The sequence below is a fragment of the Staurois parvus genome, unplaced genomic scaffold (genome assembly GCF_062004578.1).
Source record: "Staurois parvus isolate SC_StPar_1 unplaced genomic scaffold, SC_StPar_1.0 ptg000668l, whole genome shotgun sequence".
NCBI classification, from domain to species: Eukaryota; Metazoa; Chordata; class Amphibia; order Anura; family Ranidae; genus Staurois; species Staurois parvus.
Window position 1 is genome coordinate 4,340,463 of NW_028318464.1, and position 72,089 is coordinate 4,412,551.

Here is a 72,089-nt window from a genome sequence, read left to right on the forward strand (position 1 = left end):
GCCGGGCTGAGCAAGCAACCCCCTATGGTCAGTGTGCAATGTGGCATCCAATCACAAAGAACCAGAGCAGGATCCAGAAGACTGCAGCTATCACTGTAGTAGGCCAACTGGAACTGTGGCTGTCAGCTTCCCCACCAGTCCATCAGTTAGGAGTAATGCATATTTACATAGTGCCAAGCTGCACCAATGTGAGCAGGCAATACAATTGGTTCCTGAAGTTCAGATTTAAATTAATTTCCAGAAACTGATGCACTGACTGAGGCTATGCAGCTAAAGCTACTTAGCACAACATGGTATTGGCGGAGAGCCTGAAGCATATCAGTACATGTGACTATGATATTTAACATGCAGATTATACAATGTTATATCATAGATAAGTACATATTGCTTAACCTGCTCATCATTTCCATACGTAGGTGTATGTTTGCTGCTGTAAGTAGGGGCGTAGTGTACCACCAAATTTGTAAGGGTAAAGTCCAAGCCAGGCCTATGTTGACTTTAGAGTGAGTTGTACTGTAGCCCATATCTATTATACCATAATCTATTGACAAACAGGCGTGGAATGAGTTCCTCTTACCTGGAAAAAAGCAAAGTAGGTCTACTAGGGAAGACGTCTGTCTGGTGAGTATAAAATTGTTAACTGGCAACCTAATAAAAATGTGTATTAAATGGGATTGTGTAACTAATGAAGAAATAAACAATTCAGTTTTGAAGAATTCTGGAAACTGGAGGGGTGAAGCTGTTTTATGCAAATGCTGTACTCATTAACATGTGGAAGTGTTTATATTGCTGGTTTCTTTTTTAAATATAGGGCATGGTGTTTCTATTTTATGTAAGCACTTTCATGATTTCTATCGTAATTAATATACCTGTTATCAGTTTACAGAATCAAAATGAATCTCTTAAGTTCTTCATTATCATATATGTCTGGCAATAGTGGATTAGCTGCGATGTATGATTTGGATAGTTTGGGGGTATAAATGGTCACACATGAGAAGTTCAGGATACCAGAGTGAAGAAAAAAGGTGATTGGTCAGGAAGGAAATTAGTCCTTTTACCCCATTGTATCCAGAAGTTTCCCTTAATGATTGATGTGTTCTGAATACTGCTCTCTTGATGTTCCCTATTCATTGTGTATGTGTTAAAAATAGGAAGACTCTATGAAAGTAGATCTAAGTCCTCACTGTATAACATATAATTTGCTTACTTTCTGTGTATTCATCAATATTTTTTTCATAAATGCCATTTTTGAATTTTTATTCTTAATTACATGGTACAGTCTCCACCAGATGCATGTGACAGGGTGACAACATAAGAGCACAATTGGGAGAGAGTTGTCACCATATACAGGATTTGCCTTAACCAAGATTAGGGTTAACTCTAACCCTAACCTTTTTACCAAGGAATTGATATACTGAAAAAAGCAATTTCAGGAAGAAAAAAAAAACTATTAAAATTACTTGCACACATTAACACTTCTAATCAATTCTGTTTAGATATACTTTGAAGACTGAATTGTTTCTAATAAAACATTCTAATAATAAAATGTAATGATATCTTTACAGTGATATTGGTGTATGCAATATCAAAATAGTGATAATTATTTGTTTTAAAGCTGTTTGTCCAAATCTGCCAAAAATCCCCTCTGATATCTCATGGCTGGAATAGGAAATATATAATGCCTTCAAACAAAGATTCTCTTGAAAGGTGTATGTGGTTGTCATATAATGCAAAATTAATGACACCACCCCACACCACAGTGTGTACATTGCCAAGTGTTTTGTTACCATATCTCAAAGTTATGATGCCAACTTAAACCTTTTAGGGTTCATTCACATTTTATGCTGAAGTCGGTAACAACTAGGCGAATGAGCTGCAGTTTTACGCCCCCCAGCTGTCCATCTGAACACAGACATTCAAATTAAACAGCATTGACCAGTGCAGGTCTATGGGGTTGTGCTGCAACCACCCTACAACTGTATGGAATGCATGCCATCGCAGCCCTGTGCTGGGGCATTAAATAGGGAGGTGAGGAGGCGACATATCTCCTCCTCACCACCTGTCAATCGCCTGTAAAAAGCAATCCACTGTGGACCGCTTTTCAGAGGGGTGGTAAGAGCTTTCGCACATGGTAATGAACGCTTACTAAAGAGAGATTTAAAGTGGAACTAAGCCCTTCAAGACTCACCTCCCCTCTACTAATGGGACATCCACAAGGCCCCTCACTGTCACCGCCATCTTCTTCAGATAATATAACCATACGATGTATAATATGAAAAGTATTTTGTATTGAAATGTACATTGTTATGTAGGTGCATTTTAAATATTGCGTTGTGATTTCAAGATTTGCTGCATCACTAAATGTCCACTACTGACAGAAACACCTACAGTATTTGTCATATAATCTTTCTGTTAATATCTGTAAAATTGTTTTGTAATAAAGTACATTTTGGATTTGTTTTTAAAAGAAGGACAGTCCCTTCAAATGAAGGACATTTGGAAGCTATGCGTAGATAGATATCTTGAAATGCAGAGCCATTTGTTAACAGAAACATATAAATTCCTGAATTATCTTCAAAACCAAATTTGCAATGAGTAGAAGACACATGAGTCCAAATAGTCAGTCCTATAAAGTCTATATGGAGCCATTCTATTTGGGAGGGCAGAGAGCAGAGGAGAGCAAGTCTTGGGTCAGGTAATGTAACCATATGAAGTGCAATATGAAAAGTGCTTAGTAATCACTTGTTGTGTATGTGCATTATAAACATTGCATTGTGATTTTGAGATTTGCCGCATTGCCGAATATACACTAATGACCAGTGGCGGACTGACAATTCATGGGGCCCCCGGGCAATAGGGGATCATGGGGCCCCTGTGTCCTTGCCCAAACTCAAAAAAGCCTATGAAAAAGGTACCAGGTGCATCTCATGGGGCCCCCTACTGACCCCGGGCCCTCGGGCAGTGTCCGAGTTTCCAAATGGTCAGTCCACCCCTGCTAATGACAGAATCACCTATTTGTCGTGTAAACTTTCTGTGAATATCTGTAAAATGTATATGACAAATAATTCTATTCATGTAATCTAGGGTCCTTTTGTGCAATCATTATTTCCATGATAACAACTAAAAAGAAACAACTTAAAACTCAATCCTTTTGCATCAGTTTGTATATCTGTCTTCATTTCACTATAGTTCAGTTTGCATCCGTTTTTTACATGTTCCTTTTTTTTTAGTTCTTGAAGAAAATAGTACAGTAAAGGACCTTTTTATATGGGCATGCTGCCCTCCATTCAGCAGAGATCTCTTAACAGATCCCCTGATAATTCAGAGCAGAATGGGAAAGATATCCCTTGACCCATTTGTTTTGTTTTTTTGTCCGCAGTTGTGTGCATGTACATCAGGCTACCTCCTATCAGTCACATTTAGGTCTGGAAAAGGGAGCAAACACAGTCTATTTTTCATTTTATTTTCCGGACCTAGAAGGTAATCGGATGTAGACACACATCCATTTAGATCCTTCTGCTCATAGACTTTAATGGAGCTTCTGATCAGGTCCGCCTAAAAAATTGATAGTGCCATATCACATGAGCATTTAGTCTGGACTTGTCTGTTAGTTTTTCAGATGGATCCAGAGTGAACCACAGTGTATTTCTATAGGCAGGAGGACGTAAATGGATGTATGTTCGTTTACATCCACTGACATTCAGGACAGTTTATGTCCGCAGAAAATAATGTAAAAGGTCAGTGTCCTTTTCTCCTTTTGTGGATGCAAATAGATGTTGTCCTTTTATTTCTCTTTTTATGCAAGCTTTGTTTTTTATACTTTTGTCATGCATGTCATATTTTCTTCAAAAACTAAAATACTTGTGATATTTTCATCAGAAACTAAAACAAATCCAAAAAACGAATGTATAATGATGTCAACGGAATTGAAGCTGCAAGTATAAAATGATAAAATAGGAATCAGCTTAAAAGCTTTTTTCTCTTAGTTTTCATGATGGAACTGATGATGTTTGTTTGAAAGAACCCATAAATAAAAATAAGTGTAAATAAAAAAGTATGCTTCTTGACTAAAATTGGATTTAAACAGATGACATCTGTTTATTTACGCAAAAATGGAAAAGTACACAAACCTTTCTGTTTTTTTTCTGCAGACATAAACAGACTAAGGTGTAAACAGAAGTACATCCATTTATATCTTCCCTCCCATAGACATACAGTACATTGTGGTTCAGACTGGATGAGTCTGAAAAAGTGGCAGACAAATCCAGACTGACCACTTGTGAGGGTGTGCATGTGTGGCTTTTTGGGCATCTAAGTGGACTGTATTGACAATTCTACTTCAGTTGTGTCAGGATGGTTATAACTGATTAAAGTATAACTAAAGGCAATTTTTTTTATTTTTATTTTTGGATAGAGTAGCGAGAGATTAGAATTTTTATTGCTGTCTGTGCTAACTCTTTAGGGAGATTATATTTGTCCTATTTACCATGATCACCGAGAGTGAAAGTGAAAGAAAATCCCAAATTTTGGGTTGTCACCAGAACAGGAATAGCGGAAAAATCTTCCACTGGGGACACTAGTTCAGGTGAAAAAAGTGTCAACCTGGCATTCCCTCACCTTTCTTACTTCCTGTTTTGGCTATGGGACAGGAATTGAAGAGAAATCTCAAAGGGACACCTATGGTGAAAAAAAAACATAACATGGTTAATAATCCTGCTTTACTCTATCCAAAAATGAAAAAAAAGGGTTGCCTTTAGTTCTACTGTTACGTACCTGCATGTGGAGCCTGAGATGATAAGGATGGTCTCTTGCACAATTCCCGTCTGAGCACCTCTGGATGTTGAGACAGGGTCTGCAGGGGTGAAGGAAAGACACAAGTGCCAAGGTGTAGACACTTTGAGAAGGAACTTGGGAGACCTGGTATCTGATGAGCAGAAGTACAACTGGTGATGCACTATAGAGTCACCAAGCCCAGTGAAAGGTGCAGTCAGGTTCCATACCTGGTTGAGTTATAGCTGAGTGGAAGGACACCAGGACATAAGCAGAATCAGAGTCAAGAACAGGCAGAGGTCATCAACAATTGAGCAGTGAGGTACAGATTCACTAGGCAAAAGTGTGGTCAAAAGTCCAAGCCAAGGTCAGTACCAGAAGCAGGCAGCAAACATGAGCAGGCAAGGATAATCTGAGACCAAGGTCAGAGGGGAAGATGGCTCAGTAATAGGATCAAGATATGTTTCAGGAACCAGATAACAATAGCAAGCCTGAAGACCTTTCAGCAAGGAGCTAGTGCAGAGTTCTGGTTTAAATAGGCCACTTGGTGGCAGAGGACATGTGCACTCATATGTGTGAGCAATGATGGTCTGTCTCTTATGCCCACGGAAATGTGCATGTTTTAGCGGCATTAGCCTGATGGCTGGCAGTATCTTCCTGACATCTACTTTAATAGCCTATTACTGCTGTTTTGCACTGTGTTAGTCCTTTTTTACCATGTGTTTGCTTGTAGACTACTATGCTCTACTCCAAGACAGCCATGGTCTGTATACGCTGCACGGATGATGGCCCCAAAAAAGCTTAAGACAATTATATGCAGTTTGGAATAAATGGGTTCATAATATTACATTATATCTGTACTGTATGCCGTCAGTTCTGGATGTACACATGGGTGGGTAGAATGTATGATTTGTATGGCTCTGCCTTGTCCTAAAAAATGCAATAATTCTCTTATTTGTGGGATATGGTGGTGGAATGAGACTTGAATACCTTCAGTTCTAAGAAGGCTTTACTGTGCTATGCATTGATTCGGTTGGGCTTTTTGATTCCTTTTAGTTTAGTTTCTTCTCACTATAACCCTAATGGATATATTTGCTTTTTGCATTTAAACAGAGTTGGCCATATGCATCTAATGCTTCCACAGTATTGCCTGCAAAAAGCACATCCAACACCAGTGCTGTTTAGACGTTCTTTCATACTGTCAGCAATTGAATGCTAATGGCAGCTGTGACCTGAATACTGCATTGGGCTCCCTGACAAACTGCAAATCTACAAGACAGGGCTGTCTGACTGGAAACAATAGGTTCTCTAGTCTCTAATCAAATAAACATTGACTAGGCTGCCGCTAACCCGATACCTTGTGATCTCTACTTGGGCTTTAGGTCACATGAGAGATCTCAGAAAGTGTGTTCTTTCAGTTCATGAAAGGTGAAAGGAGTTTATTTGTACACAAAATATGTGACGTGTGATTCAGGTTAAAGTGTATCCAAACCCAAACACCTAAACCAAGTATGTTGCTTCACGTATTCCTGCAATAACGGAAAGTTAGAGCAGGACTGAAGTAAGTGGTACTGTGGGAGAAGAGCAGTGGTCTGTTTTGTGCTGCCCTAGGCAAGACTGAAATCGGGCACCTCTCATCTAAATTTGTCCAGGTGGGGGGCAGCGGGACAGTTTAGGGGCAGCGGGATAGCAGGAGGGCAACAAGACAGGCGGGGGGCAGTGGGACAGGTGGGGGGCAATGAGAAAGGAGGGCAGAGGGACAGGAGGGGGCAGAGGGAAAGCAAGGGGGCAGAGGTAAAGGAGAGGGGCAGCGTGACAGGACTGGGGAGTGTCACTCACTCTGTGCTCTCAGACACCTTGTGAAGCACCAGTCCTCCAAGCTCTCACCTGTCCAGCAGCAGCTCCTCCAGATGGTGTCAAGATCTGATACCAGGAGCGGTAGCTGAACCTGTTTCCCATCTCCACAAGGATTTCCAGCAGCAGCTGCAACAAAGAGTGGAGAGCGGGGGATTAAAGAATCCCTGTCTCTAGAAGAGCGCTACTACATGGTAAATCTCTGAATGTACATGTCTGTGGTGACAATGTGTGTTACAGATGCTTATTTTAAAATTATAATGTGCTATTGCTAATCTTGTGAAAGCTTACTACTTCTCTATAAAAGTAGTTGGTGGTAGCAGTTTAAAGAATTAATTACTTAGTTAACTAAACCCAATGATAATTCACTCTCAGTCTTTTGGCACCTAGATTGTGGTCCCGCAAGCTGGCAAATCTTAAATCTTTGTGCAGGGTGGGACAGAGTGTTATTGTTGCAAATCAGTGACAGCCTGGTGTGGGGTTGACCAGTCAGTTGTCACAAATCGGTGAACAGGGCAGTGGTCAGACCCACATTTGTCACACCCTAGACCAGCCTTTTTCAACCTTTTCAAAACAGAGGAACTCTTGAAATAACTTTCCAATCTCAGGGAACCCCTGCTAAAAATGACTATATCTACAACTCATGATACATTAGAGTGATGGTCAGTGGAAAGAATACTCTTTACACTTGTGCTTATTGGGAAGAATTACCCTCTTACAGATAGTTAAAAGGAACAATGGGATCAGTGGGAACTTATCTGAGAGGCAGAAATTTCTCATCACTCAAGGAACTCGAGCAACCTCTACAACATCATCACTCGAGCAACCTCTAGAGCAGGGGTGGCGAACACGCGGCTCTCGAGCCAAAATGAATGCGGCTCTTTGCCTCTTATCATATTTTGTATACTGTGGCTCTTTGCCAAGTTTCAGCGGCGCGCTGTCTTCCGGCTTCTGTAGTGTGGGCACTGGGCATGACAGCCGGGTGCCAAGTGCGCATGCGCAAGAAGCGGTGCTTTTTGTGAATGCTAAGGCGGTACCTGGGACACATGACAGATCCCAGAAGCTGCCGGACCAATCACAAAGCGCAAGTGCTTCTCGCTCATGCGCACTGTCATGCCGAGCGCCATTACAGAAGCCGGGAAGACAGCGCAGTGGCTTTTTGTGTCTAACTTGTTCGCCACCCCTGCTCTAGAGGAACCTTAGGATTTGAAGGAACCCTGGTTGAGTAACCCTGCCCTATATTAATTACTGAGCCAGAAGAGAGACTGAGACTGCATGCCTGGCTGCGAATACATTAGTTTGAGAAAGAACCTTGGGACCATTCAGTGGGCCCTTTTGGGGGTGAGCACTACTATACACTTAGTTCTAATTTACAGTAAAGCTAAAAGAAAACCTTTTTTTGTGTTGAACAGAGTGCATAGAAAACACTTGCCAGGTTTTCATTGCTGTCTGTGCACCCTCTCTATGTGTGATTTCTACCGTTATTATCTGAAGTGAAAGTAAAAGAAAATACCAAATTTTGTTGTTATTGCCAGAACAGCAATAGAGGGGAAACCTTCCAATGGGGACACTAGTTCTAGTGACCCTGGTGACAACCATGGATTTGCTCACTTTGGAGGGAACAACTCACCTCCAAACCACCATCCAAACCTCAGCTCTGTTCCCGTCAGGGAATTCCTTTTAGTTGTTGGCTCCAGGCTTGTTGTTCGGCTGGATCTTCTGGGTCTGCATCTCCAGTCCAAGGTTCTGCTATCAACATCTACCAGCACTTGTATTCCTCCTTTCCTTTGGCACTGTCTGTTCTACTTCCAGAAGTACTTGGGCAAGAGATACAAGAGAGGCAAACCTTGTTATTTCAGCATCCTATGTATGTGACAGCACCCTTGTCCAAAGCTCACCTCTACACCTACCATCAACAACTCACCTCTGCATCCCTGTCCACAACTCACCTCTGCACCTCTGTCCACAGCTCACCTCTGCCCCCCATCCACAACACACCTCTGCCCCCAGCTTGTCCGCAACTCACCTATACAAACCCTGATCTCTGCTGACCTCTGCACACTTCTGTCATTTTACAGCTGACCTCTGTACCCCCTTAATGTAGCTCATCTCTGCACATCTCCCCCCCCCCTCACAACTCACCTCTGCACCTCCCACAATAACTAACCCCTGCCCAGAGCTCACCTATGCGCTTTTTTCCACAGCTTTGTAGCACTACCCCCCTGAGTTATTTTCAGGCTTCCTGTTGTTCTGGACCCCTCTCTGAAAGCCCGAAAGCATAGTGCTGACACCACCAGATTCTGTTGACTAGAGTAAATTTACACCAGAAAGTAAAGTCACACACAGAGTAAACTGATTTGAGGTTTATATTTACTTAAATGTAAACTTGGTTGAACAATACAAACTGGTATTCATACTTGAAATGGCAATAATTACTCTTAGCAACTCTAAGCAAGGAAATAACACATATATCAGAAGTTCAAGCAATGTTAGCAGGCCTGCTTTCAGAAATAAACCCAATGCCTCCAACCTGAGGTGGTAGCAACCTCAGTGAACAATAAGAATGAGCAACAATGAGACTAGCTCACTTTGGGCCCTCAGAGTCTGACAGAAAGGTTTAAATCTGAGGTAGAAGAGCTCTTAGACCAGGGTAGTCAATGTCTCTTTAAGTGCAATAAGAACTCTTTGCGCTTGCTGGGGCCCAGTTGGTGCACAAATAGACAAGACTGTAGGTGATGTAGATGATATTCCCTGACAGGATTGATACAAAGGGGAGGTAGAAGAAAGTACAAAGACTTTCCCTTTAAATGACACTTGACTTGCGTGTTGTCTTCTTTAATGCGCTGGGAAAAGAGCAGCTTTTAAGCACTTTGAGTATTGAACTGGCAAATGGGCTTGTTGGCAAAAAGGCAGCTCCACTCTGGGATGCGGTAACTAAATGCAATGGTGGCAGTTCCTTTAGGAGGATAGGCCAGTGGCTCAGGAAGCACTGATGTGATCTAGCCTGTAGAAGGCATGCACTGCGGTCAGCTATGATGAATTAACTGTACTGCAAAAGTGTTCAACAGTAGCAGCTATGGGAACTAGGCCACAGCATGCTTTAAATGGATGCAATATCCACAACTGTGTGCAGGTAAAGTAGCAGGAATGGGGAGAATATCAGTGTTGTCTTGCTTAACTGGTATATGGGACTCTCTTGCCCAATTGGTGGCTTCCAGCAGGTCCTTGTGGTCTCTCTCGGCAGATGGGGGCCCTCTTGTGCAGTGTTCCCTCCGGTCACTGTGCTCTGGGTCACCTGCTGGCAGGCTGTCTCTCTGTACAAGTTGGCAAGGTCAGCGGTATGCACCTCCTCCTTGCTCCTCCTCTCTCTGACCCGATCCATTTCTCTGGCAGTCAGCACCACAGTCACTCTGCTGTTGAGGTTAAACAGCAACATAAGAGAGCTTGACAACAATCATGTGAATTCATTCCTATCTGTAAAAACACTTAAATGTTATTAAAGTATGGAAGTGTTCTAACATAATACAATTCTTTTGAGTTTTTTTATTTTATTATATTTTGTTTTTATTTGCATTTTTTTTACAATAGCCTAAATACCTTGTGTGCATCCTCAGTTCTTGAGAATTTCATATGTTTTCACTAAGCTTTTTTTCAAAGCACACAACCCTTAGTATGCATACATCTACCTATCTAAGCTATCAAGTGTGGAAAAAATAGTACTCTATTGCATTTATTAGTGGAGAATTGGATTGAAAGAATGTTAGAGGGAGGTGGAGATAGAAGTGTACTATGTGTCTTTCCTGGAACTTTGGTCTTGAAATGATTGTGAGGTCATGCTAACAGAAAGATTTGCTGGTTTCCATAGGTATAAGGTCCACTGGTGAAGCTGTACGTCACTAGGTGATAATATGGTGTGTCCTGGTAAGTAACTTCTAATGTTCTTAACATTAACTTTCAATCTATACTCCTTTCATCTTTTGTTTGCTTGCACACTTTTACCTTACTTATCCAACCTAGCCCAGGTGTGCATCTGTATGTCATGTAATAAAGACATGTTATCTGTGTTTTGCCCCGTATACACTATAAGAAAATTCATACGAACGTATTCGCCCGACAAGAAATTTTCTGATGGTGTGTACATCATTTTTGACAGCCGATTCCGATCTTACGAACGAAAATTAACGATAGTGCAAACATCAAAATTTTTGTTGTTTGGGAACAGAACGGACGATTTTCGTTCAATGTATACAGTTTTCATACGAGCAGAATTGGATATGAAAGACCGCGCACAATCGGAAGCTGCTTATGACCCTGAAGAAAATAAACACCACTGAATATGTGTAGCATTACAGCCATTAATGTCATTAAACAGTTCGGATACGGTATCCATGACTATTCCTAAAATTTGTCATGAAAGATCCATCGCTGAGGGAAAACAAATATGGCACCGAAAGGCGTGGCTACAGGGTCACACGTACATTACATAATTTCCACAGCTACGCTACGATGTTCGTACGCAATGCCTTTATATCGTACAATATTCTCATACATAAAAGCACATTGCTTTCGACCAGCAGCGTACAATTGATGATAACCGGACGATCGTTCGTCCGATTTTCTTATAGTGTGTACTAGGCATTACTCTACACTTTATCTCCCCTTTTTTCAGTCGTAAAATGCAAAGGATTACAGTAAACACATATTGCTCAGGCATTCAGTATTTCTTAAGCCTAGTACACACAATGAGAATATCGGACGAATGATTGTCCTTTTGTCCTTTTTTTTTTTGCATGCTAGTCTCATATCGAAATCGAATAGGTTACTAAGGTTACGAAAATTCTCGTTAGACAGAATACAACTTGAGAAGTGATGTAAAGTGTCGTATTGTATTGTAATGTATTCTTTTGTTTCCGAGCATGCGCGGTCTTAGTCACTCTAATTTTTCCATACAAATACTATACTAATTATGCAAAAATAGCTTGTTCTGTTATCTTACAAGAACATTTTTTGGGCTTGTCCCTTCAGATATTTTGGCTTGAACAGTTGTGATCATCTCTTGAAAGCTATGTACTAATGATCAGATTATCGGACAATCGTTTTTTTTTTTGTCTGATTTTCTCATTGTGTGTACTAGGCATTACAAAGCAATGAAAAGGCCCTTGATCCTAATATGCACATTAACAAGAAAATTCACATTGAATTCCAAGCTGGACACACTGTGTTATCAAATTAATCAAATTGTATATTGCAAATCTATTTTAGTCGTTGAATGAAAATTTGAATTGGAAAGTCATTCCTTTTTTTATTGTCTATATTTCAGTGCATGTTTCGAGAATACACAACTGTGCTATGAACCACAATTTTCATTAAATTTTATACTGGTAATGCAGCAATATAAAGGATGAACATTTGTACACATCTTACCTTGATCGGCATTATCATAAAGTGGATTGATTGTAAATTTGGCTAGTATTGGGTCCCATACCAACCCACTTTCTGAGATGAGAAATTAGGACAAATTTGGGGGGATTTACTAAAACTGGAGCACACAGAATGTAGTGCAGCTGTGCATAGTAACCAATCAGCTACTAGGTTTTATTGTCAAAGCCTAACTGAACAAGCTGAAGTTAAACGCTGATTGGTTACTATACACAGCTGCACCAGATTTTGTGTGCTCCAGTTTTAGGAAATCTCTCCCATTGTGGCATAAAAGCATCATAGGTGAAAGACACACACCTGCCACATCTAGATATATATATGCCAACCCAACATTTCATATTCCTGAAATGTGCATGCTGTACCATGTACTTGTATGAAAAAGTATTCTGTTCTCTTTGTATTGCTTCTTTTGTGTGAAATACCTGGTGTTCCTGCCAGTCCCCCTAATCTCCTATTAAACAATGACAACACTAGGCATGAGAGCACAGCATGGTCAGTTTTCTATCTGTGCTGAGAATTCAGTCTGCTCACCTTCAATGATCAGAGTTCTGCTGGAACGCCACTTTTCACAGCCTTTCACTGGGAAGACCAGTGTGCTGGTCTTTCTCTTCCATCAGCTCTCTGAGCTCCTTATGCAGCTAAGAACAGAGGGTATGTGATCTCTTATAAAAAGAAGAAAAAAAGGGTATTTATAATGAGTTTTATATGTATACACAAATGTTTTGCCTTTTATTCCTATTTTAAACTGAATGGCTTGTTTTACAAGGTGAGAATTCACATACACTTCAACCTGGGGTCCATGGATGGGTTTCAGGGTGTCCATGAGGGTCAGATAAAAAAAAATAAAGTTTGCATTCACTATACAACCCTCCTCTTTGTCCCGTTTAATGGATCCCCTTAAAAGAAATTAAGGAAAATGTACTCTGCCACTGCATAGAGTGCCAACTTCTAAGCGTTTAGGCTCATTATTGGCCCATGTTTACCATTTAAATTTGTATTATCAAGGGGATCCATAGGTTTTATCAGATTCTTAAAGGAGTCTGTGACTCAAAAAAGGTTAAGAACCACTGGTTTAGAATGAACTAATACACAAAAAGTATTGTTTAAACACTTATGTGCTTTATACCAGGGGTGGACTGACAACTCATGGGGCCCCCGGGCAATAGGGGATCATGGGGCCCCTGTATCCTTGCCCAAACTCAAAAAAGCCTATGAAAAAGGTACCAGGGGCATCTCATGGGGCCCTCTACTGACCCAGGGCCCTCGGGCAGTGCCCGAGTTTCCAAATGGTCAGTCCGCCCCTGCTTTATACTGAGTTTTCAAAAGAATAAATGCATTATTTAAAGGATGGATATATTTAGTGCGGTATAACAGTTTTCAAAGTTAAATAATATATTTTTATAGAGGTCTGTATATCAGACCAAAAAAGTTAGTCCCTTTAAATAAGAGACAGTTGAAAGCTATGGGGACTCATAGTTTAAACTCAATACAGTTAAAAAAAAAGGATCCACCTAGGTGACATTTTTCTTGAACACTTGCAAATCTGCACATTCTAGGGAATCGGTCACATAGTCTATGCTAAAGAAAGACGTTCCTGCTGTGATGGTTAGCCAGTAGCTCTTCTTATAGCTGTTCCTCATCTTTGACAAAGACCATATGATCAATGACCCATCGATCATGTGACTGATACCAAATGGTAAAGGCTTACAAGCATTCCATGGCGAATGGTAAGCATTTTGATGCTCTGTGTACCGTTTTATGTTATCACTCAACGGATTACTGAATTTACACAATAAATTACACAATAAATATAAAATGACAATTGTGAGTGCTAATCTGTCATAACTAATCAGTTTTTATCAGTTGATAGACAAAGGATCAGTGAAAGATGCATTTCTGCATGTACTGGTCTAGATATGCTGGCCATACACAGCTTTGTGTTAGATTTCATCTATAAACTCAACAAAAATGCATATAGGGCTACATAATATATAGTTGTTGGTATATTTTGTGATCTATCAGACTAAAGTACCTACTCTTTGAGGACAGTTGTATAGATACCAATAGACTTAAAAAATTGCTTTGTCCAGCTTTTGTTGGCTGGATTGGGTTATGATCTCATGTTTGTGGGGGGACGCATGAGTTTATTGGGCTTCTGCTGTGACAGAGAATTTGTTACTGGGTAGGTTAGGAAACTGATAATGTTCCTCACATGACTTCACATCAGTGTCAGCAGCCTCTCTTGCACTGCCAACTGGCATTTCCATCTCCCTCTCCATTGAAGAGCAGTTGTGCTGTCAATATATAGAGCGCTCTAGGAGCAGTTAGATTGTGCCTACACATAAGGGTGCCCTCTGATGTCTTCATTATTACTGGGCACTCTATGATCTGTGTGGACATCCCTATCCAGCAGACTGGGGTTTATTGACTAAAGCTGGAGAGTGTAAAATCAGACTCCTGCATAGAAACCAATCAGCTTCCAGGTTTTATTGCCAAAGCTTAATTGAGGTTTGAAGCTGATTTAGTAAATAAAGCCCACATTGTTATAAGGATCTATCACAATCCTGATTTTTCTGGTGAACATTCTTAATTTCTGGCAATGTTTGTATTGTTATCTGTGTCTTTGTGCCTCTCTGACAATTTCCCTTTCATTACTAATACTTATTCATTGTATTCTTAAAGGTTTCCAGACCAAGGATGATGTCTACTGCTTTTCTCTAGCCAAAGCACTATACTATGTTGTTTCTCCTGTAACAGTGGGATTTTATGGCCCATGGGGTAGACGCAAGGACGTTCTACTTAACAGTATTGAAAGTGAGTATCAGAAAAACCTAGGGATTTATTGTTATTAAAGTAGATCTATAGGCAAAAACTTTTTTTTTCATTTTGGATATAGTAAGGGAGGGTTATAACCCCTGTCTGATTTTTTTTTCACCATCTGTGTCAAATTGTGAAGATTTCCCTTCACTTCCTGTCCCATAGCCAAACAAGAAGTGAGAGGAAATCCTTGCAAATTACAGGAATTTCTTGGGGATCTCCAGGTCACCGGAACTAGTGTTTCCATTGGAAGAATTCCCCTCTATTACTTTTCTGGGGACAACCCAAAATTTGGGATTTTCCTTTACTTTTAATGATAATGGTAAACAAGACAAATAAAGAAAGTGAATCTCCAAAATGGGGGCACAGACAGCTCTAAAACTTGACAGATTCCTCTCCACTCTATCCAAAACTATAAAAAATAGTTTGCCTTTAGTCATACTTTTTCCTTTTTTTCCAGAAATCTCCAAAGTACACTTCACAGTTGGCCTGATATGAGAAATTACAAATGGCTTGTCACACTGGGCATGAATAAAACATAAATGTATCTGTGAATAAGAAGCATAACTGAAAGGGCAACAAGTGAAATACAATAAAATATCCCAGACATACTGTAAGTGGTCATATAGCTATAGCCATAGCAGCATACACAGCATGTTGCTGCCTTGCTTTCCCCTATTTATTAGTAAATGTATTGCTTTCAGAGCTGTTTTTTCATTCTGACCAGCTCTCTGATATTAACCCTGAATGTGTAACACAGTCTTTTTGTGGCTAAAAAATCCTAAAGTTTCTCCTTAGCTAAAAAATATAAGATATTTGAAGTGTGCAATTGCCAAAAAAACAAACAAATTTAAAGCATTTGTATTAGGATTATAGACAACTTGCGCATGCAAAAACAAAAAATTATGTAATAATTTGATATTAAAATAATATTTATTTATTTATGTTAACATCAACATTCAGCACTTTAAAGCTAAGAGCAATGGAAGGGCTTAGCATTTATGTTAAATCCCGAAGATTCAATGCTATGAAAATCAGCTAATGCTGAAAAAACCTGGCAAGCTACTGGGTAAATTTAAAGTTAATTCCCTGCAATGCTGCTCTTTTACAAATTCTTTTCATAGCATTGGTCCCTAATAGTGTACTTACTATGCTGGCAGCTATCTGGCTTCCTGACCTTGATGTAGTCATTTTTATGTTAAGAGGGGTCACAAAGAAAGAGAGGTCACTGGAGTTAAGATTTTACTATGGGACCCCATGAACTGTTGTTATGCCCCTGATTGTATGTTAAAATCAGCTACATTGTCAAAAAAACAGATTGTTCAGATTTGACAAACATAATTAAAAGTGTTACTAAACCCAGGTCCCTGCAATCATTATATCTGGTCTCCCACAGTACACACAACATGGAAATGCAATTACTTTAGTAAATATAAACTGCTAAATTCCCTCTCATCGGCAGTATAAAGCAGTCTTGTGACTTCTATCAGTGTCCAACTGAGCACTGGTTAATCTTGTAGGAGGAGTTTTAATTCCAATCTGACTGTCCTATGAGGCTGCATGGCCCCTGACCCTCTGTCTGAACAGTGCTGATTGGCCCTGTGCCAATCACATGCACCTTCCCCTTCCAAAAAAAGTTCTAGCAATACACACCAAACTGAGCACGTGCAGAGTGTCTCCTAGGGCTCTGTACTATCAGCAGATGGATTGGGGACTGTGGAAGAAGGGGAGGATCAGTTAAGACAGGATCAAACAGCCTTTTTACATAATGCAAAAGAGTAACCCCTTAGGTTCCACAGTTAGTATAACAAGCACGCTTTACTGCATATACAGACTGATTTTACTGTTGTGGGTTTAGTAACACTTTAAAGGAAAATGTGCTGAGAAAAATATGTAGACTGCCACTGCTGTCCATAAAAATGCTAGTTGCCTGGCTGTCATGACAGTTATGCCATAATGTATACTACTATGTCTATCATGCAGTTGTTTAATTGCAATAGCACTGCAGTTTTTTGTTTTTCTCAGTCCCCATAGCATTGTTTTTTTTAACCAGTTGGTTCTGCCAATAGAATAAAGTGATTCTAAAGCTTTCATTTTTTTTTTAAATTAAAAAAAAAAAACTCATGGGGCCCCCGGGCAATAGGGGATCATGGGCCCCTGTGTCCTTGCCCAAACTCAAAAAAAGCCTATAAAAAAAGGTACCAGGGGCATCTCATGGGGCCCCCTACTGACCCCAGGCCCTCGGGCAGTGCCCGAGTCTCCAAATGGTCAGTCCGCCCCTGGTAGGGGGACATTCCACCAAGGTGTGCTGATGGCCTGGGGAGGACTCAAGTCCTTTGATACGTCTATGAACAGGATGGATACCTCAGGTGATCTTCACACAGTAGTTACAGCTTCTTCTGTGCTATTACCGGATAAGTCATAAGTGAGTCTTTGAGGAAGTCGCACCAGTCGCTTAGAGCTTGATTCTAGAAGCCATGAGGATCCTTCATCTGCAGAATCATCTTCTAGTTGAAGTACAGGTTGAGGGGACTCGATTCTCTCTTCTTCTGGAGAAATAGGGGTTTCTTCTGAGCTGTTCCAGGGGTGTCATTTATTATTCTAAGTGGGGGTCTTACTGTTCTCTTAACTTTCTGTTCTTTGGGCTCAAGGTGCATCTCTTCACAGGGTTCTTCATCAGGTTCAAGGTGGCTTTCCTCAGAAAGTCCTCCTTCGGGTTGAGAGGCATTCTCATCCAGAAGCTCCACATCCGGTTCAGAGACTGATAGTCTTCCTCTACTACATCTGTGTTTTCCGTTTCCCGAGGTATGAATTCAGGTGCATTGGGTCGAAGCATGCCTGAGTGCTGGTTAGCAGTGGACGTGGATGGAGTGGCATCCATGGACTCAGATGGACACAACCATCCAACCTCCAAATCATCATCACTATCATCTCCTCCAATTGCAATCTCATCTGATAGTAGAGATTGAGACCTGGTGACTGGAACTCGCCTGGAAGAAGATGGTTTGGGTGATGAAGTTCTCACAGGTATTCTGACAGCATCACTCAGGGGCAGTAGGTTGTTTCTATGCCAGGTCTTTAAGGTCCCTGTCTTGCCATCAGGCCGGATTTGGTATACAGGCAGGTCAGAGAGCTGCCTGCAAATTATGTATTGTTGAGAACTCCAACAATCAGCTAACTTATGCTTTCCAGAGGGGCCCAGATTCCAGAGCAACACCTTGTCACCTGGCTGTAAACCATGGATCTGAACTTTTAGGTCATAATTCTTCCTGTTCCGCTGACCTCTGTTATCAGAAGCTTCCTGTGCATTCCTCCTCCTCCAAACATGACGAGTTGAGTTGATGCCAATGAGCTCGATTTTGGTCTCATCTGACCACAACACTTTCAACCAGTCCTCCTCTGCATCATTCAGATGTTCAGTTGGCAAATTTCAGACGGGCCTGGACATGTGCTTTCTTGAGCAGAGGGACCTTGCGAGCACTGCGGGATTTTAGTCCTTATCGGCGTAGTGTGTTCCCAGTTGTTAGTGACTGTGGTCCCAGCTACCTGGAGATCATTGACAAGATCCTCACGTGTAGTTCTGGGAAGATTCTTCACTGGTTTCATGATTATTGACACTCCACGAGGTGAGATCTTGCATGGTACACCAGACCTAGGGAGACTGACAGTTGTTTTGTGTTTCTTTCATTTGCGAATGATTGCACCAACTGTTGTCACCTTCTCACCAAGCTGCTTGCCGATAGTTTGGTAGCCCAGTCCAGCCTTGGGTAGGTCTACAATCTTATCCCTGACATCCTTGGACAGCTCTTTGGTCTTTGCTAGAGATGAGCGAATCGAAGTAGCCGAAGTGGAATTCGAGTCGAATATCGGAAAAATTTCGATTCGCGCCGAATCCGAAAAATAGCCTACTTCGGACGCGCGAATCGAAATTTTTCCAAAAATGGCGGCGGACATGTGCGGCGACGGAGCGGGGATGTCTGGGAAGGCGCGCAGACAAGGCGCGCTGACCCATAATGCATTCCTCAATGACATGTGATCGCATCAGCCAATCAGCAGCCAGCCAGCACTGTGTAATGGTCGAGCTATAAATAGCGGCCATTTTGGAATTCTTCATTTGCCTGCAGTCATTGAACAGAGGCAGACCGCTCTGTATTAGGGACAGAGTTAGGGCCACAGAAACGATACTTGGGGACAGAGAAACGTTACTTAGGGACAGAGAACCATTACTCAGGGACACAGAATTGTTAATGAGGGCCACAGAATCGTTACTTAGGGACAAAGAAACGCTAGTTAGGGCCACAGAATTCTTACTCAGGGACAGACAGAATTGTTACTGAGTGCCAGAGAATTGTTACTTAGGGCCACAGAAACGTTATTAGGGCCACAGAATTGTTACTCAGGGACAGACAGAATTGTTACTGAGTGCCAGAGAATTGTTACTTAGGGCCACAGAAACTTTAGTTAGGGCCACAGAATTGTTACTCAGGGACAGACACAGAATTGTTACTGAGGGCCACAGAACTGTTACTTAGGGCCACAGAAACGTTATTAGGGCCACAGAATTGTTACTCAGGGACAGACAGAATTGTTACTGAGTGCCAGAGAATTGTTACTTAGGGCCACAGAAACTTTAGTTAGGGCCACAGAATTGTTACTCAGGGACAGACACAGAATTGTTACTGAGGGCCACAGAACTGTTACTTAGGGCCACAGAAACTTTAGTTAGGGCCACAGAATTGTTACTCAGGGACAGACACAGAATTGTTACTGAGGGCCACAGAACTGTTACTTAGGGCCACAGAATTGTTACTCGCACAGACACAGAATTGTTACTCAGGGACACAGAATTGTTACTGAGGGCCACAGAACCGTTACTTAGGGCCACAGAATTGTTACTCGCACAGACACAGAATTGTTACACAGGGACACAGAATTGTTACTGAGGGCCACAGAACCGTTACTTAGGGCCACAGAATTGTTACTCAGGGACACAGAATTGTTACTGAGGGCCACAGAACTGTTACTTAGGGCCACAGAATTGTTACTCGCACAGACACAGAATTGTTACTCAGGGACACAGAACTGTTACTGAGGGCCACAGAACTGTTACTTAGGGCCACAGAATTGTTACTCGCACAGACACAGAATTGTTACACAGGGACACAGAATTGTTACTGAGGGCCACAGAACCGTTACTTAGGGCCACAGAATTGTTACTGAGGGCCACAGAACTGTTACTTAGGGCCACAGAATTGTTACTCGCACAGACACAGAATTGTTACTCAGGGACACAGAACTGTTACTGAGGGCCACAGAACTGTTACTTAGGGCCACAGAATTGTTACTCGCACAGACACAGAATTGTTACTCAGGGACACAGAACTGTTACTGAGGGCCACAGAACTGTTACTTAGGGCCACAGAATTGTTACTCGCACAGACACAGAATTGTTACACAGGGACACAGAATTGTTACTGAGGGCCACAGAACCGTTACTTAGGGCCACAGAATTGTTACTCAGGGACACAGAATTGTTACTGAGGGCCACAGAACTGTTACTTAAGGCCACAGAATTGTTACTCGCACAGACACAGAATTGTTACTCAGGGACACAGAACTGTTACTGGGGGCCACAGAACTGTTACTTAGGGCCACAGAATTGTTACTCGCACAGACACAGAATTGTTACTCAGGGACACAGAATTGTTACTGAGGGCCACAGAACCGTTACTTAGGGCCACAGAATTGTTACTCGCACAGACACAGAATTGTTACACAGGGACACAGAATTGTTACTGAGGGCCACAGAACCGTTACTTAGGGCCACAGAATTGTTACTCAGGGACACAGAATTGTTACTGAGGGCCACAGAACTGTTACTTAGGGCCACAGAATTGTTACTCGGACAGACACAGAATTGTTACTCAGGGACACAGAATTGTTACTGAGGGCCACAGAACCGTTACTTAGGGCCACAGAAACGTTAATCGGGGACACAGAATTGTTACTGAGGGCCACAGAACCGTTACTTAGGGCCACATAAACGTTAATCAGGGACACAGAATTGTTACTGAGGGCCACAGAACCGTTACTTAGGGCCACAGAATTGTTACTCACGGACAGACACAGAATTGTTTCTTGAGGGACACAGAATTTTTAATGAGTGCCACAGAACCGTGACTTAGGGCCACATAAACGTTAATCAGGGACACAGAATTGTTACTGAGGGCCACAGAACCATTACTTAGGGCCACATAAACGTTAATCAGGGACACAGAATTGTTACTGAGGGCCACAGAACCGTTACTTAGGGCCACAGAATTGTTACTCACGGACAGACACAGAATTGTTTCTTGAGGGACACAGAATTTTTACTGAGGGCCACAGAACCGTTACTTAGGGCCACAGAAACGTTAATCAGGGACACAGAATTGTTACTGAGGGCCACAGAACCGTTACTTAGGGCCACGTAAACGTTAATCAGGGACAGACACAGAATTGTTACTGAGGTACATAGAATTGTTACTGAGGGCCACAGAACCGTTACTTAGGGCCACGTAAACGTTAATCAGGGACAGACACAGAATTGTTACTGAGGTACACAGAATTGTTACTGAGGGCCACAGAACCGTTACTTAGGGCCACATAAACGTTAATCAGGGACACAGAATTGTTACTGAGGGCCACAGAACCGTTACTTAGGGCCACATAAACGTTAATCAGGGACACAGAATTGTTACTTAGGGCCACAGAACCGTTACTTAGGGCCACAGAATTGTTACTCACGGACAGACACAGAATTGTTTCTTGAGGGACACAGAATTTTTACTGAGGGCCACAGAACCGTTACTTAGGGCCACAGAAACGTTAATCAGGGACACAGAATTGTTACTGAGGGCCACAGAACCGTTACTTAGGGCCACGTAAACGTTAATCAGGGACAGACACAGAATTGTTACTGAGGTACACAGAATTGTTACTGAGGGCCACAGAACCGTTACTTAGGGCCACAGAAACGTTAATCAGGGACACAGAATTGTTACTGAGGGCCACAGAACCGTTACTGAGGGCCACAGAACCGTTACTTAGGGCCACATAAACGTTAATCAGGGGGACACAGAATTGTTACTGAGGGCCACAGAAACGTTACTTAGGGCCACATAATTGTTACTCAGGGACAGACACAGAATTGTTACTGAGGGACACAGAATTGTTACTGAGGGCCACAGAACCGTTACTTAGGGCCACAGAATTGTTACTCAGGGACAGACACAGAATTGTTACTCAGGGACACAGAATTGTTACTCAGGGACACAGAATCGTTGAATTAAAGAGTATGTCAGACAACATGCAGAGGAGTGGCAGAGGAGGCAATGTTTTAGGAGCGAGCAGACGTGGCAGCAGAGGAAGGGGTCGAGGCAGCACTATTCGCAGCCAGAGGCCAGTGCTCCCGGTGTCATCCAGCGGTCGTGTCTCCACCGACAACCCTGCCGTCATCGATTGGTTGGCTCGGTCGTCTTCCTCTTCCCAGGTCACCTCTGACACCTACAGCCAACGGTCGGTGGGTACGTCAGACACAACCGTTAGTTGGCATGGCCCGGGACCAAGCCCACTGAAATCACGTGTCCTCTACCTGCCCCTGTCCTTTGGTGTTCCCTCACCAAGCAAAGTATCGCATGCTGTGGGCTCAGCCCCACTGTACAGTGAGGAAGAGCTAACAGAGGGCGGTCAGGAACGGGGGGAGACATCCGCCTTTTCAGCAGCCAGGCGAAGAAGTAGTGGCGAGGAGAGTGGCCCGGTAGCCGGTCTAGAGACAGGTCTGTCTCCTGACCCAGACGCAGCCGAGGGGGCTAGTAGTGAGGCGGAGACCCTACTTGATGATGAGGAGGTTGATCGCACTTGGCAGCCTCGTCGTCATCAGGCAATTTCTTCCGCATCATCAGGAGAAGAGGGTGGCAGCTTGGCAGTGAGCGAAACAGTCGGTGGGTTGCCCAGGAGACAGCAGCAGGGTCGCAGCAGTGTCAGTGGAAGCAGTGTCAGTGGAGCCAAACGGCCACGGAGTAGAGCACCAGCTCCACTGCAGCCTACCACCACGGCCAGTAGTGGTGCCGGTGTGCACGGAGGAAGCAGCAGTCAGCCAGTGAGGAGTATCGGGGGCAAAGTTTCCTACTTGGTGGTGTGGCAATTTTTCGTCAAGCCGCCCGAGGAAGTAAACGTAGCCGTATGTCGACTATGTGGCCAGAAAGTCAAGCGTGGCCAGGGGGCCCATGTTGGGACTACAGCGTTGCGGCAGCATATGCAGCGTCGCCATTTGGTGGCCTGGGAAAACCGTGATAAAGATACGGCGGTTCTGCCCGCCCCAGCCCCCGCTCCATCACCTGCTCCGTTACTTGCTCCGTCACCCGACGTCAATCGCCCTCCATCAGCCAGTCAAGGCTCCAACACCTCTGCTGAGGGGAGTTGTCGCTCGTTGGCATCTTCCGCTCGTTCAGATGCTCCTTCTCCTGCTACTCCTCTTCACGGATTCCGTCAGCAGTCTTTCTTGGAATCCGTTTCCAAGAGACAACAGTTTGCGAGCACGCACCCGACGGTGCAAAAGCTGAACGTCCTCCTGTCCAAGTTGCTGGTGCTGCAGTCCCTCCCTTTCCAAGTGGTGGACTCAGCACCTTTCAGAGAAATGATGGCTTGTGCCGCGCCGCGGTGGAGAGTGCCAAGCCGTCATTTCTTCGCCAAAAAGGCAGTGCCAGCCCTGCATTCACATGTAGAAGACATGGTGGGCCAGTCTTTGAGCATGTCGGTCTCTGCCAAAGTGCACGGCAGCGCCGACGTGTGGAGCTGTAACTACGGTCAGGGACAGTACATGTCATTTACGGCCCACTGGGTGAACGTGGTGCCGTCACAGCCGCACCAGCAACTTGGACAGGTCACGCCGCTTTTGCCTCCACGTTTGCACGTCCTTGGTCCGGCAAAGATGCCCGCCTCTACCACCTCTTCTTCCGCCGTGTCCTCAGCCGCCACCCCCGTGCCAAGTCCCATTACCCGACCGGCATATCACATGTACAGGGCGCAACGGTGTCACGCTGTTCTGCACCTGGTATGCCTTGGCGAACGTAGTCACACAGGGGAGGAACTTCTGAGTGTAATGAACAGAGAAATCGACAGATGGCTGTCTCCGCGCAAACTGAAAATCGGAACCATGTTGACCGACAACGGAAAGAACATGGTGTCTGCTCTGCGTCAAGGAAGGTTGTGCCATGCGCCATGCATGGCTCACGTGTTCAATCTGGTTGTCAAGCGGTTCCTAAAATCCACCATCCCACTGCAAGACATCCTTAAAATGTCACGTAAACTTTGCATGCATTTCAGCCATTCCTACACCGCAAAGCACACCCTCCTTGAGCTGCAGCGGCAGAACGGAATTCCACATCATCGCCTGATCTGCGACGTTGCAACAAGGTGGAATTCAACCCTACACATGTTAGACCGCCTTTACGAGCAGCGAAAGGCCATCACCGATTTCCTGATGTTACAAGCGGATAAAGGTACTCCCCTGTGTAACTTCGATGTCAGCCATTGGCAGCTCATGCGTGACACCTGCCGCTTGCTCAGGCCCTTTGAGGAGGCCACGCTATTCGTGAGTCGGCAGGACTATGGGATGAACGACGTCATTCCTCTGTTGCACGTCCTTGAACAAATGCTGTTAACAATGGCTGGTCAGGGTGCGGTAGACGTGGCGCACAGATCTCAACGCCACATGACCCCTGTGGGGGCAGGACAGGAAGAAGAGGAGGAGGTAGAGGAGGACATTTGTGCTCAGGAATTATTGAGTGAAATGGGTGGTTTTTCCACTCAGCGGACAGGAGTGGAGGAGCAGGAGCATCTGGTAGAGGAGGAGGAGGAGGAGACAGAGGACCCAGACGCACCGTGGCAGTATGCTGTGGAGATGGAGGCAGGGAGTCCCTCGCATTCCTTGGCACAAATGGCCCATAGCATGCTCGGTTGCTTGCGTAGCGACAGCCGAATAATAACCATCAGACAGAGGGATGACTTTTGGCTGTCCACCTTGTTGGACCCTCGCTACCGTTCAAAAATGGTGGCCTTTTTCACACCTGCTGAGAGGGAGGCCAAAATAACGTACTATAAAAACCACCTATGTAGTCAGTTGGTCTCTGCCTTTGTGCGCCAACGTCCATCCTCAGACACTGTGGGCCCTGTGCGCTCGCGTTCCGCTGGCATGGCAGCAGGGGAGGGGTGGGGTGGTAGGAGCAGTGGCAGCTCCACCAGCAGCGGCTGCCTCAGTCTGCAGTCGATGATGAGTAGCTTTCTTCACCAGCGCAGTGAGGAAACTACTAACCAGCCGCAGCAGCAGCAGCAGCAGCAGCAGCATCAGGTGGACCTGGAGCAGGACCTCAAACAACAGGCTTGGGCCTACTTGGACAGCACCCTGCCAACCGAGGTAGACAATCCCCTTGACTACTGGGCAACGAAACTTGACCTTTGGCCCCAACTAGCTGAATTTGCCCTTGAAAGGCTGTCATGCCCGGCCAGTAGCGTGGCATCGGAGCGCGTGTTTAGTGCGGCAGGAGGTATTGTAACTCCGCGGAGGACACGACTGTCCACCCAAACTGTGGAGAGACTCACGTTTGTGAAAATGAATCAGGCGTGGATTAGTCTGGATTTCAAACCACCAGTTCCTGACACAACTGACTAAATCCGCCATGAATCATGCCTCAAACATGTGCCACTTTCAGGTCTCCTCACACACTGCTGGTGTGTTGAATTTTTTGACATAGGGTGCTGGCAGATTACGGGCCTCCCATAGCTGCTGCCAGGCCCCTAATCTGCCATGGGCCCCTATATACCGCCTCCTCATGCTGCTGCCAAGTCCAGAGTCTCTCATGGGTCCCTGTACGGCCTCCCATTGCTGCTGTCTCCATCGCCACACTCTGCCATGTGCCACTTTCAGGTCTCCTCACACACTGCTGGTGTGTAGAATTTTTTGACATAGGGTGCTCTCAGATTACGGGCCTCCCATAGCTGCTGCCAGGCCCCTAATCTGCCATGGGCCCCTATATACCGCCTCCTCATGCTGCTGCCAAGTCCAGAGTCTGTCATGGGTCCCTGTACGGCCTCCCATTGCTGCTGTCTCCATCGCCACACTCTGCCATGTGCCACTTTCAGGTCTCCTCACACTGCTGGTGTGTTGAATTTTTTGTCATAGGGTGCTGGCAGATTACGGGCCTCCCATAGCTGCTGCCAGGCCCCTAATCTGCCATGGGCCCCTATACCGCCTCCTCATGCTGCTGCCAGGTCCAGAGTCTCTCATGGGTCCCTGTACGGCCTCCCATTGCTGCTGTCTCCATCGCCACACTCTGCCATGTGCCACTTTCAGGTCTCCTCACACTGCTGGTGTGTTGAATTTTTTGACATAGGGTGCTGGCAGATTACGGGCCTCCTATAGCTGCTGCCAGGCCCCTAATCTGCCATGGGCCCCTATATACCGCCTCCTCATGCTGCTGCCAGGTCCAGAGTCTCTCATGGGTCCCTGTACGGCCTCCCATTGCTGCTGTCTCCATCGCCACACTCTGCCATGTGCCACTTTCAGGTCTCCTCACACTGCTGGTGTGTTGAATTTTTTGACATAGGGTGCTGGCAGATTACGGGCCTCCTATAGCTGCTGCCAGGCCCCTAATCTGCCATGGGCCCCTATATACCGCCTCCTCATGCTGCTGCCAAGTCCAGAGTCTCTCATGGGTCCCTGTACGGCCTCCCATTGCTGCTGCCAGGAGGCAGCAGGGTCGCAGCAGTGTCAGTGGAGGCAAACGGCCACGGAGTAGAGCACCAGCTCCACTGCAGCCTACCACCACGGCCAGTAGTGGTGCCGGTGTGCACGGAGGAAGTAGCAGTCAGCCAGTGAGGAGTAGCGGAGGCAAAGTTTCCTACTCTGCGGTGTGGCAATTTTTCGTCAAGCCGCCCGAGGAAGTAAACGTAGCCGTATGTCGACTATGTGGCCAGAAAGTCAAGCGTGGCCAGTAGGCCCATGTTGGGACTACAGCGTTGCGTCAGCATATGCAGCGTCGCCATTCGGTGGCCTGGGAAAACCGTGATAAAGATACGGCGGTTCTGCCTGCCCCAGCCCAGGGTTCCATTTTGTCATAGGGTGCTGGCAGATTACAGGCCTCCCATAGGTGCCGCCAGGCCCCAAATCGGCCATGGGCCCCCGTACCGCCTGGTCACGCTGCTGCTGAGCCCACAGTGTGACCTGGGTCCCTGTACGGCCTCCCATTGCTTCCACTCTGCCATGTGCCACTTTGAAATCTCCTCACACTCCTGCGGTTGTCCATTTTGTCATAGGTTGCTGGCAGATTACAGGCCTTCCATAGGTGCCACCAGGCCCCAAATCGGCCATGGGCCCCCGTACCGCCTGGTCACGCTGCTGCTGAGCCCACAGTGTGACCTGGGTCCCTGTACCGCCTCCCATTGCTCCCACTCTGCCATGTGCCACTTTGAGGTCTCCTCACACTGCTGGTGTGTTCAATTTTTTGACATAGGGTGCTGGCAGATTACGGGCCTCCCATTGCTGCTGCCAGGCACGTAATCTGCCATGGGCCCCCGTACCGACTCCTCATGCTGTGACGTTGCAACAAGGTGGAATTCAACACTACATATGTTAGACCGCCTTTACGAACAGCGAAAGGCCATCACAGATTTCCTGATGTTAAAAGCGGATAAAGGTACTCCCTGTGTAACTTAGATGTCAGCCATTGTCAGCTCATGCGTGACACCTGTGCTTGCTCAGGCCCTTTGAGGAGGCCACGCTATTCGTGAGTCGGCAGGACTATGGGATGAACGAGGTCAAATCGGCCATGGGCCCCCGTACCGCCTGTTCACGCTGATGCTGGTCCCACAGTGTGACCTGGGTCCCTGTACCGCCTCCCATTGCTCCCACTCTGCCATGTGCCACTTTCAGGTCTCCTCACACTCCTGCTGGTTTCCATTTTGTCATAGGTTGCTGTATGGCCTCCCATTGCTGCTGCCTCCACCGCCACACTGTGGCTCCAAACACTGGTTTTGGCCCCGTGACTGGCCAAATGAGTGAAGTGTGCGGTGATTCTAAGATCGACGGCACTCATCTGCATGTCATACTGAGTGACAGTATTATTTCTCTTCCCCAGCAGACTCCAAGGGCATTTAAATTAAAGGTACAGTGTTCTGCACTAATAATAAGTCTCTCTGAAGCCTAGAAACACCCTTTTTTAAGTTAAATTCACAGCGAATTTATTCGACTCGAATCGAATATTGTCCACGAATTCGCCGAATCAGTCGAATCGAATTTTTCATTTCTTCGCTCATCTCTAGTCTTTGCCATAGTGGAGAGTTAGGAATCTGATTGTTTGATTGCTCCTGTGGACAGGTGTCTTTTATACAGGTAACACAATGAGATTAGCAACACTCCCTTTAAGAGACTGCTTCTAATCTCAGCTTGTTACCTGTGTGAAAGACACATGGTAGCCATAAATCCTGCTGAATGATAGAGGATCAAATACTTATTTCCCTCATGAACATGCAAATCAGTGCATAATTTGTTAGGCATGCATTTCTTTTGAATTTTTTGTTGCTATTCTGTCTCTCAGTGTTACAATACACCTACCATTCGACTTTTAGACTGATCATTTCTTTGTGAGTGGGCAAACATTCAAAATCAGCAGGGGATCAATTACTTATTTCCTTCACTGTATATTTGTTTGTTTTTGGTTTTAGTGGAGCGCGGCACAATTTGTTATTTAAGTAAGTTATTTGCCTTGTTGCCAAAGACCCAACACGGGTGAGCAAGAAATAACCTGGAGGGGGGGCAATTGTCCCCATGCTGCCCAAGTTGTCCCCCTGTAGTGGCACCACTGGTCCCATCTGCTGGGAGGGGGAGAGTTGGGCAGCGGTGCCCCCCTGAAAAGTGCCACTTAAGGCAAACTTCTTGTTTGTCATGTGGTAGATACGCCCCTGTTTGCAATTACTTCATATTCATCTCTCATTACTTTATTCTTGTGATTTGATTTGCAGATTATCTATGTTGGGAATCATGGAAAAAAGAACAGGATGAAGTTGCCAGGACCAGACAGGAAACAAGAAAATGCACAGGAAAAGACCTCATCAAGCTTATCTTTCTTATGATATTTTACCATCCTGTCATCACAGAAAAGCACAAAGAACGAGAGAATATACGTTTTATCTTCATCCGTTTCAGTGCATGGGAATATGCAGGTAGCGACCAGCTCTGGGCTGGCCTTGTTACCACCCTGTGTGATGGCATTGAGAACTACTTTGGACTGGGTCCTATAAGCGTCTATAGAGCTGTAGGCAGGAAAACCAAAATTATTGATGCACCACTCAAACAAGAATGGGTTAGTAAAAAGTTTCTTTGCATCCCACTCTGGATTGCCACCATTTTAGTCATTTTGATTGGAATTGGTGTTGGTGCTTTGTTTATAATATATGGCTTTCCATTTGGTAGCCCAACTGGAGATATGTTGGCTGCTGCTGAAGGTGTTGGAGCAACTGTTGTTGGTATCTCTGCAGCAGGGATATTAAGATTAGTTATTATGACCATTAAAAATACAATTATCACCCAAAAGGGTGTAGTACAGCAAAAGATGAACCGGACAGACATGAGTTCTCAGCTGGGCTTCATGAGTGATGTAAAGCGGGAGGTTAAGGTCATCACCCGGTACCTCCAAGTCATGGAAGTCTTCCAGCGGCAGAAAATTAAAGTAGTTCTAGAGATTACAAACCTGGACAGATGCATGCCAGACAAAGTAGTAGGGGTTTTAAATGCCATGAATATTTTACTTTCCGATCCTTGTGCCCCATTTATTTCTATTCTAGCTGTGGACCCCAGCATCATTGTGGAATGCGTAGAAAACTCACTATTATTAAAAGGCATGGCAAACAATGGATATCAGTTCTTAAACCGTATTATAACTCTGCCTTTTTGTATTCCCAAAATGGACTGTATGACTAAGTGTTCCATGATGAAAAATATAATTGAAGGAAAAGGTGAGCTGATAAGAGAAACAGAAGAAGAAAATATAACAGTCATAGCAGAGGCACCAAACGAGAAAGAACAACTCCTTCGACAACGAGCACCCCATCAAAATGATTTTGGCATCCAGGACTTTCCCTTGAATGTCAGATGCTCTGGAGAGTTTGTGCAAACTAGCAATTTGCTTGCAGATAGAGGACCACAGACAAAAACCTTAATTGATGATGCCTTCAGACACCTCCTTAACGAAAGCATGAGAGACTATATTACTGACAATGTTGTCCACATCAGAAGGATAGTAAACACTATCACCATAACAATCAGACTTATGATAAGAGACGTGCCAAGGACTCAGATTAAGCCTCACAAAGTAACAGAATGGGTACTTCTGGCAACACAATGGCCCTGTCGCCTCAGTTGGATATTGCAGTGCATTGAAGATGAACAACAGAAGAGGTGCCTTGATGAAACTGATGCAATAATAGAATCATCTATATATGCTCGAACATTCCTTTGGGATGTTTTTGAGAAATCTTTGGAAGAGTTAGATGCCATAAAAACAAGTCTCAAGCCACTTTTGGAGCTGGATGGAGACCCAGAGATTTTCCACAAACTATTGTGCGAAAATTTCACAGTAGCAGATGCCGACTTTTTTTTTGCCATTCACTGTCAATTTAGACCAGTCCATCAAAAGACAGATGGAACTTTTAAGAGGCAGCAACAACTTGTGGGAATCTAAGAAGAGCAACAGACTGAGCATGTTGATTTTACTGAACATGAGTGTAGATGAAGTCTGTAAAGAAGTAAGTGTATTCTTTTATTACAAAAACTGTATTCAAATACATGTTTCTAGGATAATTTTTAAAAACACTATTTCTACAAGTTGCTGCACTTTGCCTTGTTGAACAGATCCACTAGCATTAGGTGGGGTTATGAAAGTGTGTTACTAACATACTACAGTACATAGGACCAGGGGCGGACTGACAACTCATGGGGCCCCCGGGCAGTAAGGACCAGGGGCCCCTGTGACCGCGCCTACACTCAAGCACACCCACACAACACCCTACCTACATATTGCAGCTCAGCTGCATAGAAGGGGCATTTAAATATTTACTGCAGCAAAGACTGCATGAATGTTCCCAGCTTCTTTCCGTAGAAGCCACTGGGCACTTCCAGGTTTAAAGATGGCTACCATGTGGGGGAAGTGAAAGAGAGAGGGGAGTGAGAGGGTGAAAAAGAGAAGGGGTGAGAGAGAGAGAGGAGGAGGAGTGAGAGAGAGAGAGGAAGGGATGAGAGAGGAGGGGTATATTTTAAATTACGCTAAAAATTGGGCATGGCTTAAAAGGGGTGTGGTTAAATAGTGTCTGAGATGACTTATATAGTGCAGAATGAGGTAATGTTAAATAGGGAATGTACAGTGTGGAGTGTATGACAGTGGGTAGTATGTACAGGGAGAGGAGTGCGGAGTGTATGGCGGTGGGTAGTACGTGTAGGATGGTGTCAGTAGGTGGTGTCAGTAGTTCTTCATTTTTATTAGTATTATTTTATTTTTATTTTTTTACAATTTTATTATTTTTTTTACAAATTAATGTTTTATTATTTTGATCATTTTTTTTCAAAATGCTTTTGGGTGGCCAGTGGATGGTGTCAGTAGAGCAACGGCGTAGGTGTCAGAATGTTTACATTTTTATTATCTAATTTTTTTATTATTTTTTACAATTTATTTCTGTATAATTTTTTTTCACAATGATTTTGTGGGGGCAGTGGACAGTGTCAGTAGGGAGTGAACAGGGAGCACTAGTATATGTTGGGCTGTCATTAGATTGGGATGAATAAACATAACCTGTACCCCCTTATATCGGAAGGAAGGGACTGGATGGAGGGAAGGAAGGAAGAAAGAAAAAAAAGGGAGGGAATGGATGGAGGAAGAAAGGGGAGGGAAGGAAGGAGGGTGGGAGGAAAGAATGAAGGGAGAGAATAGAGGAAGGAAGGGGAAGAAGAAAAGGGAGGGAGAGAGGGAATAGATGGAGGAAGGAAGGAAAGAAAATGGATGGAGGAAGGAAGGAAGGAAAAGGAGGGAAGGGAGGGAATGGATGGAGGAAGGAAGGAAGGAAGGAAGGAAGGAAGGAAGGAAGGAAGGAAGGGGAGAGAATAGATGTAGGAAGGACGGAAGGAGGGAGGGAATGGATGGAGGAAGGAAGGAAGGGGAGGGAAGGAAGGAGGGGTGGGAGGAAGGAAGGGAAGAAAGAAAAGGGGAGGGAGGGAATGGATGGAGGAAGGAAGGAATGAAGGAAAGAAAAATGGATGGACTAAGTAATGAAAGTAAAGGAGGGAATGGAGGAAGGAAGGAAGAAAAGAGAGGGAATAGATGGAGAGAGGAAGGAAGGAAATGGATGGAGGAAGGAATGAAGGAAAGGGAGGGAAGGAAGGAAATGAAAGGAGGGGAGGGAGGAAAGAATGAAGGGAAGGGATGGAGGAAGGAAGAAAGGAATGAAGGGAGGGAGAAAGGAAGGAAGGATTGAATGAAGGGGAGAAAAGGGGAAAGGTGGAAGGAATTATTGAAAGACGAGGAGGAAGGGAAGGAAAAAAGTAAGGGAGAGGATAGATGACGGAAGGAAGGAAGGAAAGAAGGGGAGGGAGAGCAAAAGGAAGGAAGGAAGGGAAAGAGGGAGGGAGGGAAGGAAGGAAGGAAAGCATGAAGGGAGGGGATGGAGGAAGGAAGAAAAGAGAGGGAGGGAATGGATGGAGGAAGGAAGGAAATGGATAGAGGAAGGAATGAAAGAAGGGGAGGGAAGGAAGGGAGGAAAGAAGAAAAGGAAGGGAGAGAGGAAGGAAGGAAGGAAGGAAGTTAGGAAAGAAGGGAGGGAAGGAAGGAATGAAGAAAAAGGAGGAAAGAAATGGAAGGAGAAAGGAAGGAAATGAAAGGAGGGGAGGGAGGGATGAAAGGAGGGGATGGAGGAAGGAAAGGAAGGGGAGAGAGAGAGAGAGAGAGAGGGAGGGAGAGAGGCGGAGAGGGGGAGAGAGGAGAGAGTGACAGAGAAATGAAGGAAAAGGAGGGAAGGAAGTTAGGAAGGGAGGGGGGGAATGGATGGAGGAAGAAAGGGGAGAGGAGGAAGGAAGGAAGGAAGGAAGGAAGGAAGGAAGGAAGGAAGGAAGGAAGGAAGGAAGGAAGGAAGGAAGGAAGGAAAGAAGGAAGGAAGGAGGAAAGGAAAAAGGAGGGAGGTAATGGATGGAGGAAGGAAGGAATGGGAAGGAGGGGTGGGAGGAAGGAAGGGAAGGAAGAAAAGGGAGGTAGGGAGGGAATGAATGGAGGAAGGAAGGAAATAAAATAAAAGGACAAAGTAATGAAGGTAAAGGAGGGAAGGAAGGGAGGAAGGAAGGAAGGAAGAAAGAAAGAAAAGGGAGGGAATAGCTGGAGGGAGGAAGGAAATAGATGGAGGAAGGAATGAAGGAAAGGGAGGGAAGGAAGGAGGGGAGGGAGGAAGGAATGAAGGGAGGGGATGGAGGAAGGAAGGAAAGAAGGAAGGAAGGAAGGAAGGAAGGGAGAAAGGAAAGAAGGATTGAAGGAAGGGGAGGGAGGGGGGAAGGAAGGAAGGAATGATTGAAGGACGAGGAGGAAGGGAATGAAAAAATGAAGGGAGGGGATAGAAGAAGGAATGAAGGTAAGGAATTAAAGAGAGGGAGGGAATGGAGGAAAGAAGGAAGAAAATGTATGGAGGAAGGAATGAAGGAAGGGGAGGGAAGGAAGGAGGGGAGGGAGGAAGAAAGGAAGAAAAAGGAGGGAGAAAATGGATGAAGCAAGGAAGAAAGAGAGGGAGGGGATGGAGGAAGGAAGAAAAGGAAGGAAGGGAATGGATGGAGGAAGGAAGGAAATGGATAGAAGAAGGAAGGGAGAAAAGGGAGGAAGGGAGAGAGGGAATGGATGAAGGAAGGAAGGAAAGAAGGGAGGGAAGGAAGTAAGAAAAGGGAGGGAGGGAGGGAATGGAAGGAGGAAGGAAGGAATGAAGGAGGGGGAGGGAAGGAACAAAGGAAGGGAGGGAGGAAGGAAATTAAAGGAGGGGAGGGAGGGAGGGAGGAGAGAATGAAGGGAGGGGATGGAGGAAGTAAGAAAAGGGAGGGAGGGAATGGATGGAGGAAGAAAGGAATGGATGGAGGAAGGGATGAAGGAAGGGGAGGGAAGGAAGGAATGAAGGAGGAAAGGAAGGGGGGGGGAAGGAAGTAGTAAGAAAAGGGAATAAATAGAGAAAGGAAGGAAAGGAAGGGAAGGAAGAAAAGGGAGGGAGGGAATGGATGGAGGAAGGAAGGAAATGGATGGAGGAAAGAATGAAGGAAAAAGGAGGGAAGGAAGGAGGGGAGGGAAGAAGGAAGGAAATGAAAGGATGGGAGGGAGGCAGGAAGGAAGGGAGGAAGGATATGAAAGGAGGGGAGGGAGGAAAGAATTAAGGGAGGGGATGGAGGAAGGAAGAAAGGAATGAAGGGAGGGGATGGAGGAAGGAAGGAATGAAGGGAGGGAGGAAGGGAGAACAGAAGGAAGGGGAGGGAAGGGGGAAAGAAGGAAGGAATGATTGAAGGATGAGGAGGAAGGGAAGGAAAAAATGAAGGGAGGGGATAGAGGAAGGAATGAAGGTAAGGAAAAAAAGGGAGGGAGGGAGGGAGGGAGGGAATGGAGGAAGGAAGGAAGAAAATGGATGGAGGACGGAATGAAGGAAGGGGAGGGAAGGAAGGAAGAAAAAAGGAGGGATGAAATAGATGAAGGAAGGAAGGAAAGAAGGGGAGGGAGAGTGAAAGGAAGGAAGGGAAAGAGGGAGGAAGGGAAGGAAAGAATGAAGGGAGGGGATGGAGTAAGGAAGAAAAGAGAGGGAGGGAATGGATGGAGGAAAGAATGAAGGAAGGGGGGAAGGAAGAAAAGGGAGGGAGGGAATGGATGAAGGAAGGAAAGAAGGGAGGGAAGGAAGAAAACGGAGGGAAGGATTGGAAGGAGGAACGAAGGAATGAAGGAAAGGAGGAAGGAAGGAAATGAAAGGGAGAGAATGGAGAAAAAAAGAATGAAAGGAGGGGATGGAGGAAAGGAAGGAAGAGAGATAGATAGAGAGAGAGAGAGAGAGAGAGAGAGAGAGAATGAATCACAGAGCTGCTGGCTGATCTGGACAGGGGAGGCAGAGCAGATCCTCTCTCCTCTGCTCTGCCATGGAGGATGGGGGGGAGTGGCTGGTCAGAGAAGACAAAGCATCAGAGACCTGCGAGGGGAGGGGGGTTTGAGGAGCACAGAGGGGGGGGGGCCCAGGAGGGAAATCCGATGCATAGTCAGGGATGATCAGTGCAGTGGAGGGACAGTGACAGCAGCAATCTCTCTGCATGGATTTCAACGAGGCAGCTGGAAGTCTCTCCCTCCTGCGGCTTTCAGCTGCTTCATTGAAATTCATGCAGGGAGATCGGTGCTGTCACTGTCCCTCCACTGCACCGATCACCTCCGGCTTTGTTCCTGATACATATCATCCATGGATGATATGCCTCTCACCTTCCCACTGCTCACTGGCTCCATCACCAATGCAGTGTCCAGACCCATCTCCCGACTCACTCTGCCACCTCGTGAAGTGACAGGTGAGCTACTTCTGGGTCGGGATCTGAGACTGCCTCCTCCTCCACTCCCCACACTGTCACGGGACAGTGATCCTCTCACGGGCCCCCTACTGACCCTGGGCCCTCGGGCAATGCCCGAATGGTCAGTCCGCCCCTGCATAGGACAATTGTCCTAAAAGTCTCAAAGCCCTTTAATATACATTTCACATGCACATCCTTCTACTTCCGTTTATATTTATGCATCATATCCTCTTTCCTTTTTTCCAGATGAATAAATTAGGTTTCCAAGAGGACAACCTCCAGCTGTATCTACAGAAGATAAAAGAACACAATCTGCATGGCAGAGCCCTGGTCTATAGTGATAATAATGAGATTAAGAATGTTTTAGGTATGGGTCTAGGAGACTGGACACTCTTCAGTGTATACTTCTTAGGTGTACTTCCACCACTTTCTGCTGCCCCCAGAACAGTTCCAGCTTTTGGCAAGCAAGAAGCACAAAACCTGGGTGTTGGATTCAATGACAAAATCTTAAAACAAAGCAAAATGTCACTCTTTATTTCAAATGAAGATCTTTCTTAAACCATGTTCATATACAATGTATTGCAAAAACTTGTAAAAACCTCACCATCACACCAGAGGCGTAACTAGAACCTACAGGCCCCTGGTGCAAAAAAACATGGAGATCCCCTCTGACCCAAGCCTAGGACCCTTCCCTCCAAGCCAAGGGCCTTTTACTCCTATCACAGGGGTCTTTTATTATGGTCCCGTCGCAGCACCCTTTCACATCTTCTGCAGGGTTCCCAAAGTCCCCTGTAGGCGTAACTAGAACCTTCAGGCCCCTGGTGCAAAAAAACATGGAGATCCCCTCTAACCCAAGCCTGGGACCCTTCCCTCCAAGCCAAGGGCCTTTTACTCCCATCACAGGGGTCTTTTATTATGGTCCCATCGCAGAACCCTTTCACATCTACTGCAGGGTTCCCAGAGTCCCCTGTACATCAGAGTCCCCCTTTACAGTTGATATAGAATAGTAAAAAAAACATAGCCAGGCAGTGAATTTCCAAAAGAGCAGGAGGCTTGTTACTAACAGCTGCAGCTGGGAGCAAGTTCAAAACTTGCTCAGAGAAAGAAAGCACGTAGGCTTCTTTATGTAAGAATCTTTGACCATAAAATTCACAATGTGGTTAAATATGATTGGTTGTCAAGACATACATTTTTTATATATGTAATTAACATAAATAAAAATGAAATGGAAGTCTGTGCCTGCAGACACGATGTCTGTGAACTGTGCGCCAGTGAACTTTCCCGAAGTAAACTTGTGACTGTCGTAAAAAAAAAGCAATATGAAACAGAGAGGTTATCTAGACTTCAACTTTTAAATATACATTTTATATCCTATTTTACTCTTAAGTTTCTAGAAATAACCATTACTTAACAATAATATCTATTACTAGTTAGTTATTAATACATATGCTAAATATTATCAATAATATGAAATATATGGGTTAATATGAACATCCTACTACACAGTACATTAGTGTCACAGGGTTTGCCTTATGGTGCAAGAGGGAACTCTGCAGACCCTGATGTAGGAGGAAATGTTGTGGACTCTGGTGTAAAGGGGTACTCTAATGTAAGAGGTTCTCCGGTCACCAAAGCCCCCCCTTATATGAGAATTTGTAGAGTTACTTCTTACGTCAGAGTCTGCAAAGTTTCCCCTTGCACTGTTAGGGTGAACTCTGCTGACTCTGATGTAAGGGGGAATGCTTGGAACTCTGATATAAACGGGGGGGGGGGGGGGGGCTCTTACTTGGCATGCACCAATACCATTTTTTGACAAATATGAGTACCGATACTTTCTGCCAAGTGCTCGCCAATACCAAGTACCGATACATTGCGATGCGATATGCGTCAATACAAAAATTATGGATTCAAATTTCACAGGAAAGAATAGCATGTGATTTGAACAGGAATGCGATTCCTGTCCAAATTGCATGCAGTTTCCCCACTGCTTATCATAGCCTGAGTTCACACAGGAGCGGTGTGGGAATCTTCCCTGCACTGATCCCATGCTGAGCAGAGAGTGGGAGAGAAGGGCATGTGCGGATGTATACCTTGGTGTCGGCCATCAGGCGGAGGATGGAGGCAGCTGCTCCAGATTCTCAGCTGTAGAAGATGAGAGAAAGCCGCAGCAATGCTCCAATGTGGTTTTCACATACTACTGTATGGTACTTTGTTCTTTATCCTACCGATTATTACTTTGAAGTACTTGCTTTGGATAACCAGCGAAGGAGAAGGTTGAGTCAGTGGTATCCTGAGTGGTGGCCCCCCAAATGGACGATTTCTGCACTGCTGATCTCTTATCATTTGGAGATCATTACTCTTTGGTAAGGGACTGGCACACTTGTCTGTGAGGTGGTTTGGGATTCATACACTGACTTTCATACATGGACTTTCATCATTTCATCATTCTTAAGGTTTCACATTTGAACTTTTATATATTTCTCTTCGAAGTTTACTTCTTTGTTATGCACAAGTGAATTATATGTCATGGGACTGCTATTTCACCATTTATGTGATGCACATTGTTCATTATGGTTTAAGATGAGTTAAGTTTACTTTTTCACACACATATTTTTGTATTGATCACTACAGAGAAATTTTGTGCACCATTTAGATTAATTACATATGTATGTGTGCATTTGCATGCGTTTATGCTCGTATATGAGTGCCTTTACAGGTATATTGCGATTATAAGCCTATGAGTATAAACTTATTCTATTGGCTAGAATACTCATTTATTCTAGCCACTAGGATAAATGTATGCACATGCACGTACATTTATGAGTATATATTATGCTCATATGCAGCTCTCCAAATGCAGCTTTGAGGTACTTTTTTATGCCCTTGGAGCACAAGTACACGCATAAACACCTGCACATGCATTGCCACATTAAATAAGATGCAGCTGCGTTCATGGGCATAAAAAGCCTTAACTCTTAACAGCAGCTATTTTTTCTGCCCATGTGCATGAGCCCTAAAAAAAATGCAGACGGCCTTATGAGCATAATTTACATGTATAAGCGCGTAAACATATCTAAATGGGTACATTTATTCTAGTGGCTGGAATAAAGGATTATCCTAGCCAATAGAATGAATTTATGTTCATACACTTATAAACCAGTATAAATACGCATATAAACACATACGAATACATGCATGAATACATGCAAATGGACAAGATTTGGGGCGTTTTTTCTCCCAATGTTTGGCAGCATATTTGGAGAATACCCATGTGTGTCCTAACTGGCACACACTAAAGTTCAACAATATAAGATAACTGGCTGTGAAGGCTTAAAGTATATCTAAACTTAAGCTACTCTCCAAGACTTAGACTGGGAGGGAATATTGGCATCAATGAACACAACACAGAAGTGGGAGTTCTTCAAAAAGACTATATGAACACACTGCAAAATATATTCTCATGGACAACAAGTTTAAAAGGCTAAAAATCAAACCTATGTGGCTTACGGCCAACATTAAAAAAGCTATAAATAAGAAAATAACTTTTATTAAATATAAAAATGAAGGAACGCCATCATCATTTAAACATTACAAAGAATATAACAGAATATGTAAAAAGGAAATAAAGGCCGCAAAAATTGAAAACCAACAACAGATTGCAAAAGATAGCAGGACCAACCCCCAAAAATTCTTCAAATATATTAATAGTAAAAAGGTTCGGTCCGAGCATGTAGGCCCTTTACAAAATAATCTAGAGTGGGTGACTGGGGACAAAGAGAAGGCAAATTTATTAAACACCTTCTTCAGCTCTGTGTATACAAAAGAGCATGGGGGAGCTCTTGTTTCTAATGGGCATGGTATTGATCTGCATTGGCTCACAATTGATATGATCCAAAAATATTTTGACAGAATAAAGGTGAATAAAGCACCTGGACCAGATGGCATATACTCACAGGTCCCTAAAGAATTTAACTCATTTCAAAGCCATTGTTTCTCATTTTTAGGGACTCTTTAATGACTGGCATAGTACCACTGGATTGGCGTAAGGCCAATGTGGTGCCAATATTTAAAAAGGGGTCAAAATATTTACCGAGTAATTATAGACCTGTTAGTTTAACTTCTGTAGTTGGGAAGATACTGGAGAGTTTATTAAAAGACCACATAGATGAGTTCTTGCTGGAAAAAAATATTTTAAGGAACAGACAGCATGGATTCATGAAAGACAGAAGTTGTCAAACAAATCTGATTTCTTTTTATGAAGAGGTGAGCAAAACCTTGGACAGAGGGGTGGCGGTGGACGTGGTATACTTGGATTTTGCAAAAGCGTTTGACACAGTTCCCCACACACGGCTAATGTGTAAGGTAAAGTCTACGGGCTTGGAAAAATCCATATGAAAATGGATAGAAAACTGGCTAAAAGCTCATATTCAGAGAGTAGTGGTTAATGATTTATACTCTGAATGGTCTAGGGTTGTCAGTGGTGTACCCCAAGGTTCAATGTTGGGACCCTTACTTTTTAATATATTTGTAAACGATATAGGGTCTGGGATTATAAATCTCATTTCAGTCTTTGCAGATGACACCAAGCTGTGCAATGGAATAACGTCCTTACAGGATGTCTCCAACTTACAAGCCGACCTGAATGCACTGTTTAATTGGGCAACTATGTGGCAAATGAGGTTTAATGTTGATAAATGTAAGGTTATGCACTTGGGGGCTAAGAATATGCATGCATCATACATACTAGGGGGGTACAACTGGGGGAATCAATGGTGGACAAGGATCTGGGGGTTCTGGTAGATCACAAGCTTAATAATGGCATGCAACGCCAAGTTGCGGTTTCTAAAGCGAGCAAAATCCTCTCTTGTATTAAAAGAGGTATAGACTCCAGAGAGAGAGATATCATTTTACCCCTGTACAAATCATTAGTAAGACCTCATCTGGAATATGCAGTTGTCAGGAATCTAGGAATGACCAGAAAGGTATGGACTGACACAGGGAAACGCAGGTTTCAGGTATAGTATAATAATACAGTTTATTATTAGCCACCCAGATATATATATATATATATATATATATATATATATATATATATAAATGCACAGTGAACAAACCAACCTTCCACTAATCTTAGTAGGTGCAGGAACACAGGCGTAGTCAGGGCTGGAGAGGTGGAACGGTCAGGCCGGCCGTAGGGTTCTGTAATGACCGTTTGGTGGTACCTCTAGTGGTCCCCAGGACAGGATTCCCCAGGGCGCGGAGTCTAAGTCCCAGTCTGCTTATTCACCAGGGCCCCTGATGGTGGGGATGGACTTGGAGCAGACAGGAACCAGGTCACGGCCCCTGAGTACACCTGCTAGTGGTAGAAGGATCCGCCAGAGGTATGTGCAGGTACGGCTGGATCCGTGCAGGATGGATGGATGGCAGAGTAGTTAGCGTGGTCAGACGGGCCAAGTCAGCAACGTGTGGGCAGCAAGGTACCAAAGGAGCAGGCAGAGAATAGTCAAGGTCACAAGCCGGGTTCAGTAACTCACGGGCAGCACGGTACAGGGGATCAGACAGAAGGATGGTCAGGCAAGCCAGGGGTTCAACATGAGACGGTCAGCAGAGGTCAGAATCAAGCCGGGTCAGCAACGAAGCAGGAACACAGGCTACCAGGTACAGAGGCTCATGGGAAAACATACACCAAGGCCCAGAGCACAGGCCTGGTCATGCCTTAAATACACCTTTCTGCAATCAGCCCCAGGTTTGGCTGATTGCACGTGTGAGCTTCTGGCTGCTGAGAGCACCCGCTGGTCAGTTCTGATACTGCAGCCCACACGGCAGGTGAGTCCCACCACCAGTGCTGAGTCCATTCCTGACAGCAGTTCAGTTTTGGGCACCAATTCACAAAAAGAACATAGGGGAACTGGAGAGAGTACAGAGAAGGGCAACCAAACTGATAAGAGGCATGGAGGAGCTCAGCTATGAGGAAAGATTAGAGGAACTGAATACATTCTCACTTGAGAAGAGGAGATTAAGGGGGGATATGATCAACACGTATAAATATATCAGTGGTTCATATAGTGAACTCGGTGTAGAGTTATTCACCCTGAGGTCATCACAGAGGACAAGGGGGCACTCTTTATGTCTGGAGGAAAAAGAAATTTAATCTCCAAACATGGAAAGGTTTCTTCACAGTAAGAGCTGTGGAAATGTGGAATAGACTCCCTCAAGAGTTGATTTTGGCCAGCTCAGTGGATTGCTTTAAAAAAGACCTGGATTCTTTCTTAGAAACACAGAATATAACTGGTTACTATTTATAGGTAAAGTTGATCCAGGGAATATCCGATTGCCTCTCAGGGGATCAGGAAGGATTTTTTTCCCCTGCAGGAGCAAATAAGGTCATGCTGTGCTGGTTTTTTTGCCTTCCTCTGGAACAACTGTGGGTGTAGGATTATAACTTTTTTTTTTAATGGGTGAACTGGATGGACTTTTGTCTTTTTTCAGTCAGATTAACTATGTAAACCCTCATCTTGTAAAACAACCCATTGAATTTAAAATAAAAATGAAAGGCAAAACATTTGAGTATAGATATAAAAAACATTATAAATACCTTTGTTATGCTATGATCACATATCAGGTAAGCTCCTTATGTAGCTGAGAACAGAGACGTGAGGGTGGAGAAACAGCATCATGCTGATCTTCCCAGTGAATGGCTGTGAGGGGGGGATAGAGTGCCAGAACAAATGTGATCATTGGAGGAGCGCATACTGAGTTCCCAGCACAGCCAGAGAACTGACCACCTGCCTAGTGTGGTCGGTTTTTAATAGGAAAGCAGAGGGACTGGCAGGAACACTAGGGATTTCATACAAAGGAAGCAATACAAAGAGAACAGGATATTTATTTTTTCATACAAGTACATGGTACAGCAAGCACATCTCAGGAATATGAAATTGGGTTTAAATATTCTTTAAGATGACCAGTATTTCTTCTTAACTCTAAAAAGTACCTTCTATTGCTCTCAGCCTCCTCCAAACCTGCAAATTCCTTTTATTTTGCTGCTATGATCCTGTGATTCGACTTCCCGGTTGAGGGTGGTGACACTCATTCTCCGTGGTCCCACCATGTGTAAAAAAGAAGCTAACCTCTCTTGCTCACTCTTAGGTTAGACTACGTACTGTGGACTTTGGGATTTGTAGTGTGCATAGTGTGCACATGACTGCAACTAATGTGCACTGCTCCTTTCAGACAAATGGAAGTGAGGGGGGAAAGGAGAAGTTCGAATTCTCAAAAAAGACATTACAAGGAGGCAGAAGTACACAATAAGAAAGGATTTAATGAAAAATAGATTACAGGACCATTAAATAGTGGATGTGTTATGTGATTTGTGAATAGGAATATCAGTTAGTGTCACTTTAAAGTGTATGTAACTCAAAAGGGTTTTTTTTAGTTTAGGGTAGTGGCAAAAAATAAACTGACATTAGTTTTATACCTTCCTATTTTATTCAAAGCTAAAAAAAAACAGATTTGTTTATACATACAGGTTAGAATCTCAAGGTTAATGTTATTTCAAAGCCTTTTTTAATTATTTTAATTATGCAGCTTCCAGGTGGGATAGGTTGTTATATGGGGGGACATGTTCCTGTCTCCCAGTTGCACTCCTGCAGTATCAACCTGCTACCCAGGCTCCAACGGAGAGTAGTCATTTTAACATACCATCCTCTATAACATTATGACCACTGACAGGTAAAGTGAGTAACATTGACTATCTTATTACAATGGCATCTGAAACTGGGTGGAAACGTAGAACAAATGGGCAAGTGTAAGAATTTGAGCAACTTTGACAAGAGCTAAATTATAATGGCTTGACAACAGGGTCAGAGCATCTCCAAAACTGCAGCTCTTGCAGGATGTTCCCAGTATGAGGTGGTCAGGACCTACCAAGTCTGGTCCTATTAAGGAAAACCAGCAAATTGGCAACAGGGTCTCTGATGCACGTGGGAAGTGAAGGCTGGACCATGTAATCCGATCCCATAGAAGAGTTACTGTAGCTCAAATTGCTGAAAAACATAATGCTGCTAACGATAGAATGGTGTCAGCAGAGTGCACCACAGTATGGGGCTGCATAGCCAAAGACCTGTCAGGATGCCCATGCTGACCCATGTACACTGCCAAAAGTGCCTACAATGGCCATATGAGCAACAGAACTGGACCGTAGAGTAATGGAAGAATGTAGCCTGGTCTGATGAATTCAAGAATGGTTTGAGGAACGCAACAACGAGTTTGAGGTGTTGACTTGGCCTTCTAATTCTCCAGATCTCAATCTAATTGAACACCTGTGGGATGTGCTGGAAAAACAGGTCTGATCCATGAAGACCCCATCTCACAGCTTAGAGAACCTTAACGATCTACTGCTGATAGCTTGGTGCCAGATACCACAGTGTACCTACAGAGGTCTAGTGAAGTTCATGCCTCAACAGGTTATGGTGTGTGGTCAATGTTATGGCTGTTGATTCACTTTGAGAAATATCATGCAGCCATCGTTGAAGTTTATGCATGGAAATTGAAAGTGGTTGCAAAGGGGCTGTAGGAGATCAGATGCAACTAAGGATGCAAAAAAAAAATTAAAACTAAATGTAATTTATTTAGGGTTTACATGAACTTTAATGAACACTATTCTGTAGATCTTTCCAACCTCTTATTAAATAAAGCCTTTTTTAAAAAATGTGTAAATGTTTAGTTTATTTTTATATTACTGTACATGTATAATCTAATAACAGTTTAGGCGCTCTGAATTATGCGTCTAGCAAGTCAAGGCTTCCAAACAATATGTTACCATATAACTAAAAAAGCTTCAAGGGATTGTTGACTGAAAACCCCATTTGATCATCTCTTGCCGTTTCTCTCTGCAGGTGCCCATTTTTCTCTTTTTACCTTTTATATGTCATCAAAGAATTCTGTTTCACCTACAAACAATTTGTTTAATTCAACATCAGCAGTCTCCAGAGATGCCCTGTTGGTTTACCCATTGGCATATTTGAAGAGTAGGTGTAAGAAGGGAGACTGATGAGACATTTTGCGTAAAGCTCACAAATACCCACATGCCCCAAAGCTGATGTCATGTCTTAATAAGGATGTATAGCCAACAATTGGAACCATGTATATTTAATGAGCTCTGTTAAAAGAGTTTATGGAAAGGCTTTCCCAACAGACGTAACAGCAGGTTCTTTGTTTATAAATATTTTTATACTTTCTTGTGATTCTGATCGCTCATGCTTTGCTTCTTAAAGTGGAGTTCCACCCAAAAGTGGAAGATCCACTTATCTGCCTCCTCCCCCACTCCACTGCCACATTTGGCACCTTTTGGGGGGGAGCAGGTACCTGGTTTTGACAGGAAGTTTGGTCTCTCTCACAGCCCTCTGGAGAACTCGACAGGTCCCAGAGGACTGCGGCCCATTCACAAAGCGCAGCGCAAGGCTTTACTGCCGGTTTCCCTTAGTCAAGATGGTGGTGCCAGCACCCGACAGAGGATTGAAGAATTGGCTTGGGGTGAGGAGAGGAGAAGTGGCGGAGAGGAAAGAGCTAGGAGGAGGTGAGCTGTGTTGTGTTCTCTGGGCTCTCCTTCCTGTTGTCCATCCAACACATGAGACAGGATCACTGATAGATCGTATGGGACTGCACACACACACAGCTAGAGATGAGCGAATCGAACTTGGCGAAGTGGAATTCGTTTCGAATATTAGGAAAAATTCGATTCGCGCCGAATCCGAAAATTAGCAAACTTCGGATGCACGAATCGAATTTTCCCCGATCGGCCGATTTTCATCCCTTCTACAGCCGGCAAAAAGTGTCCCTGCAGAGAGCTCCGCTATTTCTGACAGTTCTCTGACAGTTCCTTCACATTTACAGCGGTTGAAACATTGTATCTATTTGTTTCCATTTAGGATACAGATGTTTTTATTCGGAAACAAATAGATACAATGTTTCAACCGCTGTAAATGTGAAGGAACTGTCAGAGAACTGTCAGAAATAGCGGAGCTCTCTGCAGATACACTTTTTGCTGGAATGGAATTCTTCTTATTTTCATCCTACTTCTTCTTCTTCTTCTTCTTCTTCTTCTTCTTCTTCTTCTTCTTCATCCTCATCCTCATCCTCTTCTTCTTCTTCTTCTTCTGCTTCTTCATCCTCATCCTCTTCATCCTCATCCTCATCCTCTTCCTCTTCTTCTTCTTCATCCTCATCCTCTTCTTCATCCTCATCCTCTTCTTCTTCATCCTCTTCTTCTTCATCCTCATCCTCTTCTTCTTCATCCTCATCCTCCTCTTCTTCTTCTTCTTCATCATCCTCATCCTCTTCTTCTTCTTCTTCTTCTTCTTCTTCTTCTTCCTCACCATCATCCTCTTCTTCTTCTTCATCCTCATCCTCTTCTTCATCCTCATCCTCTTCTTCTTCTTCTTCTTCATCCTCATCCTCTTCTTCTTCTTCTTCTTCTTCTTCTTCCTCATCCTCTTCTTCTTCTTCTTCTTCTTCTTCCTCATCCTCATCCTCTTCTTCTTCATCCTCATCCTCTTCTTCTTCATCCTCTTCTTCTTCTTCTTCTTCTTCTTCATCCTCATCCTCTTCTTCTTCTTCTTCTTCATCCTCATCCTCCTCTTCTTCTTCTTCTTCATCCTCATCCTCTTCTTCTTCTTCATCCTCATCCTCTTCTTCTTCTTCTTCATCCTCATCTTCTTCTTCTTCTTCTTCTTGATCCTCATCCTCTTCTTCTTCTTCTTCTTCTTCTTCATCCTCATCCTCTTCTTCTTCCTCATCCTCTTCTTCTTCTTCTTCATCCTCATCCTCTTCTTCTTCTTCTTCATCCTCTTCTTCTTCATCATCCTCATCCTCTTCTTCTTCTTCTTCTCCATCCTCATCCTCTTCTTCTTCTTCTTCTTCATCCTCATTCTCTTCTTCTTCTTCCTCATCTTCTTCTTCTTCATCTTCATCCTCTTCTTCTTCTTCCTCATCCTCTTCTTCTTCTTCTTCTTCATCCTCACCCTCTTCTTCTTCTTCTTCTTCTTCATCCTCATCTTCTTCTTCTTCATCCTCATCCTCTTCTTCTTCTTCTTCTTCATCCTCATCCTCTTCTTCTTCTTCCTCATCCTCTTCTTCTTCTTCATCCTCATCCTCTTCTTCTTCTTCTTCATCCTCATCTTCTTCTTCTTCTTCATCCTCTTCTTCTTCTTCTTCTTCATCCTCATCCTCTTCTTCTTCAATTGAAGCTGCTTCTGCTCCGCCACTCTGCCATTGGACTCTTGATAGTCGTCTCCCCACACTGCTGCTGGGGGGACTTTTTAACATAGGCCTCTGTATGGCCTTCAATTTAAGCTGCTTACGCTTCGCCACTCTGCCATGGGCCCCTGTACCGCCTCCTCATGCTGCTGCCAGGTCCAGAGTGTGTCATGGGTCCCTGTACGGCCTCCCATTGCTGCTGCCTCCACCGCCACACTGTGGTTCCACACTCTGGTTTTGGCCCCGTGACTGCCCAAATGAGTGAAGTGTGCGGTGATTCTAAGATCGACGGCACTCATCTGCATGTCATACTGACTGACAGTATTATTTCTCTTCCCCAGCAGACTCCAAGGGCATTTAAATTAAAGGTACAGTGTTCTGCACTAATATAAAGGCTCTCTGAAGCCTAGAAACCCTTTTAATAAGTTAAATTCGCAGCGAATAAATTCGCATCGAATCGAATTTATTCCGCAAATTCGGCGAATCAGCCGAATCGAATTTTTGAATAATTCGCTCATCTCTAATTACCACCCCCTACCCACATTTTCTGCTGCCCGGAGATGTGCAGCCCTTGGAGGAGGTACGGGGTTTCGTAATCATACTGAGTGTGTGTGTACAGTCCCATACGATCTATCAGTGATCCTGTCTCATGTGCTGTATGGACAACAGGAAGGAGAGCCCAGAGAACACAACACAGCTCACATCCTCCTGGCTCTTTCCTCTCCACTTTTTCTAGGAAGTGTAATTGGGATTTTGGGGGGGGGGTTTGCTAGGAGGAATGGGGGGGAGAGAGAGAGAGAAGGAGAGAGGGAGAGAGCGGGGGAGAGAGAGATGGAGGAAGAGAGAGAGAAGACGAGTAGGGGGGGGGGAGAGGAGAGAGAGAGAGGGGGGGAGAGAGAGGGTGGGTGGGAGAGGAGAGAGAGAAGAAAAAAAAATCTTATATACATACACACAGTCACTGAACTTTCTCGTTGGGGGGGCTGGCTGACAATTTTTGTGTTAACACAGATGTGTCTTGCGACCTTTCACAATGACCCCACCCCAGCCAATAAGCTCCTCTTAGACAAAGCTTGTATGGAGCTAGATTTATTTTTAGTAGTATCATCTGAAAGGTCTTTGTCAATCTACTCAGAAATACTACACTAAAACTAAAAGCCTGACACCTTTCTATTAGGGTTGCAACAATAGCAATACCAGTATCGGTACTGATGCCAATACTAAGCATTTGAATGAGTACTCGTGCAAATGCTCCAATAACTGAAACTGATACTTTTTTGCATGGTGAAGTGCAACTTGAACTCATATAAAATGAATGGGCTCAAATTGCACTGCAAAGAATCTCATGTGATTTGAACAGGAATGTGTGACTCCTCTCCGAATCACATGCAGTTTCCCTGCTGGTGCAGTGCGATTTACAGTGCAGTTTGAGCCTTACAAAATGAATGGCTCAAATCACTCTGCAAAGATTTACATGTTATTTGAATAGGAATGCATGCAATTCCTGTCCAAATCACTTGCGGTTTCCTGCATTGCTCCTGTGTGAACCCAGCCTTGTCTGAGTGACTTCAGCTTGGGTTAGCACAGGAGCTGTGTGTGAATCCACATGTGATTCAGACAGGAATTAAATCACATGCGATTCTTTGCAGTGCAATTTAAGCCATTTATTTTGTATGGCTCAAGTCACACTGCAAATTGCACCACACCCACAGAGAAACTGCATCTGATCCAAGCAGGAATTGGACCGCATTCCTTTTCAACTCACATGCGATTCTTTGCAGTGTGACTTAAGCCTATTCATTTTGTTTGCACTCAAATCACACCGCACTGCATGAAAAAATTAGATATTGGTAATTGGTATTGGAAAGTTCTTGATAAAAAGCATCGGTACTCATACTCAAAAAACTGGTATCAGTGCATACCTACTTTCTAGTTCTGGCCCTCCACAAACTTGACCATTGCCACAAACCAATTAGTCTCAAAACCGCCAGAGATACTTATACCAGTAACCCCATCAAAGTTCTTCAAAGTTTCCATAATTAGCTCTCTCAAATTTATGAAGCTGCAGAACACATTGACCCATGCTTGGCGAGTGCTGTTTTGTCTGCAAGTTCTCTTCCCTCCCTGTTTGTGTCTCAACGGGACTCGTTGGATCACCCCATTTCCCCTGATGAGGTCCTGGCTGCTATTAAAGCACGTAAGGCACACAGGAGATCAGGACCAGATGGTCTCATGGCCACTTATTACAAAAGATATGCAGACCTGTTAGTCCCTTTACTTACGAATCCCTTCAACTCTTTGCTAGATCAACCCTCTTTTCAGCCTGATACCCTAACTGCAATCTTATCGATGATACCTAGAACTACTACAGATGACTATATCACTCCTTAACAAAGGTGTGAAACTACTGGTGAAGGTCCATGCAAATTGCCATAAAACCCTTATCCATAAGGATTAAGTAGGATTTGTACTACTACGCCAAGCTGTTGATAATGTGTGGTGAGCAACCCGTGATATCCCAATGTGTCTTTCATCCTTGAATAGCTGCAAGGCAATTGACATGGTGTCTTGGCCGTATCTTCAATATATACTCCAGTGATGGGGGTTCAGTCTCCATTTTTTCCGTTGGGTCATGTCCCGTTATCAAAACCCTCAAGCCTGTGTATGCTACGCCAGACACCACTCAGACGTATTCTCCATAGGCTTCGGTACTAGACAAGGCTGCCCAGTCTCCCCCTTACTATTTTCCCTAGCCATCGAACCTTTGGCTCAGATATTCCATCTGAACCCTAATATCCAGGGGATTGAATTGGGTGGCGTTCAGCAGAAAATATGCCTTTTCACCGATGACGCCCCCTCTCTTTCTGACCTCACCACTGATATCGCTCCCACCCTTCTCTAGATGTTTGTTAGATAGGTTCACAACACTTTATGGCTTGACAGTCAACCCACAGAAATCACAAACACTCAATATCTCTCTGCCCCGCTCGATGGAATGCCATTTGCAAATGACCTTCCCGTTCATCTGGGCCCCACAATGCCTCTCATACATAGGTATTAAACTCACTCGTACTTTGGATGATATGTAAAGGCAATTAGGTTCAGCCTGTCCACAAAACTGGACACTGGCTGGCACTCTGGATACTCCTTCCTACCCCTTTCCCCACCCCCTCCTCCTAACCTTTTTAGTTTGTTATCCCCCCCCTTTTTTTTAATCTCTATTCTTGTTACATTAATGTATGGCATGGTGTCATCGGGAATTTGTTCTATTTCCCCTACTTACTAGTAGCAACTCGGTGTTCACTACCAGCTTGATGCTATTCACTCTGGACACCCACTGAGTGTGTTATACATAGACTTTCCAACACCATGTTTAGAAGTTTGATCTCTGGTTTATGTTGTTCCCTGTTGTTTATTCCGATTTTAATGGTCTGTACTAGTTCTGTACAAGCTGGTGTCCTATTGAAAACAAAAAAATCACTAAAATCGCCAAGGACCTATCTGAGTGTAATAATTTAATATGGTAGGATGATAATAATGATAATGAAAGCTTACCACCAGCCAATGTGTGCTGACTCCCCCAAAATTACTTTGGTGTGATCCAAGTAACTCAACAAACCAATGCGTCTGTATTATATAAACACATTTTTGAGCACTGTATCCTGGGGCCCTCAATATATCCATTATTATACATGTGCTTCTATTACGGAGGCTCTCAAAATTTATAGAGTTAGAACTGCAGAATACTGGGGTGCCGTGAAGAGGCTCTGCAGCGTCTGCATGTATTCGCAAATGTGTGCAAACTAAGCCCCTGGTTTTAACGTAAATTGTTAGACAGGACAATTCCGGTGGTTTCAGGTTAGTTGGTAAGTTGAGCTGTTTATTTTTCTTTCTTGTTGTTTGTCAACCAAGCTTTGGCAATAAAAGCTAGAAGCTAATTGGTTTCTATGCAAAAGTGAGCATGAATTTGTACTCTCCAGCTTTATGAAATAAACCCCATTGTGTTGCATGGTATATTCAAAAATCACATGTACTTTGCAGTAACTAAAAAACAAAAAAACACTTTATCAGGCAGCCTGACCAAATGAAACAAAATTCTCTTTATTAAAGCACCAGTTTATGAAAGTTTGGACTTTGTGGATCTGTGTCTTTTTCAGCCTGTCTTTTTAAAGTTTATTAAAGACAGTAAAAAGGTCTACAGTGTTTTGTTTAGTAAAATTAAGCTGAAAAGCAAGTCACAACGGGTCTCCTTATCCATAGCCTGCGCAAATTCTCCTACTGCCTTCTACCCGTGAAAAGTAAGCAAATAAAGGCTTGCCAAAGTAAATCTTTTTTTTTTCATGAACTCCGTTCTACCTACCGCAAAGATATCGTGGAAAAATTGGTTAAACCGATAGGAAACTGTAAATATATTGCAGGAGCATCAAAGCAATGATTATTTTTATGTGATAGGTGAAAGGCTTCATGCCACTACCTAAATTCAGGACACGACGTCTGTGCGCAAATGCAACTTTACACTAATAGCAGCGCATAGCTGCTTACACCCACCTTCACCTGTTCACATCTATAGGTGGTTGTATGCAGCTCCAGCACATCCCGGACACCAGAAATATGCAATGTATTTACTCAGCTGGCTATTGACTTCCTTCACTAAGAATATTTGCTGATTTTTAACGGTTTTTAACACATTAGCAGGGCTATCCTTCTATGGACAAAGATTTTTCAAAATACTATACCTATAATTTTGACGAGGTACATGAAGTTTAAAACATATAATTTGCTGTTCCATGAAATGGTGTAGAAGAATCCTTCTAACAGGATGCCCCAATACATACAGTACAAGCATTTATCAAAGCATTTTCTATATGCTAAAATGAGAACATCTTCGAATCGTGATGCTTCAATCCTAATTCATATTAAAAAATGGCTCCCCTAAGTACCCCCCTGTATGATGTAGGAATGGGCTAATATGCTTCAATCCTATTTCATATAAAAAATGGCTCCCCCAAGTACCTCCTTTCTGATGTAGGAGAGGGCTATATCACAAGTCAAGTAGCCACTTTAAACACAAGAACCAGACACGCAATAGCACCCAGTACCATGTACAAGTCCCTATAGGTCAAAACAATTGTTTTAGTAGAGTTGTCATTGGGCCATTTATTTATTCCTCAAATGGTATTTAAACCTTGACAATGATCTACTCTTTGTATATTAAATAAACCATAGAAAGTGTTTTGTTATATTATTATTAACCATTTGAACCCCCAGCCAATTCTGACATACCTCTCCTACATGTAAAAATCAGCATTCTTTTGCTAGAAAAATACTTAGAACCCCCAAACATTATATATTTAACGGCATGCACACGCAAACGTGCATGCACATATTTGAACCAAAACTAAAGGTTGGCAAGTTGCAGTATATATTTTTTTCTTTAGTTTACATACACATTAGGCCTGTCTGGCTGATACTTATTTAAAAAATGCAATCACTGCCTGTCAGGAATGGACTCAGCACTGGTGGTGGCACTCCCCTGCCGTGTGGGCTGCAGTACCAGAGCTGACCAGCGGGTGCTCTCAGCACTGGTGGTAGGACTCGCCTGCCGTGTGGGCTGCAGTACCAGAGCTGACCAGCGGGTGCTCTCAGCACTGGTGGTGGAACTCACCTGCCGTGTGGGCTGCAGTACCAGAGCTGACCAGCGGGTGCTCTTAGCAGCCAGAAGCTCACAATCAGCCAAACCTGGGGCTGATTACAGAAAGGTGTATATAAGGCATGACCAGGCCTGTGCTCTGGGCCTTGGTGTATGTTTTCCCATGAGCCTCTGTACCTGTATCCTGTGTTCCTGCTTCGTTGCTGACCCGGCTTGATCCTGATCTCTGTTGACCGTCTCCTGTTCTGACTACTGGCTCATCCCTGACTATTCTTCTGCCTACTCCTATGCTGTTTGACTTCCTGTTGCTGTACCTTGGCTTGTGACCCGTTTACTCTTTGCCTGCTGCTCTGTACTGATCTGCCTCCACCGTTACTGACCCGGCTTGTCTGACCTCGCTAACTACTTTGCCATCCATCCATCCTGCACGGATCCAGCCGTACCTGCACATACCTCTGGCGGATCCCTCTACCACTAGCAGGTGTACTCAGGGGCCGCGACCTGGTCTCAGTCCTGCGCCAAGTCCATCCCCACCATCAGGGGCTCTGGTGAAAAGGAAGACTGGGGCTTAGACTCCGCGCCCTGGGGAATCCTGCCCTGAGGACCGCTAGAGGTACCACCAAACGGTCATTACAGAGCCAGCCTGACCATTCAACCTCTCCAGCCCTGACTACGCCTGTGTTCCTGCACCTCCTAAGATTAGTGGAAGGTTAGTTTGTTCACTGTGCGTTTATATATATATATCTGGGTGGCTAATAATAACCTGTATTGCATTGTACCTGAGACCTGCGTTTCCCTGTGTCATTCCACACCTTTCTGGTCATTCCTTGATTCCTGACACTGCCCCAGAAGTTAAAGCAGTGATGGCAAGGAGTAACAAAATCTAGATGATAAAACCGAGATTGCTGCAAGGTGCTTTGATTAATTTTACAGACTTTAAAGAAAGCTTTTATTGCCCACCCCAGCAACTGAACGTTTAACACGATGGAGCAAGTGAGCATAACCTGTCCCCTTCCTCTCAAAATCTATAGTTACTGCACAATCAGCCCAGCAAAACCCGTATTCACTTTCCTAGTAAAACTGCTATATAAGCCTAACTTCCTGGTCAAAAAAGTGGAAGAACCTTAGTGTTAGTGTCCTTCAGAATGTGCAATAAACAAGGTTTATCTATTTAAAGTCGGGGTGGAGTTTTATTAGGGGGCATCAAGAGATTAGTTTGAGCTATGTGCTCTGCTCATATCAGCACCATGTGAGTTAATATTTATTTACTTGAAAATATAGAACACAGTAGAAACCAACAATAGATATTGTGAGAAAAATGGATGATATGGTTCACAACGAACCATAGCTGCTAATTGTAACCAATCACCTTGCAAATGCCATTTTGTCTCATGACAGGCCATGTACAAAGCAACCAGTACAAGTTAAAAATTAAACATTTGACCCAGCCTACATGTTTTAGATTAACAAGGCTATTTATGCAATGGGATCACTTAATAGCCCCCTTAAATGTGCTTATTCTTACTTGCTGTTCATTGATCTGCTCCGAGTTTGTCTGGTTGAAACTTATTAAAAAACTCCTTCACTGCTTTTTTTTACGCAGAAGTTAAAGTAATGATGGTCAGAAGTAACAAAATTTCAGATTTGAACTCTCCAGTCCAGGAGCCTTCCAACTCTCCACTTTTGCATGGGAGTCCTGGGCCTAATGTTAGCCTCCTTGGATTGAAAAATGGAAAAGCCTCCAAAGCATCTCCATTTTCCCTAGACCTATTACAATGCATTTTATCATCATGGGACAAATTGATCAGGCCTCTGAACAGAACAATTTGTTTGTTGCCAAGGATCAGGTTGTCCCTGGCTTGGTGGCTCAAGAGCCCAGCTCTGGAGTCAGGGAAGTCCTTCTTTCCTTCCCATCTTTTGGAGAATCTTTATTACTGATGCCAGCTTGTAGGTCTGGGGTGGAGTCCTGGGCATATTGTTGGGGCAGGGGACTTGGGCATTATCAGGCTCCACTCCAAGGCAACATCCTGGCGATATTGGCTTTGTGTCTTTGCAGCGCTGGACTATCCTGCTGGAGACTTACAGTCAGGTCCATAAATATTGGGACATCGAGATAATTCTAACATTTTTGGCTCTATACACCACCACAATGGATTTGAAATGAAACAAACAAGACGTGCTTTAGCTGCAGACTGTCAGCTTTAATTTGAGGGTATTTACATGCAAATCGGGTGAACGGTGTAGGAATTACAACAGTTTGCATATGTGTCTCCCACTTGTTAAGAGACCAAAAGTAATGGGACAATTGGCTTCTCAGCTGTTTCATGGCCATCTGTGTGTTATTCCCTCATTATCTCAATTACAATGAGCAGATAAAAGGTCCAGAGTTCATTTCAAGTGTGCTATTTGCATTTGGAATCTGTTGCTGTCAACTCTCAAGATGAGATCCAAAGAGCTGTCACTATCAGTGAAGCAAGCCATCATTAGGCTGAAAAAACAAAACAAACCCATCAGAGAGATAGCAAAAACGTTAGACGTGGCCAAAACAACTGTTTGGAACATTCTTAAAAAGAAGGAACGCACCGGTGAGCTCAGCAACACCAAAAGACTCGGAAGACCACGGAAAACAACTGCGGTGGATGACCGAAGAATTCTTTCCCTAGTGAAGAAAACACCCTTCACAACAGTTGGCCAGATCAAGAACACTCTCCAGGAGGTAGGTGTATGTGTGTCAAAGTCAACAATCAAGAGAAGACTTCACCAGAGTGAATACAGAGGGTTCACCACAAGATGTAAACCATTGGTGAGCCTCAAAACAGGAAGGCCAGATTAAAGTTTGCCAAACGACATCTAAAAAAGCCTTCACAGTTCTGGAACAACATCCTGAGGACAGATGAGACCAAGATCAACTTGTACCAGAGTGATGGGAAGAGAAGAGTATGGAGAAGGAAAGGAACTGCTCATGATCCTAAGCATACCACCTCATCAGTGAAGCATGGTGGTGGTAGTGTCATGGCGTGGGCATGTATGGCTGCCAATGGAACTGGTTCTCTTGTATTTATTGATGATGTTACTGCTGACAAAAGCAGCAGGATGAATTCTGAAGTGTTTCGGGCAATATTATCTGCTCATATTCAGCCAAATGCTTCACAACTCATTGGACGCCGCTTCGCAGTGCAAATGGACAATGACCCAAAGCATACTGCAAAAGCAACCAAAGAGTTTTTTAAGGGAAAGAAGTGGAATGTTATGCAATGGCCAAGTCAATCACTTGACCTGAATCTGATTGAGCATGCATTTCACTTGCTGAAGACAAAACTGAAGCGAAAATGCCCCAAGAACAAGCAGGAACTGAAGACAGTTGCAGTAGAGGCCTGGCAGAGCATCACCAGGGATGAAACCCAGCGTCTGGTGATGTCTATGCGTTCCAGACTTCAGGCTGTAATTGACTGCAAAGGATTTGCAACCAAGTATTAAAAAGTGAAAGTTTGATTTATGATTATTATTCTGTCCCATTATTTTTGGTCCCTTAACAAGTGGGAGGCACATATGCAAACTGTTGTAATTCCTACACCGTTCACCTGATTTAGATGTAAATACCCTCAAATTAAAGCTGACAGTCTGCAGTTAAAGCACGTCTTGATGGTTTCATTTCAAATCCATTGTGGTGGTGTATAGAGCCAAAAATGTTAGAATTGTGTCGATGTCCCAATATTTATGAACCTGACTGTATCTGGTCCATATTCATTTGAACAGATCCATGCTAGTGGTGTACTTCAATTATCAGAGTGGAACCAGAGATCACACCATGGAAAGAGGGATAGAAAGGATGCTGTCCTGAGTGGATACACATATCCCAGGCTTGTCACCTGTGTACATTCCCAGGCATAGGCAATTGGAAAATCAGCAACCTGAAGCTCCTGGACCCAGGGAAATAATTTGTTCACCCTGAGGCGTTCCAGGACCTGTGTTGATGGATGCTGGATGTGGACCTGCTAGTTTCTAGGTACAACAACAAACTGGACAGGTTTGTCTCCAGGTACAGGTATCCTCTAGGTAGAGCTCTGGTGGTACCTGTACACCCTGATCTATGTTCTTCCACCTCTAAAACATCTTCCTCATCTGTTTTGCAGGATCAAAATAGAGGTCACTCTATTAGTTCTCATTGCTTTGGACTAGCCCAGGCAGATGCGATATGCCTACCTGGTAAGGCTCCTTATTGCAGATGCTCTGTGGGCACAACCAGATAGCCAGGATCTTCTGTCTCAAAGACCAATTTGCACATCCTGCTATACACTGGCTTTAATAGAATGGCTGTTGAAGCCCAAGTTCTGTGATTCTAAATGCTGGAAAATGATCTTCTCTCAAGGTCTGTCATCAGACGTGGAAGGCAAATTTAATTTGTTGTCAAGTTTCTATATATAAGATAATTGATCCCTTTCCTGCAGCTAGGCCTGGACCAGCGTTTGGTTCTCACAACTATCAAGGGTCAGGTTTGTGCCCTTCCTATCCTGTTTCAGTGACTGTTGATCTCACTCCTTGTAAGACCTTTGTACAGGGTGTCTCCCATTTGGCTCCCTATGTCTATTCCCAGTCGCTCTGTGTTTTTTTTTCTGTAGAAGCTGCTCAGACACTGCTGTTTTAATCCATTAGATACATTCTGCTCTCTGCTCTTACCCACAACTGAACTGGTGGCCTTATTCTGTAAAACCATGGTTAATTACTGGTAACTATCTTTCCGGGAGTCTTCCAGGATGGCTAATTAAGAGGTACCAGCTCCACCTCTACAGAAAACACAATAGTGACAATTTAAAAGCCCTTCCTTCCTCCTTGTCCTCAGTAATTAGTAAAGACCGTAATCAGTGTACACGAGGGAAAAACACCAAAAACCTTACCCCATCACCATCAGAATGTGAGGAAAACATAGAATGGGAATTAGGACGCTGTCCTGGAAGAGTCCCGGAAAGACCGTTTATCGGTAAGTAACCGTGGTTTTCCCAAAGCATTTTCCAGGATGGCAACATGAGAGGATAAACAAGAAATATTTCTACCTTAGGGAGGGACCACTGCCTATAGAACTTTCCTTCCAAAGGCCAAGTCCTGGCTAGAAAGAAACTCTACCCCATAGTGTTTAGGCATGGTTATGTGACCAAACTGCTGCTCTTCCCATGAAGGACCTGCTCTCTCTGCCAAGCAGGCTGTTAAGGCTCTTGTAGAATGTACATGCACTCCTGAAGGAGGCTGCTGGCCTAAGCTCTTGTACGCGCACAAAATAGTTTCACAAATCCATCTGACAATAGAACTTTTTGAAGAATAAAGACCCTTCCTAGGACCACTGAAAAGAACCAGAAGATGGCTAGATCTTCTGAAATCTCTGATCTCTCTCAAATATTCTAACAAACATCTTCTGACATCTAAAAAACTAAACAATGTTTCTTCTCATTCTTGGGGGAGCTGCAGAAAAAAAGCAACTTAACTATCTGAGAACGGTGAAAATCTGATGAAACCTTAGGAAGGTACAAAAGATCAGGTCTCAAAATGACCGTCCTCCAAAATGGTTAAATAAGGATCCTTGCAAGAAAAAGACTGCAAGTCCCCCACTAGCAAAAAGGCCATCTTAACAGAAAGAAACTTCAAAGAACAGTCTGGCAAGGACTCAAGCCTTCGTGAGAGCATCCAAGACTAGGTACAGATCCCACAGAGGAACCATTTTAAGCACCCTAGGGGGTCTGTCTCTCCCTAGCCAATAAAAACCTTCTAACAAGAGAATCCTCAGCCAATCTTTGATCCAAATATACAGACAAGGCAGCCACCTGTACCTTAAAGGTACCGACTGCCAACCACCTATCCACCCCCGCTTGCAAAAAATCTAGCACTACAGGAATAGATGTATCCCATCTCTCTGATCTAGATCTCCAGGAATGAAAGGTTCTCCAAACCTTCGCATAAATTTTCCGAGTACAGAAATTCCTGCTGTTTAGAAGAGTCTGAATTACCTTCTCTGAACATCCCGTAGATTTGAGGATTTGCCTTCTAGGCCGTCATAAGGAGGAGACGAGGTTTGGCATGGAGAACTGGTCCTTGAAGAAGTAGATCCAGATGGTCTGGGAGATTCCAGGGAGGGGACACTGACAGGGACAAAAGGATCGCAAACCAACTTCTTTTGGGCCAGTATGGTGCTATGAGAATCACTTGGCAGTGCTCCAGGGTGATATACCGAACAACCTGCAGAAGAATAGCCAGTGGAGGAAACACATAAGCTAGACCGGCAGTTCCAAATCTGCATCAAAGTATCTGCCCCAGGGCTCAAGACTCTTTCTAGAAAAAAGAACTTTCCTGTTCCCGGAGGAGTCAAACAGATCCACCTCCGGAACACAATTGATCCGTGATCTGTGCGTTAACCTCTGCATTAAGTTCCCATCCCCCCGACATACTGGGTTCCTGCTGAGAAAATCATTAAGAATATTGTCTGACCCCCTGAGATGGACCACTCTCAGAGCTTTCAGACAACTCTTTGTCCAAAATAGAACCTCCAGAGCTAGATCTTGTGCCACCCTGACAATTCAAATAAACCACTGTCGTGACATTGTCTGCAAAAACGAACACGTCCTGACTGCGGATGGAATCCAAGACGGCTCTTAGAACCAAACCTACCGCTAATAGTTCTCTGAAATTGAAGGAAGCATCCATTAGATCCGATTCCCAAGTTCCCTGAGTGTAGTGAGGACCAAAATGAGCCTTCCAACCCCAGGAGCTGGCGTACGTGGTCACCCTTATCGGGTTCTCCTGAGCCCAGGGCCGACCCCCAGATACATTTTGTTGGTCTATCCACTAATTTAGCCCCAAAGCATCGTCCCGTGGAAGATTTACTACTCTGTCTAGGGTAGCCTGATTGTGATTCCAGGAGGCTAGCAAAAAGGTTGGCAGCTTTCTTGAGTGAAGCTAGGCCCAAGGGACGCCCGGAATTGCTGCTGTCATTAATCTGAGAATCTGTATAATCTTTTTGAAGGATGCCAGATGCTGCGACTGGAGGGAGTGGACTGAGGATATCAATCTCTGCACCTTTGATTTGGTTAGAAACAGCTTCTGGGAAAGAGTATACCTGGTAACCTAAAAACTCTACCGTTTGAGAAGGATTCAGGTTGGACTTCTTTATGTTTTTTTAACCAATCCAAAGAAGCCAGCTCTGCAAGAACTAGATTCAGATCTGATTCCCGTTTTTCTTTTGTGGGTGCAAAAATCAATAGATCATCCAGATAGGGAATAATAGCTATGTGCAGGATAGCCATGACCTCTGCTAAAACTTTTGTGAACACTCCTGGGGTTGATGCCAGGCCAAATGGTAGTGCCTGAAATTGTCAGTGTTGTACTCCCTTCTCTGAAAGAGTTGCAAATCTCAGAGATTTCTGGTGATCTTAATGAATAGGAACATGGAGGTAGGCATCCTGCTGATCCAGAGAGCCCATGAAGACCCCCTGGAACAGTAGATTCCTTATAGTGAACATATTCTCCATTCGAAACCTCTTGTAAACAGGATGATGGTTCAGGCATTTTAGATTGATAACAATCCTGAACCCACCTGAACTCTTTCTTACCCAAAAACATGAGAATAGTAACCCTGGCAACTGAAACTGTGCTGGAACAGGAACAATCGCCCCCTGAGAAGCCAAATGTGAGATAACCTCCACAAGGGCTTCTGACCGTTCTCTGTCCTTCAGCAGTTTGGTTGCCAAAGATAATCAGGGTGGGGGATAAGCAAATTCTAGTTTGTAGCCCTCTCTTATAATCTGAAGAACAAAAGGGATTTACCCCCTTTGTTCCCAAATGTGTGCAAAAAGGAATAATCTGCCCCCCACCCGAGGCCTGGCATCATTTGTTCGTTTTGGAAGCAGGGTCTCTAGAACTAAACAAGGCCCTCTCCTTTTCCTTTGGTCTTGTCAAAAGACCAACGCTTTCTTCCCAACGGAGACTTCTTGGGGTCAAACCGACCCTTTTTATGCTTACCCCAAATGGATTATTTTTTTTAGTAAGTCAAAGAGTCAAGTGCAAAAAAATCCACCTTTACGAGGTCACTACTCACTGCCGCTGTATGAGAAGCATTTTGATCCAAGAAACAGCACTGTAAGAGGATGGTAAATAATGTTTACCTTCCAAAGAGGTATACCTTTAATTGGAGTAATATATCACTATAAGTAACATCAAAGAATATGGTAGACAGGATGAAGCAGTTGAACCGTCTTCTCCTTAGGATCTCAAGCCTGGAGAAAACTCAGTTGTGGTAAGCAGCTGGACCCGCCAGGAATCACGGCGATCCGGAAGTGACATCACCACAAGACTTGATAAAGCGCATGTGTGCAAAACGCGTTGTCACGGTTACCAGCTTGGCTTGTGTTCCAAGGCCAGGATCCAGCTTCCACCCTCTCTGTGGTCGTGGTGACATCACTTCCGGATATTACTCCAATTAAAGGTACACCTCCTAGGGAGGTAAACATTACAGTATTTACCATACTCTTACAGCTCTGTTTCTTGGATCAAAAGGGTTTTTTCTAGAGCTACTCAACAATCTGTCTACATGACTCATGAACCGAGGTACTATACTGTTTACATCTGGTGAAAGATTATTGGTCCTTCTAATGGTAGATTCTGCTACCGCATAAAATAACCACTACAAAACACAAATGTGAAAAACCGTGGCTAAGTGCTAATGCAAAAATGCTGAAAAACCTCATGTTTTTAACATGACTTTACACAGCTAACGTTACCAGCATTATTAAAACGCCAAGTGTCCATGGAGCCTAAAACTCCCTGTCATCTCTAAAGCTGCCTTTTCAACACTGCATTTGTATATCCTTGACGAAGGCACCCTGTGAAGTCCCAAAACATAAGCAGGTTATCTTATTTGACAAAGCATACCAGAGCAGTGAAAAGAACGCTTACTAGACTGCTGGTGACTTTATGCATTTCCACTGGATTATACATGAAACCATCTTTGGCTGTAATTAAGAGCACCCACTTTCTTTCTCAAAGACTGTGTGTTAAATGGAGTGCAGCTTATACAGTAACTTTACTAATACTGAATCTGCCAGCAGTGAGGCAAATCTTTGGGTTTCCATCAGGGACTTCTTTTAAGACCCATTGCTTTTATAAACTGTGGGGTGGATAAACTAAAGGTAAAGAGACTGTGCACTTTGCAAGTACAGTTGCTCTAGAGCTCAGTGAATATGATAAAGCTTCACTTTGCAAAGAATACCCAATTAAGGGTATAAAATAAAAGGAAAATGTAAAAAAAATGAATTTTTGCTTGCACATAGTTGGATGATGGAAGTCAGAAAAGCTTCCTTTCATTTACTAAGCTCTGAAGCAACTGCACTTTCAAAATGCAGTCTGTTGGCCTTTAGTAAATCCACCCCTATATGTCTCAGAGGAGCCACTGCCTACTGCCAGTGTAATGTAGCTTCTGACAGGTCTTTCAAACGTATATTCTGTCTAATTGCATTTCTGTTTTTATCCCACTGATCCCAATAATGGGGTTTATTTTAGCCCACTAACACCAATTAATATATTCTTTTATGCCACCTGACATGTTGCTCCTAATGACAATAAGGATAAAAAAAACCTTTATACCACTGGGGTCAGTGGAATAAAATTAGCTTCATTAGGGTGACAGTGGGAGGAATATAGGCCCCAAATTGTGGTGCCAGTGGGAGCAAAATAAACCAAAAATTGCTGGTGTTAGTGGGAGAAAAATGCACTTCTGCTCCACCTCTGCTGATGCCAGGATTGTACTGTGACTTTTATTGCCAGCATTACTGCAGTGCCATGAGCTGGAATAGCTGATGTGTGTGATAGCATTAGTCTAATATAGGTGTAATATTAGCATTTTAAGATTTTACCTACAGTCAAACCTCCTTCACAGTGGCTGACAGACAGTGAAAGAGCAGTGTAGACTAGACCATGTTCTGGTGTTGCGCTGCTGCCTCTCTGATAGTCTAAGACGACATTGAGGTTTATTTACTAAAGCTGTTCAAAATCAGTCTCACTACTGCATAGAAACCAATCAGCTTGTTCAGTTAAGCTTTAGCAATAAAACCTGGAAGAAGATTGATTTCTATGCAGAAGTGAGCCTGATTTTGCACTCTCCAGCTTTAGGAAATAAACCCCACAGTAGATATCCAGCTTTAGAGTTAGTGATGAGGAGCACCCGATACAAACGTTCATGACAATTAAAAAAGTTTAAAGCGGAACTATACTCACCTTGGCTCCAGCAGTGCGGCGCCCTGGAGCTCCCTGTCCAGCTGCTGACATCTTCAAGCAGCCGGTTTCTAGTTCTCAATCACCGCCCACTTTCATTGGCTGGGCAGAGATGACGTCACTCACACGCATGCGTGAGAGTTCAGTCAGATTCGGCGTTGCCAAATTTGTACAGTAAGCTGCACATGCACAGCTCACTGTACAAGGATGGACAGGCAGGCAGGTAGCTTTAATGCAGAAGAAACAAAGCATGTCTCTTCTGCATTAATAGTCCAACCAGTTCCACCATTTTAATTTTTTACCCAACATTCCACTATAAGTCAAAATACTTATTGAGCAAGAGAAGTCAACGTTTTGGGGGAAATACCTCCCCCCTCCTCAGGGTTGGAATTACAGATGCAATTGAACTAGCAGTGGGATTCAGTTAGAGATCTTATAATGATGCAGAATCTGAGCTGTCAGACTGGATGCCTTGCAAAACCAAGGTACCTGGTTGGAGGCTAAAGTAATGAGAATGCTTCCCTTGCGGCCTTGGTACAAACACGTATGAATATGAGGAGAGATGTGCAAGGCACAAAGTAGCACAAGTGCCAGAGCTCCGGACAACTGGTAGTTAACTTTGGAGTTGGTCCGTATGGACAGCAACCCAGGCAGCAAAAAGGAGTCTAACGAATGTCCATGGAAGGAACTGTAGCAGGCAGATCATGCACCTTTGTCAGGTGAGTAGCTGAGTGTCCTAATCAGGGGTGATTATCTAAATTTAGTTTGTGGTAAACGGTCCAAGCTCATTTGTAATGCTGTAATCATTTGCTCTTCCCCTAAACTCAAGTGTTGCTGTTGTTTCTGCCTGCTACCACTTCGTGTCACTGGTACCTCTGGCAATAGAGTGAGAGGTCACAGTAGAACTGGGTCATTAATGTTTATGTTCCCTTTGGGCAACCCTCAGGAGGTTTATTGCCAGTGGTGCATGCTGAGAGAGGACAAAAATATTAGGGGGCTGACCTTGTAAGACTGTCTTCTACCAAGCTTCAGCCTGGGCAGGTGAGCTGTCTGCAGTCTGACTTGTAAGGCCTGTAGCCTGTATGAGACCAAATGTGTGCTTTGTGCTGAGGTCTGGAATGGAGCCAAAAGTGATCAGCAAAAGCTATCCTGTCTGGTCAAGGGGAAGGCTAAACGAAGATCAAGAACCAGGAGGAAGACTGTTGGAGGAAGGAGCTGTGAAGAAGCCAGATGATAAAATCCAGAGAGCATCAAGTTGTCTTGATCAATTTTACAAACTTTCAAGAAAGCTTGTATCACTCACCCAACCTCCTCATATGATTTTTAAGCATTTTTTTTGTCACTGAAAGAGTAAACGTGAGCATAACCTGGCCTCTGTCTCACAAAAGCTACAAAGGCTGCTTGTGCAGTAAAACAAACTACCCATCAATCACCTTTCTCTTCTTTCTAGCAAAAACACCATACAAGCTTATCTTCTTGGTAAAAAATTCGGAATTGCATTAGTGCTAGCGTCTTCCCGATGCTCCTGTGCAATAAACATAGTTCAGTATTTAAAGTCTAGGTGTATTGGACATCACCGGATTTGTTTGAGCTAGGTGATCTGCTCATATCAGCACCATGTGAGTTAATATTTGTTTACTTGAAAATATTAAAAACACAGTAATACCCAGTCGTAGAAATCATGAGAAAAATCAAAGATATGGTTTGCAACGTACCTTATTTATCAGAGAGTCTTTAATAAGAGCTAGCACTATTGTCTTAGCATGAACACTTGTAAATGTCATTTTTTTAAATTAATGAAGTAACTGATAACTGTGAGTTTATGAGAAACCATGTACAAAGCAACCTATACAAGTTAAAAACAAAGCTATAGCAGCTGACCCAGCCTACATGCTTTAGGTTCACTGCTCTATTTAACTGAATCTGTACTTTGCCTATTCAGGGCAAAGTAACAGGTTCATTTAAAAGCCCACATCCCCTCTGCTTATACTTACTTTCTGTCTGCTGTGCTGCCGGAAGTTTAAAAGCTAAGTTGGTCTATTTATAACTTACATAGCAATATGTGTCCCCTTTTTTCCCCTAAATGATAGCTGTCTGACCAGGAGATTGAAAACTCTAACTTGCAGTGCATCACGAGAGGAATAGGACAAACCCCATAAACCCTAAGGTGCTGAGTGGTTCACTATGTTCTGAGCAAGGAGCAGCAGGAAAGAGGATGTGAGACGGTAAGTACAAGCAGGGGCAGTGAAGTGGGTAACTACGTGAACCTGTTAATTTTGTTTGAATGGGCAATTCACAAGTTCATTTTTTCTATGAACCATGACAATAAAGGAACATTCAGGTACAGCTGGTTACACAGTTAGATCCTGATATCAGGTAGTAAGTTACAGCTGGTTATGATGTCAATCTTCTCAGACACCCCTTTCAAGTCTTCAAGGGCAAGCCGAATGTTGTGAGATGCGTTGATGATCCCATTTTGTGAGTTACTCAGCTGGCTGGTCAAAGTCCTGATCTCACTGGTAGTTGTATGATAGACCTGGCGTATCGTGTTATTGACATCATGGTACAACCGTGCATTACTTTCAAGAAGTTTCTGCTGTAATAAAGTGCTGTAACGGCCTGGCTGCTGTATATTCACAAGTGGTTTTTCCTCCAAAGCAACAGGAGAGCTCTCTCCCTCATTTCTGATGACCACCAGTGGAGGTAACTCCTTTTCCAGCCTCTTGGAATGTATGTCATTTCTATCCTTTATACTGTCTTCATCATCTGTCTCTGAAGCCTCTCCTTGGATTTTAACACCGCAAGCAGCAGATAAGTTACTCACTGGGACAGATGTCACATACATCTCTTCTTCATCATCAGTTTCAGAAGCTTCACCTTTAATAACGGTTTGGAATTCTTGAAAAGACATCTTTCTGTGCTGAAATGGGAAGAGGAAAAGAGAAAGAAACGTCATGTAAAAAAATATGTATACATATTTTTAGACACACACGGTATCCTCTCTGAGGGTGCAAATAATAAAGCAAGTATACCAAAATGACTAAACAAAGATATTGGTGGTATCCTCTGATAAAAGTTAAAGTGGACATAAAGTCAAAAGATCAAAGTGATCCTAAAACCTTGAAGTTTTTTACCTTAATGCATTAAGGTAAAAAACCTTCTGTGCTGCAGAATACCTCCACTTCCATCCTTACCCGAGCGCCGATCCCCATCCAGCACTGTGCATGAGAGCAACGACTCTCTCCCTCCTCACAGGGCAGATTGATAGCAGCAGGAGCCATTGGCTCCCACTGTTGGCAATCGAATCCTGTGAGGAGGGAGCAGGTGGGCGGGGCCGAGCCACCCTGTGTGTCTATAGACGCAGATAGGGTGGCTCAAAAGCAAATCCGCATGAGTGCCCCCATAGAAAGAGACTTTCTATGGGGTTACTTGCTGAAGAGGAGGAGCCAGGAGCCCTAGCGTGGGACTTAAGAAGAGAATCTAGGTTGCTCTGTGCAATACCAACCTTTTTACGAATGTTAAAAGGTTGATGAAAAGCTTCTGCATCCATGCAGTGAACCTAATTTTAAAGAAAGAGGCATAAAGAAAAATTTGGGGTGTAATGACATTTTGAGGGAGGATTACTAAAACTGGAGCACTGAGAATCTGGTGCCGCTGTGCATGGTAGCCAATCAGCTTCTAACTTCAGTTTGTTCAATGAAGCGTTGACAATAAAACCTGGAATCGGATTGGTTTCTATCAGAGCTACACTGGATTTTCCACACTCCAGTTTTAGTAAATCTCCTCCTCTAAGTACCTACATTTTCTTGTGAAATTCTGATTTTTCCAAATGATATAACAATGGTACACGCAAAATAGATCTACATGATTCACACTTCTGCAATGCACAATGTGCATTGGTGTGTTATAGTGCCATTCATTTTAAATAGCACCTCAAAGCACTAAGGCAGTGCACCTGCATTGTAACATGCGACACTGCACAGGAGCAAAACGCTGTGTTGAGCTTCAAAAAATGAGTTGTGAGATTTTAATTATGATGGGGTGCGTTGGCAGTACCCAAATGAAATTTGTATAATTTTTTTGAGACAGACGTTTTCTTTTGATGGTATTTAATCACCACTGTGTTTTATTTTTTTGCTATATAACCAAAAAAAAATAATAAATATTGAACATTTTGAAAACCCCACTTTTTTCTTTTATAAAGTTTGGCAAATAAATAATCTTTTTTCATAAATTTAGGCCAAGATGTATTCTGTTACATTTCTTTGGTAAAAATAACCCAAATCAGTGTATATTACCGTATTTAGTCTGTGAAACTTATAGGGGTTTATTTACTAAAGCTGGAGAGTCCAAAATCAGACTCCCTTCTGCATAGAAACCTATCAGCTTCTAACCTCAGCTTGTTCAATGAAGCTTTGGCAATGAAACCTGGAAGCTGATTGGTTTCTATGCAGAAGGGAGTCTGATTTTGGACTCTCCAGCTTTAGTAAATAAACCCCATAGAGTCTACAGACTATGGTATATACAATGCTTAGCATAAATGAGTACACCCCAACAGATGTCAGAAAACCTTTACTTTCCTTTCAGAATCAAACATTTCTATGGGACACTATACTACAAAATACTCCCACAAATGCGGGCCATTGACTGCAAAGATGATTTGTTAATTTGCACACACAAAACCGTATTTTTCCTAACAAATTCATTCAAGACCATGTTGCAAAAATGAATACACCCCAATAAAAGTCTTACGAGCAAAGATAGATTTTAGACAACAAAATCCTAATTAACAAGAATTCCAAGTTCAGGTGAGTCTAATTATTCATTAAACAAGTGTCCAGCAGACAGCTGATTATAACCAGGCGTTACTTAAAGAAAACCCCTCCCCATTTAATGCTGTTAGCAATGGCACCACATAGAAGAGAAAAGTCACAAGGCCGGAGAAAGAAAATTTCTTTACTCAAGAAAGGTGAATGCAACAAGAAGATCAGCAAAGCTTTACTTGTTAGTCAGAATACTGTAGCAAAAGTAATTAAAACATTTAACAAAGATGCAACTGCAGCCATCTCACAGAGACGTCCAGACTGTCCCCAGAAGTTAACACTTCAACAGGAGTGTTTTCTGATGAGAAGAATTGAAGAAAATCGCCAAGCAGGTTCACTGCAGTTAGCTAAAAAAGTAGAAAGCAAAACTGGGGTGATTGTTTCCCGTGACACAATACAGCGTACACTGCAGAGGAATGGCATGCATGGGTGTTGTCCATGAAGGAAGCCTCTCCTAAAGCCCACCTAGAATTTGCCAGGGCCCATGCTGAAAAAGAAGAAGACTACTGAGACTCTGTACTCTGGAGTGATGACACCAAGATAAATGTTTTCAGAACTGATGACTTCAAAACTGTTTGGCATCACAAAGGTGAGGAATACAAAGAAAAATGCATGGTGCCTACAGTGAAACATGGTGGTGGCAGTGTTCTTCTATGGGGCTGCATGAGTGCAGCTGGTGTCAGGGAGCTGCATTTCACAGATGCACTGCTCTATATTGAAAGAGAAGATGCTGCCATCACTCTGTGCCCTTGGTCGTTATGCACTTTTCCAACATGACCATGATCCAAAACACAAATCTAAGGCCACTACTGCATTTCTGAAGAACAGGGTGAATGTGATTCAGTGACCAAGTATGTCTCCTGATCTGAAACCAATTGAACACCTATGGGGAATTCTGAAGAAACAAGTTGAGTATCACTCTCCATCCAGCATCCAGGCTCTAAAAGAGGTCGTCCTTGAAGAATGGAAAAAGATAGATGTTGCAATATGTTGGCAACTTGTTCATTCCATGCCTAGAAGACTTGGTGCTTTCCTTACAAATCATGGAGGTCATTTTAACTAATTTGAGTAAAACTGAAGAATTTATAATCTAAGTTATATTATTAACCTTACTTTCATGTATTGAGCTGAAAAAATGTTCTATAAAACTCAGTTTTGTCAAAATTTTGAAAATTGTTCTTATGTACATTGAGATATTGATTAAAATCTTACTTTTCAAAAGGGGTGTACTCAGTTATGCTGAACACTGTGTGTGTGTGTATGTGTATATATATATATATATATATATATATAAATACATCTGAAAACTGATTAATCCTGATGTACTGATGGCCGATTTAATTTCTTAAGGTCCTAAAGTGCCAGGAAAGTACAAATACCCCCCAAATTACCCCTTTTCGGAAAGCAGACTGTCCAATGTATTTATTAAGAGGCGTAGCAAGGTTAAGTTGTAGTTTTTTGGAAAATGAAGAGATTAATTAAATTTATTTATTTTGTTTTTACATACTGTCACCAGTGCATTTCAGCATTGTCATTTGACTGGTGATCGGGGAAATTCATGAAAGTATATAATTATTTAAATTTTTTTTAAAGATTTATCTTTTTTTACATATTGTGACCAGAGCAGTGCAGTGTTACCATAGTGACACTGCACTACTCTGGGGAGGTGATCAGGATCTTTTCTTTTTTTTACACTATGATTGCTTATAACAGTGATGATCACTGTTACAAGCAATCAGTTTTATGAATGGCATTTACTCATTCACAGCCATTCATTGAGTAGTATTGTGATTGGCTGTGGCTGGCCATAGCTAATCACATGCTATAGATGTACTGTGAATGGCCCATCTGTACCATGTGATCACTGTGACCAATCACAGAGCTCATCACAAAAGTACACAAAGAATGGCTATGAATGAAAGCCATTCATTGTGTACAAATGTCATGTGATTGGTCACGGGTCCTGTGGACACAGAGGAGAACAGATTGCCTAGCAGCTCAATCGCTAGAGTAAGTGCAGGGTGCGCGACTAGCAGGACATCATACAACGTCTTCCTGGATCTAGTAAGCTCCCACTCAGCCTTCAATTGACAAATGGCTGGGCGGAAAGTGGTTAATGTAAAATTAAAGGCAAAATATTTTTTTTTAGTTTTGGAAAGAGTGGAGATAGATAAGAATAAAAGTCAGGTTTTCACTGCTACCTGGGCCCCCGTTAGGGAGATTTACTGTGTAACGGAACCAGAACCCAACCACTCTTGGGTATAGTCCGTTATACCGCAGCTTCCCCTGTCCGAACACCATCCATGGACCACACCCTTGAAATCCCTCATGAAATAGACAGCACCCAGCTCTTCTTAAAAAAGGAAGGGAACTCTTTATTTTAACACAAAACACAGGATATATACAGAGGGCGGGGAAACACAACCAGGAACAGGAAACACGTCATCAACCCGCCCCATCAGTGGGAAGGGCTACAGGGAACCACCCCAACCAACCCAAGACACAGAACAATGGGATGAAGCACATGGCAAACAAACAATGGACAGCCATGTGGCCGAGAACAAAGGAATAGCCACATGGCAGTAGACAATGGGCAACCACATGGCCGAGACAAAGGAACACACACTATACATAAGACTGGGACATTCACATTTACACACCCTGTACCCTAACAGGCACAGGGTCACTTAAACATAAGAATTTGGGGAGATGATACAGAGGTCCCCCCACACCCAAAAGTCACTCCCGTCACACACTGTATTTTTCATGTTTACCATTTTCATTGAAAGTAAAAAGAAAATCCTAAACTTTGGGATGTCCCCAGAACAGGAATAGAGGAAATCTTCCAATGGAAATACTGAGTGCCCCAAGAGATTCCCTTAATTTGCAGGGATTTCCTGTTTTGGCTATGGGACAAAAAGTGAAGGTGAATTTTCCCAATAGGACACAGGTGGCAAAAAAAACAAAACAAAAAAACCTGACAGGGGTTATAAGCTTCTCTTACTCTGTCCAAAATGAAAAAAAGGTTTTGCCTATAGTTCTACTTTAAATTGTACTGTATGTAGAACCTAACAATGACTTTTTCATATTTTCTCCCTTCTGGTCTGTTAAATATATCTTTGGAAGCATTATATTTGTTTCATTTAAGTGTTTTAGGTGCAAAAAAGTACCTGTTATTCTTGTTAGAAATTCCAAGCTCTTCTGAGTCTTTTGTGCGTCCTGTGTCACCCCTAGTCCTGATGTTGGACTGCAGATGTTGTAGGGATCTGATTATAGATGATTATGTTGTAGAGATCTAAGAGTGGGAGTGCTGTGGATAAGAAAACATTAGGAGCGGTCGAGTGGTTTAGTAAAAGACAACCAGGAGGACTAACACCACTTAAAGTGGAACTAAACCCTCTTAGCATTTTCAGCCAAGAAAGCTGCCATCTTAGCCTCTGTTTGATCTGCAACTGCCATGATGCTGCACCTGTGACCAGTTATGACACCAGCCATTTGATGGCTTGGCAGTTTGGTTGAGAACACAAGCAAATGTGACAGATATACTCCCGGCATACTTGGAATGGAACGGTTTTTTGAAACTTAAATGGATGGGTTTAGTTCTGCTTTAATCCGCAAAAATACTGTGTATGGTCAGCCCACTATAAGAAAACTAAAGTGGAACTTCACACTCTCAATCAACACTGACTACTTGTAATCATTATGCTGCTAGCATTAGTAAATAGATAGGAAGGTATATCATATTTACTTGTTTTCAACATTTTTTTTTATATTTCTTCAGTTACTTACAGTTTTCTGATGTCATACATCCCAGGACTCTTCAGGAGGGGCTCTCTCAGCTAAGCACACTCTCCTGCCCACATGCCTGAGCTAAGGGCAGATGGATTCCAGGAAGTAAAGGTTACATCAATCATCTGCCCTTACTCAAGATGGTCATGGCTAAAAGTGCTAGGGGGGCATTTTTCAAAGTGATTTCTCAGCAAGCATATAGACATGGATAGATGGGGGGATGACATCACCCATAGACTTACTATTCAGTATCCATTGTCAGCTGCCTCTTCTGTACACAGAAGCCACCAATGACAGCTCAGCCTGGGACCGGAGCGGCTTCAGTATAGGTAAGTATAGCAATCTTTTCTTTTCAGGGTTAGATAGAATGGCATTCGAATGGGGGTTGGAGTAGGTTTAGGGTTAGCTAGGTAATGACTGGAATTCCACTTTACCCAATCGCGAAATCTAACAGCTTCAGACCGATGAATAGAAAGGCAGACTATATCCAACACACATTTGTCAATGTGTACATGAGACCCTGTACATGGACCACCCCTGATCTGAACATCCCCCTCCTTTATACAGGGACTACAGTGTGAAGAAAACACTGTACAATGACACAGGGGACACTCTCCTCACCTCCCAGTGCAGGTGACACCAACACACAACTTCTCAGAGGTCTCTGGATAATAAGTGTCAAGTGACCGGAAGTGGGGCAAGTGTACACTGAACATACCTTCCCCCACCCCCTGGATCTGCCGGGCACACCGCGATGAAACAACAAGCAGCTCTACGATATCTCAGCCGTTTCTGTCACTGATATACC

The 72,089-nt window shown here is 43.5% G+C and overlaps 2 protein-coding genes across 10 annotated transcripts in view; one reads left to right on the forward strand and one right to left on the reverse strand.

Annotated features, from left to right (window-relative positions):
- The first annotated feature begins 524 nt into the window (after positions 1-524).
- On the forward strand, positions 525-36,769 carry LOC149447859 (NTPase KAP family P-loop domain-containing protein 1-like). Its single transcript, XM_089651969.1, is given in 6 exon segments — positions 525-621; positions 10,490-10,545; positions 14,746-14,877; positions 28,939-30,566; positions 30,568-30,720; positions 35,765-36,769. Coding segments are annotated over 5 exon segments (2,238 nt in total). The 5' UTR covers positions 525-621; positions 10,490-10,532; the 3' UTR covers positions 36,077-36,769.
- Positions 36,770-64,369: 27,600 nt separating this feature from the next.
- BLOC1S3 (biogenesis of lysosomal organelles complex 1 subunit 3) overlaps positions 64,370-72,089 on the reverse strand; it is an 8,388-nt gene continuing 668 nt past the window's right edge. For 2 of the 9 annotated variants that reach the window (XM_089651976.1, XM_089651975.1), the window contains exons 2-3: positions 70,663-70,802; positions 64,370-65,589 (exon numbers count right to left, since the gene is read on the reverse strand). In XM_089651976.1, the coding sequence (XP_089508102.1) occupies positions 65,029-65,580 (552 nt within the window). In that variant the 5' untranslated portion in view covers positions 65,581-65,589; positions 70,663-70,802 and the 3' untranslated portion in view covers positions 64,370-65,028. The other 7 variants (XM_089651974.1, XM_089651972.1, XM_089651973.1 and 4 more) reach the window with 7 other exon arrangements.